The sequence below is a fragment of the Lepisosteus oculatus genome, chromosome 11 (genome assembly GCF_040954835.1).
Source record: "Lepisosteus oculatus isolate fLepOcu1 chromosome 11, fLepOcu1.hap2, whole genome shotgun sequence".
Lineage (NCBI taxonomy): Eukaryota > Metazoa > Chordata > Actinopteri > Semionotiformes > Lepisosteidae > Lepisosteus > Lepisosteus oculatus.
The window spans coordinates 4809965-4882053 of NC_090706.1; the positions used below are offsets into that span (position 1 = coordinate 4809965).

General features: G+C 40.4%; 3 protein-coding genes across 8 annotated transcripts in view; all 3 read right to left on the reverse strand.

The window, feature by feature from the left end:
- Nucleotides 1-390: 390 nt before the first annotated feature.
- rpa2 (replication protein A2) lies at nucleotides 391-9121 on the reverse strand. The gene is made up of 9 exons (XM_006631249.3): nucleotides 8961-9121; nucleotides 7948-8036; nucleotides 7311-7412; nucleotides 6513-6626; nucleotides 5597-5671; nucleotides 4817-4933; nucleotides 2501-2617; nucleotides 2083-2177; nucleotides 391-805 (listed from the first exon to the last, which is right to left on the reverse strand). Exons 1-9 carry the CDS (start codon nucleotides 8971-8973, stop codon nucleotides 721-723), a joined length of 807 nt encoding a protein of 268 aa, XP_006631312.2. The 5' UTR covers nucleotides 8974-9121; the 3' UTR covers nucleotides 391-720.
- Nucleotides 9122-16019: 6898 nt separating this feature from the next.
- eva1ba (eva-1 homolog Ba (C. elegans)) lies at nucleotides 16020-53603 on the reverse strand. Of its 5 annotated transcripts, XM_015348770.2 has the most exons (6): nucleotides 53536-53603; nucleotides 52892-53066; nucleotides 37283-37443; nucleotides 20570-20700; nucleotides 18100-18198; nucleotides 16020-17749 (listed from the first exon to the last, which is right to left on the reverse strand). In XM_015348770.2, the coding sequence occupies exons 5-6, from the start codon at nucleotides 18164-18166 to the stop codon at nucleotides 17331-17333; spliced, it is 486 nt and encodes a 161-aa protein (XP_015204256.1). In that variant the 5' UTR covers nucleotides 18167-18198; nucleotides 20570-20700; nucleotides 37283-37443; nucleotides 52892-53066; nucleotides 53536-53603; the 3' UTR covers nucleotides 16020-17330. The 5 variants fall into 5 exon arrangements, with proteins under 5 accessions (XP_015204256.1, XP_015204259.1, XP_015204255.1 ...); XM_015348773.2 differs by lacking the exon at nucleotides 37283-37443; XM_015348769.2 differs by lacking the exons at nucleotides 52892-53066; nucleotides 53536-53603 and adding an exon at nucleotides 45784-46055.
- A 4242-nt stretch (nucleotides 53604-57845) lies between these two features.
- stk40 (serine/threonine kinase 40) overlaps nucleotides 57846-72089 on the reverse strand; it is an 18420-nt gene continuing 4176 nt past the window's right edge. The window contains exons 1-11 of one of the 2 annotated variants that reach the window (XM_015348786.2): nucleotides 71092-71167; nucleotides 70494-70623; nucleotides 69770-69855; nucleotides 69514-69657; nucleotides 68677-68901; nucleotides 68305-68357; nucleotides 64773-64888; nucleotides 63325-63469; nucleotides 62962-63081; nucleotides 62499-62583; nucleotides 57846-62029 (exon numbers count right to left, since the gene is read on the reverse strand). In XM_015348786.2, coding sequence (XP_015204272.1) covers nucleotides 61811-62029; nucleotides 62499-62583; nucleotides 62962-63081; nucleotides 63325-63469; nucleotides 64773-64888; nucleotides 68305-68357; nucleotides 68677-68901; nucleotides 69514-69657; nucleotides 69770-69855; nucleotides 70494-70611 — 1311 coding nt within the window. In that variant the 5' untranslated portion in view covers nucleotides 70612-70623; nucleotides 71092-71167 and the 3' untranslated portion in view covers nucleotides 57846-61810. Of the gene's footprint in view, nucleotides 62030-62498; nucleotides 62584-62961; nucleotides 63082-63324; nucleotides 63470-64772; nucleotides 64889-68304; nucleotides 68358-68676; nucleotides 68902-69513; nucleotides 69658-69769; nucleotides 69856-70493; nucleotides 70624-71091; nucleotides 71168-72089 lie in introns of those variants that run through there. The other variant, XM_015348785.2, reaches the window with a different exon arrangement.

Below are 72089 nucleotides of genomic sequence, written 5' to 3' on the forward strand. Positions count from 1 at the left end.
GACCTCTACAGCCAAGTGCTTGGTGAAAAAGTGAATGGTTCTGATAGTTCCGTAGAGTTTCTTAATTGCTGCTTGTCGCAAATTTGAACACAGTCCAGCATTTATGAGACTCTGAGGAACGGCACCTGAAACGGCGTTTTCCCCTCCTTTTACCAGGACCAAACTGATTCCATTTCTCACGGAAGAACGGTGCCACATCCTCCCTTCAGAACTGCAGACACTAGGAGAGACTGGGCCACAGCACATACAGGCTGTGCATGGTGGACACACACACTTTAAATGACTTTGCATTGGTCCAACACCTCGCCTATATTAAAGCTATAAAATGAAACATTCTGCATTGTTTTCTAATATTAAAAACTGAATAATGAACAGACATGTAAGCAATCATCAAAGCAGAGCATTTCATATAGAGAACTAGGATATTTTATTTCTTGTCCAAACTCAGCTTTCAGATTTGACATGCAGAAATAGCAGACTCACTTGAGTCAAAACGACAGCACGGCGGCATCCACCTCTTATCTAAAGTCTGCGAAATCAGGCAAGGCTTAGAGGAAACATAACAGCAAACAGAAAGATTAAAATTATTTGTGGATTAACACAAGTCCTTAGCCTGTTCCTGCTGCCAAAAAAAAAAACATTTCCACTTGGAAAGAAGAATGAGGAAGAGAAACAGAAGCCCTTTGGGTTTTTCTGGAGCGTTCGTGAAAACGAGTATCCCTAGTCGTTGTCCGTGGATCTGAAGTGGTCCTCATCGATGGTAGAGTAGATGTGTCCTTCATTGCTGAGGAACTCCACCGCCTGTCTGCATTAAGAACAGAATTAGAGTAAGAGTACTGTGTAAAAAAACAGCTTCAATTACTTTATTTTAAATATTGCACAAAGCATTTTTTTTACAAAAGGAAAGCATATTTATCTCAGTCTGCTTCCTGAATGAAACTCTTTCTGAATGTCCAGAGTCAAAGTTTCAGCAAGACTGCAACGTCGGTCACTTTACTGGCCTTAGAACCACATTACTATCAACCATATCTTTCTTTGAAGCTTCAAAGTAAGCGGTTTCCAGCTTCACAACTTCAAAAGACATTCAGTTTACAAGACCTATTCTATTCTTGTTCTAAATCATAACTGAGATGGTTCTTAAAAAGCTGCTGAAGCTTTCAGGGGTGTTCTGTTGAATATCAGGCCTCCTGAGAACATACAGTCAAGACCACAGGAAACCACTACAATGACTTAGCCTTCACAGCAAAATTTTAGTAAATGTTTTTTTGCAGGAATGCATTAAAACACGCTGCCTGTGCAATTCTATTAAAAGTAAAACATAGCTTATCACACCATTAATTTCTGGATGAGCAGAAAGACGTTTTACATTCCAATTGCATCACATAATGCAAATGTTCCGTTCTTACAAAAACAGAAACAGGAAGCTTTCGAAAAACACTCCAAAGCGTCTATTCTAAGAAAGCTTGTAGGTCAGTGTCTCCAAATTAAAAACAGCAAAGACCAAGATGTCAAAACAGGCTTGTTTTTAAATGGCTTGAATTGGAACTAACCATCTACGTGAACTGTGCAAAAGTTAGACTCTTAAAGGTTAGAAAAAGCGTTTGAAAGGTTTTGTAATTGTTCTTGTAACATCTTCTGAGGTCCTATGTACACATCCAGTTTGGACATGAGATACAAAAATCAAAAAGAATGGAGTATAGTATGAAGTGCTAAACCCCAACTAATATTGTAGTCTGCAAGGTCCCCAAAACACACAACTCTGATTGATTGCTTCTAAGAATGTCAGTTCTAGTTCATACTGTATGTGTGGCAAAATTTAAATAGTGGATTCAGAGTATTTTGACTTGTTATAGTGCAATATTTTCATCATGACCTAAGAGACTAATGCACATTAGAAATAAGACCGGTGAAGAATTACTGCACAGTCCTGGTGGACTCCCAATAATCCAAAAATATACTGGATAATGAATGTCAAAACCCAAAAACAAACTACCCACTAAATTCCAACATCAATATTCAGAGCAAGTAAGTACAGTCAGCCTGGGCAGCAGGAATAGCTGGTCCATTAGAAAAGGAACTTACTTTATGGAAGCGAGGCTTATCGCCTTCAGTCTCAACTTCAGATCCTGAATACTGACCCCCTGCTGGTCAGTGCAGCTTTTGATCAAATTCAACACCTTAAAAAGACAAAAAGGTAATTGTGGGACTCATCTTCCCTTATTTGTAAAGGTATGCAACAGAAGCACTCAAGAGCTATCAGCAGTCTGGATCAATACAACCGCTATGAATTTCCATCCTTCTGGCGTTTACCAAGCTCCTCTCTGATCAAGAACATTAATAAATACAGGTGCTCTTACAGAAAGGGTAAATGTTGTTAATGTGGAGTTCAGGCTGTGTACCAAATGACTAGTTTTTTTACAGGTATTTATTATTCTGTGATCTCTGACATTTCTAAACAAAGGTAAAAACAGCAGTTAAGCAATGAAGCCTTAGACCCCACCTGACTCTGATGTGGCGTCAGACCATTCACGGCTATATCACTGGCCCCAGAGTATCCTGTCCCTGTGCCCCCCCCTGACATAGAGACCATGCTGTGGTTCATCCCAGCGGTGTTCACCTGAAGAACAGAAATGGATTACAGCAGCCCACAATGAAGAACTGTGCTCCAGACAATGCTTACACAAACATAAAACCAGGTAAGAAGTTTGATACATCAGTAAAACAAATATTTTAAGCTGTTCTGACCTTGGACTCCCTTAAAATAGTGATAAACCTGGGAGTAGCTAGAGACTTTCAATAATGAAATGCCACTGCAGCACTGGCAGATACCAGGACATTTGGGTTGCAAGAGGCAGAACACAACAAAGCATGTAGGCACCTATTTTTAATTAATTTAAATTTTTAATTTAATTAGTTTCCAAACTGGACAGCACTGACATTTACTTACACACTTCCTGCAATTCATGTAAAGCAATGACTGCAAAACTAGAAAGGCTTTTCATCTTTTTCAAGTGCTCCACCAGGTGGTCAACATGGCAAATGAATGCCTCAAGACTAACTTTCCTCTAATACAGTGGTTCTCAAACTGTGGTACGCAGACCGGCAGTGGTACGCGGAGTGCTACCAGGTGGTACGCCAAATGACCCTGGAACTGTGTCCTGTGCGCTGAAAAATCGGGACGGGTTTTCACATTTCAGCCTACGTACTACGATACAGTGCGTGATAATACTTCAGTGGACACAAGAGATACTCTGTAATTCTATACCACTCTATAGGAATGCGTGCTACGGACGCAAGTGACCAATTGTATTTAAAAAAAGCTACTGTATCTCCAGCAAATAGGGAGGAAGGAGAATGTGCGTGATTTTGGAACAATGCCAACGTTGTAAACACAGGAATGCATAGAAATGCGTGCTACAAACGCTGGTAATCTTGTGAGCACAGGAAAGCATGATAGATAACAGAAAAATATTTAAGAACTGTTCTAAGTTAATTTGAGAAAAATACACAGAGTGTCTCTGTGTTTCGCTCCCATGCGCATGAAATAAAAACTTAAAATAAATACGGAAATAAAAACGGAAAAGCGGAAAAATGCAAGCTTGCAGATTGCTTCTCACTGCAATTAGATGAGTCTGTAGTCGATTTGGCCGGTTCGTTTGCTTAGGTTAGATACGAGTTTGAGGGCACATCCCATTAGGACTTTCTGTTCTGTAAACTGCTACCAACAGGAACTACAACAGAGCACGTTTCAGCTTCTGAATGAATTTATCGAAGAGAATGGCATCGACTGGATAAAACGCATCAGAGTTTGTACAGACGGTGCTAGAGCAATGACAAGCCGACATAACGGTGTTGCACAATTTGAGAGGTTGCTTCAGAAATGAATGGACGCAATTTAACGTCCACCGCGAGACCTTTGCTGTAAAGAAAATGCCTGACGATTTAAAATCTCTAAGACTGTTGTGAATTGTATCAAGGCTCGAAAAATTAATTCACCTCTGCTTTGCTCGACTAAACAGGCTCACCCCTCTCATTGAAATGGTGCCTTTTTATTAGTTGTTGTTAGTTTTTTTTCTGTAAAACACTTTGAGAAGCCACCTTTAAAGGCGCTATATCAAATAAAGTTTATTATTATAATATTTATTATATGTATGTGTGAGTGTGTGTGCACGCGCGCTCATGTTGGTCATTGAGAATTTCTGGGGTTCCTATGAAATGATGACTTGTAGGTGGTAACTGGATGCTTTAGTTGGATTAGGGGTGGTACTTGGTCCAAAAAGTTTGAGAACCACTGCACTAATAAAAACACCCAAGAGAAGAGAGTAAGGTGCAAACGTAAGCAACACTGAAAAAGCTTTCTGTTCATTAGCTAATGATTTCAAAGGAGGAGTCTGGAATATTAAAAATTAAAGAAGATGGATATAACAGAGTGACCAAGAGCACAGGGACGGTGTGGTGGCTCTCTGGCTGGAAGGTTGCCAGTTCGTATCCCACGGCCGGCAGAGGAATCCTACTCCGTTGGGCCCCTGAGCAAGGCCCTTCACCCCAACTGCTCTAGGGGCGCTGTATAAATAGCTGACCCTGTGCTCTGACCCCAAGCTTCTCTCCCTGTCTGTGTCTCTCATGGAGAGCAAGCTGGGGTATGCGAAAAGAAATTCCTAATACAAGAATTGTATATAGCCAATAAAGCCATCTGATCTTACAAAAAACTCAGTTTTAAATCCTGCTAGGTTTGTTTGCCATTTCTCCTCTTCCAGTAGTGTGTGTTTCTACACGCCCCAAGGGGAGCACTGTGCTGAGGGTACTGGGTACTCACCGTGCCCTGTGGTCTACTGAGAAGCATGTGTGCCTGCACTACTTCCAGCATGTGTGAAGTGAACTCGTTCATGTCCTCCAGGGGCCTGACTTTGAAAGCCACCAAGCTCTTGTGGCCCTGAAGGAGAACAGGAAATCGCAAATAAAAACAAATACGGTTTTTGAAACTGGAAACTATACACTGGTATAGGATATCTCAGAAAAATTCAGGGGCTTACAAACACTGTCAGAGCTGTATATGTGTATGGCATATTAAAGATTTAAGAAGATGGAAATAACATAATGACCAAGATAACAAAAACCCTCAGTTTTAAATGCCTCTAGGTTTGTCCGCAGTTTGTCAGGACAACTGTCCAGGGCAGTGATCAGCACTGCGGCCTCGCAGGGCCCCTGGTTCAACTGCTGAGGTGCCATCAGTGTGGAGTTTTGTGTTCCCCCCGTGTCTGCATGAGATTTCCTTCAGGTGGCCTGTTTCCCGCCCGCAGTCCAATGACGCACTAGTTTGTTAATTGGCTTCTGGGAAAACTGGCTTTATTGTGAGTGTCTGCCCTGCAACACGCTGTCATCCCACGTGCCCGCTGCTAGTGGAGGGCTCCTGCTGCCTGCAACCCCCGACTGGGCGGATGGTAGAAAATGGATGGGCGGATGTAGCCAATGAAGAAGCGCGCTAGTTCCTTGTGGAGCACAGCTCTGTCTTGGTCGATCATGACAATAAAAGTGAACAGCGGGAAGGCCTTTTCTCCAGGCCAATCGGCAGAGCGTGGTGGAGTGCGGAAATTACCTGGAAAGCCCGAAGATGACCCGAAACTTTCACGTAGGTAGCAGGAGGAACCACGATGTTGTCGCTGCCCGCCTCCTGTGGGAGACCCGAAACAAACCACAGGGCATCACATTACACACAGGCAAAAGGAAACACTTAAGGTTCACAAAGATCTGCTCTTGGATGCCCCAGAATGATGCATTTTTAAATGAAATCCTCCGTTTCCAAATATCCATCATGGTAGTTCACTGATGCCTTTATCCAAGGCAGGTTACATAATCAAACGCTTTGGACAGAAAAAAAAGACTGTAAGAAAATAAAGATTTAAACTTCATAGATAGAGAAGAAGGTGTTACGGTGGTTTTTGATGGTGATCAATTGCATGTAGTGTTGGAGTTCGAGTTGGTGGCTGTATTGATATATGGACTCTTAAGATCAGTAATTTTAATTTTGTGTATCTGTTCTTGTATACTCTTTAATTGGGTACGTTAAAAGAAAGAGGAAAGTTGTTTATTTGTTCTCACGATTAGCTATATTGTACTTTTGTATATTTTTTTTAATTCCAGACTTAAAAGACAGAGATTCTTTTAACTCTTTGTTTTCTTTTTTTCTTTTTGTATACTCTGGATGATCTTGATGTTTTAAAAGAGAAAAAAAGAGCATTTAAGAGAAAATAAAGAGTCCATTATGGGGATTGGCGATTTGGAAGAAATAAAAAATAGTCAATACAAATGAGACAATTAAAAAATAATACAGGAATTCAAATATTCAAAAGTGCCGTCAATAACAAAAACAAAATAATCACAAAAAAAGAACAGTAGTAAGAACAGTACTACAAAACATCAGAAATTCTCACACCATATTGGATGCTAAGAATCTGCATTAGAAAATTCCATCCAGTTACATGAAAGATGTAATTCCAGGCAAAAGCACTTACATCGGTGTCCACCCACTGCCTGACGTCCAAGGGCGGGCCTGTCATATCGTCCACTTTGTACAGGATGTTGGTCGGAGCTTTCTCTGCGTTACGGACAATCCCCACTAATGTGACCTAGAAAACACCCAGATGGTGAACCTGCAGATCAAAATCAGCCCAGCGTTTCCCATCAGTGCAACACATGGTCCTTCACCCTCCACCCTCACAGCAAGCCTTACATTAAAGATTGCAATAAGTAATCTAAACCCTTGGTTTAACAGACTTCAGTTGTAATAAACTAAACCCGCTAAAGAAGAATTTCTCTGTAAAATTATAAATATCAGACTTTCCCCACATTAACAATGAAATACACGAATAAGAAAAAAAAAAAGAAAAAAAATACTACCCATCAGTCTCAACGATGCCCTGTAGGGGTAAGCCTATTGTTTATGATGGGTATTGTTTGTGCTTTGCTTGCTTTAGCGAATTTTATTGTCTATTTATGACACGATAAAAAATAGGTTATATAATACAAAAAAAGCACAAAAAGAATTTTCATTGACCGCGTTTGACTTGGAATCGTTCCAAGTCAAACCACCCCGAAAGCATATATATAGTATGCATATTTTTTTTCCCTCATATAATAGTGTGTTTTTAGGCAGAACAAAAACATCAACCAAGGGGTTACTGCACCAAAAGAAACGACACTCAAACGCAGCTTTTGCAGGGGACCTGATAACACCCTTAACGAGGAGCTTAACCCAAGGCAGGGCCTGGTGGGAAGCCACCCAGGTGAGCCGTAGCGGAACCTGCCCTTACCTGGGAGACCTCCACCTCGCCCACCTTGAAGACGTCCTCTGCCTGGGAGGAGGACAGCAGCTGGGAGACGGTGCAGGGGACGATCTGCTGTGTCCTCGCTCTCTGCGGCACGAGCAGAAAGAACAGGCGCCACATCAGTCCGACACATCGCAGCGGGCCAACCACACTGCCAATTAATTCAGTTAATTTAAACGAGTCAACTTAATTGGGAGCCCAAGTGGCTCAACCAGTAAAGGTGCTTGCTCCACACCCCTCGTCCCCCTGGTTGGCCTGCGTCACGGGTTCAAGCCGACTCCGGCCGTGACCAGGATGTCCCAAGTGGCCGTGCCCAACGGGAGAAGTGTCGCCAAGAGCAGGGGTGGGATGAGCCCCCCAGGGCCCCCCCCCCAGCACTGTGTTCGGTGGGTACAGGATGAACAGCTGGCCAGTCTCCGTTCACTTCACCAATGTGCACAGCAAGGCAAAGTGCAAATCTGCCGAGTCACAAGAACATTTCTGCTCCTGTGGCATGAGCCCCCGTCTTTGACTTCTACCTCAATGGAGATCAGACAGCGCATGCCAACGGGGCAGTGGCGGGTATGGGTTCCGTTTCTGCCTTCTTATTCCGGGTGCGCTTCCGGAGAATCGGTGTACTCACCGATTTCTTCTCTCCTTGCGAGGGGGCAGGAGATCCGAAGCCCCCGGGGGACTGTGTGTAACCCCCCGCCATGCTGGAGTCGCCATAACCTGCGACAGAGACCCGTTTACAGAGAGAAACCCAGCAAGTGGACCAGAAGGGTCCTGACGGCCTCACACTGCGGTGTCCACGCTCACCGGCCCTACCAGCTCTCCCTGGGAAACACCAGATCGTCTAAAGCCTAGACAGTGAGCAAGTGACCAGAGAGCTGTGGACCAGGAGTGCCCAACTCTGGTGCAGTCACTGCAGGGCTCCTCCCAGCTGAGCCAGATTGGGACACTTTAACAGATTGTCCCAGTTCTTACACCCATAATGAGATGTATAAAGCCTGCTGGACAGTGGGTACCGGCACCAGGACTGGACAGTCCTGAGCTGGACTGTGAGGCCCCAGTGGAAGAGCTCGTCCCTTCAAAGTATTGCAACTGAAACTAAACTTGCATCTAAACTCAATTCTGTACTGCAAATATCATTAAACGCCTAAATATTACCTTAAAGACCTTAAAAACAGTGCTGTCGTTTTACTTACTGGACGCATAAATCTTGTCAGTACTATGGGTACCTGTAATTAGATGCTGTAACGAGCTTTCAGAACAGGTCTTGTTACTACTACTGTATTTACGTACATAAGCAAGAACAGTTCTGACCCATACCTGTGACTCACATTCAACTACCAAGTTCACGGTAATAATTACATTTCTCTTTGGATTTTCAAACTTATCTCGAAGTATTTGGTTAGCAAATCGAGTGGAAACGGATAACGGTCTTCTTTCAGTGTTTTGTAGCATCCTGTATAATAAAGCTTAAGTGAAAATTAAAAGATAAACCGCTTTACATTTTTTAGGTAAATCAAACTAAATTTCAAATTCTTGCTCATCAAAACAAACCGCGGTCCAACATGCAGCTTAATCCAGAAATCAGATGTTAAAACAAGCGTCAGCGCTTGTTTTACAACGAACAAGGTTAACACCTCTTACCTTGGTTCCACATGATTAGAATATATTAAAACAATACTGAGAACAACAAAAAAAAATACTATTAGTAGCTCAAAAGTTTTGGTTATATCAGACACCTGGAGCAGAATTCTTCCTCTACGTTTTAAGCGCGCCACAACACCAGACACAAAGCTCACAGCACATGCGCCATAAACTCCCGCGAACTCCTTTGCCCAATCAGCGACGACAGCGCTCTCTGACGTCAGCCCAGGACACTATTTTGCCAACACTTGCCTTCATTTCTCACGGAAGTATGCAGGGGTACGTAGAACAGAGCGGGTAGCCATACTTACTGAGGGAAAGACGGCAGGCGAAATGAAAAGTGGTGTTCTTAGGCAAAATAATTTATTTAGCTTTTAGGCTCGATAATTGTTAGTGCATATTTCTCCAGACCAAAGTCTGGCAGGACCAACTTTAAAAAAAAAATGTTTTTCATAAGTATATTACTGGACTTCCCAGAGCTTACACTAGAGGACACTGCTTACATACATTGGACGGAAAATCCAAGAGAATCCGATACTGTGAGCTGAGTACAGGCGTAGACTGTCGGCCTGAATTATTACGATGGTAATAATTCCTTCCATTTATAGAGCGCTTTTCTGGACACTTCACTCAAGGTGTTTTCCAGGTAGTGGGGACTCCCCTCCACCAATGTGTATCCTCATCTAGATGATGCGACACCAGCCAGAGTGCACCAGTTCGCTCCCCACACACCAGCTCTCAGTGGGGAGGAGAACAGTGATGCAGTTCATAGATGGGGATTAATAGGAGGCCATGATTGGTAAGGGCCAATGGGAAATTTGGCCAGGACACTGAGGTAACACCCCTACTCTTTTCGAGAAACACTCTTTTTAATGACCACAGAGAGCCAGGACCACAGTTTTACATCTCATCTGAAAAGAAGGCACCTTTTTTACAGTATAGTGTCCCCGTCACTATACTGGGACATTAGGACCCACACAGACCGCAGGGTGAGCGCCCCCTGCTGACCCTACTTACACCTCTTCCAGCAGCAACCTTAGTTTTTTGCAGGAGGTCTCCCATCCAGGTAATTTAATCTCTTCTGCTGGAAAACCCTTCACTGACCCTCATGTATCAATGATACGTTTGCCTCTTTAGGAATATCAGTACAATAAATCTGAAGAAAAGCAAAACTAATCAGTTCTCAGTATTCACAACTGAGGTCAACGTTTTTTCAATTAAACTCAAAGTTTTTTTGAGTAAAATGTATTTAAAAGAGGTTTGTTATGCTGTTGTAGAGAACATCTACTCGAATCCAAGTATACATTTTTAACATGTTATTTCAATTTATTTGATCATCTCTTCAATCATACCGATTTTTAAACACACTTACAATGTTTCGGGAGTGTGTTTCTGTAGTACACATCTGTGCTATCTGTTTAATGTAACAATAATATGACAATAATTCATTCTGTCATTTGGTTAACTGCAGACATATTTAAAGATGTATTTTTTTCAAGAAATTTCCTTCTTCATTAGGAGTCAGAGCTTCTAATTCTCAGTTTTTCTTTCATTTTGTTGCAAATGGTGACTGGCCTTTTATGAACACTGAACTCTGGGTCTGTGTCACAGTGTTTACCAATTCCCTCAATCCTCAGTGGATTTTTGGCATCTTTGGGAAGCCTGAGGGCTGCAGAAAACATCTGGGAAACATCTGCGATTCATTACAGCTCAAGGGCTTCTGCAAATGCCATGGGAACGAGCTATTTTTAAAAATTGCATTCAGGAGAATGGAATAGTTGTTATTGAGTGTGTTTCCTTTTGGCTCAATTGGCAAGGTAAGATGAGAAAATGGCTTTCATTGCTTGTAGTGGACTTTAATTCTTCTGACTAAGCAAATTCAAGTTATCTTCTCTTGCACTTTTCATTAATTACAGGTGTGTACAATTTGGCTTGCTAAAATGAAAATTATATTTGTATATAACTATCAAAAGCTAAAGAAAAAGAGCTGTCCGTGTTTCTCATTCTTCAGAGATAGTAGCTCTTTAACGGAAAGCCAAATGTGGCCTAGAATGTGGTTTTCCTATATTTGTTAAGGAATGCTTGAAGATAGATGTTAATGCTGTACTAAACTAACCGTAGCCATTTTATCTAATCATTCTTTGAAATACAAATAGGTTTAAATATAAGATTTTGTTCTGAAAAATACAAGGTCTTAATGAATCCAAAATCATTCATCACCTATTTTTCTAGTTTTTCTCAGTTCTGTATAATGACCAAGATTTGCATTTGAGCGTTTGTGGCTGTTGCTTTAATGAACAGAGACTTTCTCATCTATAATAAGTCAGCAGTCTGTAATAACTAACCTTTCTTTAACTCAAGAACACTCCATTTGAGCGCCAACAGTGGAGGCTCTGTAACCGAAAGAAGCTTTGGAGTATTAAAATGAAAACACAGGAAATTAGGAGTCAGAAATAAAGGATGCAAAGGAGCACAGGTCACGTTTCTATAGGAAATGTGGAGATCTGCTAAAATTAGCTGAGACTGGAGGTTTGGCTTGGTATGTGAGGGAGTATAGTATGACTTTGTCCGGAGGAAATGGAAAATTAATAATGAAACGTGGACAAAAAGCTTTTCCAATCAGCTGCTTCCACTAAAGGGAGAAAGAAAGGGCCTGAGTCCGGCCACTTTTGTGTACAACTGCAGCCCTCGCACACAAAGAAGCTAAGATGCAGAGCAGTATGATCTTTAACTATTAAATGGAGTTGAGTCTTAAAATGAATTATAAGTCATTTCTATAGATATACAGCCTTGTCTAGGAGTCATCAGTACATTACTTAGTGTTTGTTTTAAGTATGTTTTACATAAAAACACAACTGAACTGTGAGCAATCAAACTGTTTCTTAATTAAGTAATTTAGAAATCATTCATCCATTTTGTAACCACTTTATCAAACCGGGGAGCTGGAGTCTATCCAGGCAAGCAAGGGGCACAAAGCAGGTTACACCCTGGGCAGGATGCCAGTCTGTCACAGGGCAGACACACACACACACACTAAGGTCAATGACATTATCAGCATGTCTTTGAGCTGTGGGAGGAAACTAAAGCACCCAGAGGAAACCCATACAAACATGCGGAGAACATATACACTCCATGCTGATAGCACCCCAGCAACTGAACCCAGGGCCCCAGCACTGCGAAACAACAATATTTCAAAATCATTTGGAACACAAATCTGAAGACCTACTAATTCCCTTAACTTAATTAATTGCTTGATTAAATTATAAATACCAATTGCTCCTCATCTTCAAGAAAGCAGGTCATGGTGACTGAGATCTCCACTCTAGAATATAAGGAAAAGAGAGGGGGAAGAGTTTTCTGGCATGAATAAATGTAAATTCACCTCCCATTTTATATGTGGGGATAGTTCCTTTAAAATCATTTCAGGTTTACTTCCCTTTCTGCTAGGCTTTTCTGTAAATGCTTTAGGAAACCTGGTTCTCACAGATCTTTTGAATTGAGCTAATCTCACTATATTGTATTCGCCTCAGCTGTGTGCTTCTGTTGGTACAACAATCTACACTCATTGGCCTACTTTCCATATCCACACGTATATTTACATGAGCAGAGTTTCTTCTGATTTACCAAGGGGGGGTAGGGGTTATGTATATATTTCACAATCACATGACCCACAACTGTCATTAACCATAATCATTTTTAAAACATTTAAACAAGTATGGCTCTCTACCCACTCCTGCCAAAACTGGCCTGGATGTAGCTTTGGCACAACATAACCAAGATTAAAAACAAGTGCAGCCATTTGGTATTGAGGTTTTGCTTTAGTGAATGATATGTGAAACCCATTAAGGGAAATACATCTCAAGGGCATACGGTCATGGGAATTATTTACAGAGTGGTATTTTCTCAGTTCTGTTTTTGAACCACAAATTATGGCCTTAAAGCCATTGGGAAGAAGTTCCAGTGCCTTGTCTTGGCAAGCCAGCAAGTTCCTCTTTCCCACACGGAGATGTATATTTTGCTGTTCTTTTAAGATGCTTTAATTAGCATTTCCTTGTGTCATGCCTGTCTGTGAGGTCAACTCATTCCTGTTTGAAAGCTTACAATAGGCTGTTTATGGCTTTTCCTTTATCAGGAGGACACGGTGGAGTAATATGATGAATGTTGACTGCAAATATTTTCAGACAGTAGATGAAAAATGACTGTGTTTGCAGCCAAGCCAAGTGACCTCATAATGGCAGCTGCAATAAATCAAATCATTTTTTAGGATTTCAGTTCTTTAAATACCTATAGACAATGGCCCCACAGAAGGACAGACAAACAAAATAAAATTAGTTTCATAACATTCATTGTAAGTGAACACACTAAGGCAGCAGCAGTTGGTTTATTAAAATACTAATAGCCATTTTTATTTCGAAGTTTAAAAAAAAACAAAGAATCTCATCATATGCCTAAGTGACAAAGAACCACTGAATACCCTGTATTAAGGGAATAATACGAATGATAAGACGTTGTCGTACAATTGGAATGCTCACGTTTTCATGTGAAAAACGTACATGACACAAATGTGAATAATCACTTAAGGAAGATGACATTTTAACATCTTTCCAATATCCTGCAGAAGGCTAATTCAAATTCTAAATTAATCCCAGAAAGACAACTGGGGAAATATTCATATTTAGAAATGTATCCTCCTTCTGGGTCATGAAGTTATTCAACTGACAAAATACAATTAAAGGTTTGTAAACAGAAATGCAACAGATAAACAATGCCTGTATATTTCTGAGAAATCCAGCATGACAGGTGGGTTTAACAAAAAAAAATGGTCTAAGGAGATAATGTCTGATGATCCAGCAAGGATGTTAAAACTAACATGCCTTTCATGAACGCATCTGCCAGTAAAACAGGCTGTTGTTTGTAGAAATCAGAAACTCGGACTTAAGAGTCATTTAGATGTTACAGCTGTGATGTACTCTTAGACAAAATAGCTGTCACGTGACAGTGCTCTTTGGTATGTGACTGTGATCATTGAAGATTAAAACCCCTCATTTAAAGCCAAGACAAAGTTAATTTCTGCAGGAATGTACAAAGGATGTATACAGTATATATGCATTAGTCAGTTTTCTGTAAAATGTTTTCTCTATTACAATAGCACCAAAGGCCAAAAAAGAAAATGTCTGTTGCTGTCTAGAATTTTCTTTCTGTAGCCCAAAAGTGTTGTTCTGCACGTTTCTTCTGTCCTTCCTGTAACATGACAGGTTTTATGGCACTTCATATACAAATGCCCACATGCCTGATGAACATTATTAGTCTTTTCAGAAATGCTGTGTTGTAAAAAAATAAAGCATGGCACTTTATATAAAAAACTTAAATACAAACTCTTTGAACTCTGTTCCTCTCACGAACTTCACACACATACGATCTGTTCTGTTGACCATTCCTCACGTACCGGCTGCTCGAAGAGCCCTTCTTTACAGACATACAGAATAACCCCTGTCAATCATTGGTCGAGAAATTAATGCCTCCCATTCTCAGCAGCAGAGCCTGAGAGGTTAAGCATGTGATCACCCTGTATCTCCAGATGTAAGTACGTAAGCCTTTCGTTACAATTGCATAAAGAAGGCACCTTGCATTTCAATGCCCCTGCTGTGTTCTTTGGCCATGCTCAAAATGTCAAACGGATATGACCAAACGCTGCAGTGCAACCAACACAATCAGCCTTTTAAAGATAAATTTGTTCTGGATTGTGCAGCTCCAGGGAAACCCTCTTATTGCACTCAGAATTGAACTCTTGACTGAACTGGAAATACCCCGAAGAAGGGATAAGGGATGCAAAACAAGTCCCTAGCTTATTTTTGTTTTGGAAATGTAGAATCTCAAACCAATTTATTTTATAACCTGCCCACCCAATGTGGAGGTTTGACGCCGATTGGTCGAAGAGATGCACCCCTCACTGACATTACTGTGATCTTGCATGCTCCCATAAAGTCATGGAGACTGCTATTTCATCAGGTAGCTGACAGATCCCAACCTCCCCCCCACCCCCGCCTACCACTGGCCTGTTGTGAGATGCCTCTCGGGGCAATGCTGGTTACAGTCAGCTAGTCACATGATCCAGGCTGGAATTCAAGACACCTACAGTAGTTCTTACTGAGTGAGCCACTCTGCATATTCACCACTTCAAAGCATAACCACAATTAGTCCACTGCCACTTCATCTGCTGCTGAGGGTCACAGCTACGAAGGAATGTGTGTACGTTGGTCTGGTCTGGTTCCATTGCAGTCAGTGTTTTTACTTGCAGTACTAAGTGATCTGAAAATGAGTGTTATGCACAGTTCAGCCATGGGTGTCCAGCATTTTCCAGGAAAGGTGGAAATGTACACTTAGCTTGTTTTTCTGCCTGATGTTGTCTGCAGGCTCCAGCATTAATGTGATATTCTAAAATGGCCTTGAGGGGAATGAACCGTAGAGCGTTTTAGAACACAAGCCATATATCAATATTATTTTTATTCCGTCCGCTCTTTGTTTTAAAGCCAGTTCTTAGCTCTTCAAACAAACTTGCTTTTTATTCGGCTTGGAGTAAATTAAAATGAGCCGAACTGACTAATACCAAAAAGAATGAAGTCGCCTAAAACCTGGAATGAACTGAATGTCAAAATAAGCTCACCATGAATTACAAAGCCTAAATTTAAAGACTGGTTTTGAAAGGTGGTTTTGTCCAGGAAATGATTAGGCAATAAGAAAGGACTAAATAGGATTAGAAGATTGGTCAAATCTGCCCCCCTCTGCCCCCAACAAAGACTTTATTGACTGATTTGGACTTTAGAATATATCCAATTTGGCATAAAAGCAATACATTTTTCATTAATCTACATCTATTTGGCATATCACACGTACTTACCAGACAAAGCACTGATATCTTTGACTCATACATACTGTATAGGTGTAACATGCAGTGTTTTTAAAAGACAGCACTGCAGTTATTTAATTCAAGTGTAATACTAAAAATCAGTCATGGTAATTATAATTAGCAGAAATAAAAAGGACATTATTTTCAATTGATGTTTTTCATGAGGCTTTTTATTATATGTATATGTATTATCTTGTATTAACTAGCTTTTTGAATGTTTTCATTTTTGTTTTTAGCTTGGAACATTTTCAATGGCGGGCTCTCACTTCTGGACCTGCTGCTCTGCCACAGAGAAACTTTTTCCTGCATGTGAAAGGAAAAGTCTAGCTCTGGGAGAAGCTGAAGAGGCATTCATTAATACTCCCCGTCCTTGAGAATTTTTTCTGTTGTGTAAGCCCTCCAAGATAAAGATCAGCATTATTGCTTTATTGCAATGCTAATGTGTCAGGGAACATTTTTTTAAAGAAAAATCCTGTTTGTTTTAGAGGTCACAACTGGCTGTTTTTTGGACTGCCATCACAGTGCTCATGGGTGGGCGAGGGATTCAGGGGTAATGGTGCCATTTCCTTTGGTTTGGGAGTCTACAGAATCCTACCTCTTTTTCTCCTATGAATAGACGAAAAGAAACATGAACGTATTCTTTCTTTCTGTAATCTTCAGGAATGCAAATGCCTTAGTGAGTTGCGCCAACATCAGATCCAGCCACTGCCGAGACTCTTTTTACTTCAGGCTGAAATTATCGGTCACTTTCGATATTAAAATTCTGAATACAAAAATAAAAATGTGAGCATCCGACTTGTTATTTTGGGGAGGGTCGTACCAGAAGAATATTTTGCTGGAGTTATTAACTGTTTTTTTTTTTAGAGACAGTGGAGATAAGACATTTGCGTGCACTCTTAAAAATACAGAATACAAAATAATCTCATTTAAAAACATTTCCGACATACAGTTATAAGAAGGACTGTTCGCACAAATGAGTCTCTTTGTTTTTACTCTCTTTCTAGAGGGTTACTCCTCAGGCTGAAAGGCCACAGATATCCGAAACAAAATGTCTCAAAAAGACCGAACTACTACTCAAGCTTACTGTGGCCGTGGAAAAAAACAGTCTCTTGTTTCGCCTCATCAGTCCTGAAAGGTTTTAAAAAAAGAGGATAAAGGTGTGACAATTATCCACTCCTCTCCTCTCCAGTTCACAGTTCAAAGGCACCTTCTCGATGGAAATAAGCACAGGTGGGGTTCATACCCTGCTTGTTTTCAGTCTTCAGTTCAAGCACAGATTAAAAGAAAAGAGAGTTCCATGATATACAGATAACAACACCTTCAAGTGATATGTGCTTCCCAGGTGAAGGTCAGATACAGAGGAGCTGGACCGTGTTTGTCTCCTTGCTCCGTTAGCAGGCGTCGATCGGGGCCGGTGAGCAGGGATGCTGGCTACGGAGCAGCCCCGGTCCGGGGAGCAGGCGTTAGTAGTAGTGGACCCTTCCGATGGTGCCCGTGCCCGTGCCCAGGATGTCCGGCTGCCCGTTCCTCCAGATCTCCCGGATGATCCTCTCCCTCTCCTCCAGCCGCTGCGCCCGCTCCAGCTCCTCGGCCGACGTGAAGACGTTCACGCTCAGGGTGCCGTCCGACTGGCTGTGGTTGCCCATGGCGGTCTCGGTAGCGGGCTGGGGGGCCGCGGCGTCCCCCCCCTCCTCCTCCTCTTCCTCGCTCTCGTCTTCGTCCTCGCCCTCCTCCTCCTGGCTGCAGCCCTTCAGGCTCCTCTTCTCCGGGGCGGGCGCGGCGCGCGGCCGGCAGGAGATGCGGATCACCAGCAGGCAGAGCGTCAGCACCAGGCCGAAGCACACGCCGATGACGAAGTAGAGGCCGAAGCTCTCGGAGTTTTCTGGATGAAACAAAGAGACACGGGAGAGGGGGACCTTTAGTGACAGGGCCTTTTGCCTTTAATATCGACAGGGCCAACATGGGCTCTGATGTTTTATCCTCTGTATTTAACTCTATCTCATTGCACGATGATCCCTATAGAGCGGATGTACGCAAATCCTCCAGTTCCTGCACCGCAAACACTTGAGCATGTGACTCCAGAAACAGAAAACACACAAGTCATAGCACATCGTTCTAATTCAAGGGCTGCTCCTGAAGTAGCTTTCCACACAACATCTCCCCCAGGGATGTACTTTGTCAGTGTGCTGTTGAGCTCGGCCAGCTCATAAGAGAGCAGTGAAAAGTCTGTACCTTTAATATGAGCATAGGCAGCAATACTGTTGCTCAAAAGCTGCATTTCCTGCCTTTTGTCATCCATATTTGCTTGGTCTCTTTGTAACGACCTCACACCTAAAAAAAAGAGAATGAAAATGCATGCTTAGTTTTTTTGTAGATCCTCTGCTGACAGACATTATATTTCACAAACTGTTTGCTGAGAGATGTGAAAGATGCACATTGCAAAAAAATGTCTGCAGCAATGTGACCTTTCTGACACATCCTGAAACGACTCATTAACACACAATAATATTATGCTCTGCTAAACAACTGATCTCATATTTAATGCATTAGTCAGTTTCCCAAATGAGAATGATGTCGCTTGCTACTATGGCACAACCAAGATTTTTACATGCAGGGCACATGGTATCATTATTCCCTTTTAGTCACACTCCACATGAATTGCGCTCCCTTTCCTTTGGGATAGAATCTCTGTAGCATTTCCACAGGATGAGAGAGGGAGCTGTGCTGTTAGAAGTCTCATCTCCTGGATAAGACATGAACGATCCCAATGCAACATTTACAGATGATCTAGGGGCGTTGCTCAACTGTCTTGTAAAACAGGCTATAATAAGCTGGCTAACCTAAATACACAGCCTAAAGTCATCTCTAAACTAAATGGGCTAAAATCGTATTTCTACTCCTCATCTTAATATTAATGTGACTTTCTGGTTAAAAGAAATGCGATGACATTGTTTTCTAACACCTCCCTGTGTCCATAGTTCTTCTGGATGTACACATGCACTAAATCTGCCACTTTGTACGCCTGCTGGCCCCTGGCTTTCATCTAGCAGGCCAAAGCTGCAGACAAAAGCCCACTGTGTTGTTTCAGACTGCCGACATCAACTGAGTACACAGGCTTCTGGCACATGACGTTCTGCGTGCTCTGCAGTGTGACGGCCGTTCTGTGAAACAGGTCACATATTCCAGCAGTAAATTTGCTCTGTTTCCTTACCAGCTACCATAACAGTGGGAAGTACAAGCAAACTCTTTGTTTTTTGGCCTGTTTTTTTTAAACTCCATTTTCAAAACCAACACAGCGGACACGGCGACGAAGGGTGGCTGTGATGTCCGGTTCCTTGTTTGTATTTTAGTTTTTTTGTGGGTTTTTTTTTTTGTTTTCTCTCTACGGCGACCTCTGTCATGTTCCGTGCGTGCGTGACCTCAATTCTGCTTTCCCACAGAAATTCAGAGACGACGCGCTCCACAGGCACTGTGCAGTCAATTTGAGATGTTTGCTGGGAACGGGGGAGGAACGCTAGTAAAGTACCCCCTCGTTTGAAAACAGATGAGGGGTGGATCTCAACGTGCAGAAGGATGAGGATGTCGCTGTTTCTAATTTAAATTACCTTACGTTGGCATTAGTATTTAAAGGCTGGGGTCATGCCTTTCCTGCAGAGCTTGGCAGATTTCCTGTCAGTAAGGTCTTCCCTCCCCACCCCACCCCCCTCCTCCTCGCTCAATTCTTCCTGCCGACTCTGTTCTGTTTCAGTATCCAGAGACTATTGTTTCCATGCTGCAGCAGCACCATTCACAGACACACCAGAAACAGAGCTTTGAGTCACATCAGATGGGAAGTCCAAATGAACGGAAGGCAGTTGACCTTTACAGTACATTTTCCCTTTACGTAACAGTCATCTTTAAATAGTCAGCACAGCAAGCAATTGACTTTGGAACCTCAGAGAGCCAACCAGTCTTTAAAAAAAAAACAAATTGCTTCTTATCTTCAGTAAAATCAATATCTGAGGACCAAAAGAACGATCTATGGACTAAATATGACCAGAAATCCATGTGAAGCCCAATGTTTCTGAGTTTACTGATGCAGGAGCCATTGCATTGAATGAAATTCGTAATGAAAAAAACTTCTCTAGTTTACTGACTATATAGTCTGAGTTGCAAAATTTGCAGGCAAGTGAAAGATATAATATGTTACACAACACATTTAACAAAACATAAACCCATTAACAAATTAGAGACATAACATAAAATATGCAGTCAACTGTCCAAATTGAACAGGTTAATAGGTGTGAGAATAAAAGATGACAGTTCTATTGCTCTTGAATTGCAGTCTAAATCAACGTCAGATGGACAGAGGTTGAATTCACTGTGCAAGGGGTGGTCATGACAGTCACTGGTTATACTGGCCTTCTGTACTATTTGCATGACGTAGATGTCTGAAAGCTGTAGTTGTTGTGCATCAGTTATTTTGCTGGCTTCCTTCATAGTCCTGCTCAGTCTCTTTTTATTGCCTGTAGTAAGGTTACAAAACCAGGCTACCACAGCGAATGTCAGGGCAGATTCAATATGAAGGTTCTGTAGAATTAAGTCATTGCTGCAGAACACACATTAAAAAGAGCCGAGGTAACATAGGATGAACAATTGCTGTTGGCTCTTCTTACCTCAAAGGTTAGTTTGGGAAACGATCATTGAGCGCAGACACACTTACCATGAAGGGTGACAGTTCACCAGCTCCTTGTTTCATAGCTCATGGCCTCAGAGATGTGGCTGATGGTGTGATGGAGCCTTTCTGTCTGCTGTACTTTCCTCAGGTCTCTGTGTTCATTTGTCTGCCCCAGGCTGGAAGCAAACAGAGACGTCAAGCTGGATTAGGCCACTGGAGCTACAGCTACAGTGCACACAGACGGTATTACTGATGATCACAGGGCTCTCCCTGTCGTCAAAGAGAGTGATACAAGCTGAGAGGAGGTGGCCACCATCAAGAAAAATGGGTTGTAATGGTAACAGAAAACTCCCAACACATCCTACTTGCTTGAGGCCAGGTACCTTGCATTAATCAGTCACACTGCACACTGAGAAAACTTATTTACATTTCCAGGGGGTGAGGAATTTAGTCTAGGGTCGAATCCAGACCTCAGCTTCTCATTTCAAAGAGGGATTAGTTGTTCTGCATATGCTCCACTTATAACTAGCAGTGTAACTCAGGGGCAGTACATGGCGATGAGAGGGTCTGACATTTACAAACCTGCTTTCCAAACTCCTCATCTTTACTCTACCTCCAACATACAAGACACTATAGTTTCACTTGTGATGAAAACAAAATTCTGTAGTTCACCTATTTGGAAACGTAGCTAAGGAAAGCCTGTGATTTTGAAACTGTTTTGTCCAGGTTGATACCCCACTTACTTATTTTTATTGTACCGCTACTTTATACTGCCTAAAGCTTATTTGTCTTCCTTTTTGAAGATGCCTGTAGTATATGCCTGCACATGCTCTTTATGTTTTGAAAAGACACCGCAGAATAGAATGTCTCAGTTTAAACAGAGCTTGTAAAAGTTGTAATATCAGCTCTTGAAGTGCCAGGAGAAGGAATGGCTCGAGAATCTGCTGTAAGATGAAGATGGTGTGAATATGATAAAGCTGCCAGTCTGAGAGAGCTGTTTGCTCTAAAAACACAGATTTCCATCTGGCAGACGCCTCATACATTGAGACATAAGCCACAAAATATCCTCTGCAGTTGCTATGGCACAGACAATACTTGTCTCTGCACAGACCCTGGGAGATGTGTTTCCATTTTGGCTCAAAGACAGATTTGTAAAGCATCATTCTTTCAAGCAGCTTTGCCTTTCTTTCAGTTATCTGTGTGTGCACAAGCCCTGCCAACCAGCATCAGCTTACTGTTGAAATATTAAACATGCAGCAGCCTTATCTGAAGTACACAGCTAAGATAGTGTAAAGCCTGTCAATAATGTCACTTCATCAGGAGAGTTAGCTCAGAAGGTATCAGGGAATGGTTTGTAAAAACCTAAAGCCTCAACAATTATTCCTTTTCTGTCAGCAGTGTTGCTTTGTGGTTTGACAAACAAAGTTACTTGTTGAATGCCGATCACAGCGATGTGACCCAGGATCAAATATCCCGATAATAGGGCTTCGGCCAAAATATGAATGAGCACCTTCACTGATTGAGTCAATCTGGAGCACTTTCAGTCTCACAAGGGCCAGAGGTGACTGTAGAAACAGATTTGCCTCATTGGCTTTAATTTAACAAGGATGTTTTCGAGGCTGAAAGAATTTCATGGTCTCCACTCCAAACTAAACTTAATGCTTAAAACCTTGAACACATTTAGAGTCGAATCTTGCTGTCTTGATAGGAGTCAAAGGGAGTCAAACCAGAAGTCATGGCTTCAGAAGGAAGAATCATAATTTTAAAAATGAAAACCGTAACACCGCTGAGCTCCATTCTTGTTTCACTGGCCTCATTTCCTCAGATTGCCCTTTAAATTTGATGTACATTTTAAATCATTTCCTTGCTCTGTCCACTTTGGATAAAGAAACTGTTTTTACTGCATGCCCACATACCTACTGTATGTTCAGTGTTTCTGTCAGCAGGATTTCAACTTTTTCTCTTAAGGACAGTTCTTAAGTCCACTTGAGGTACAGATGTGCCAGTGATTTGAGAACAGGAAATGTTCATTTGGTTTAGTAGTTAAAGATAATAAACTGAAAACGTTTACCTCATGGTGAGGAGAAGTACATTTCAGACTGCACGTAAATTGTTTAACGCTGTATACAGCCGGATAGTTTAATGATCATCATTTGAAGACAGACCAGTCTACATCTTTCATGTCTGTCCACTACCTTCTGACCACAACAGCACTCCATTGCTACAATTACGTGCCTCAGTTTTTCTCAATACTTCTCTAGTACAACTTCTAGAAATTAGTTTTGATTAGAACCAATGGTTTCTACAGACAATGCAAATTGGCACCTCATTTGCAACTAGAGGTGCAATTTCATGTTAATTTGAAATTTAAAGCAGAGTAAATCTCATCAGTAATGGGAACTTGCCTAAATGAAGTGAATTTAAGCAAAAACATGGTTAATGTGTGGAGTAAATAAAACTATTTCAGATAACTTCTACAGAGCAGAATCCCATTTAGATGTGCAAAAAAAGCTAAAAACAAACAAACAAAACTATTCATAAACAGTTTAATGCAATGGTCTACTGTCACGTATTACAGAATTTAACACCGCTGATGTTTAGAGTTTATTTAGGGATTTACCCCTGACTACATTTCCATCTAAAGTTAATGGGATAGGCCCTGCTCTCACTCGAATGGCAAACTCACAGCCCAAAAACAAAAAAACAGAAACAGATTTTTTGATGCCTAAAATTGTTCAGCGACCGCAAGAATTCCTGGCAAGGGAATAGCCTGCTTGAGGTCATAATGGCGTGTTGTCCCTGTGAAAGGCTTAATTTATATTTCATTTTATTTCAAAACTTGGACCCTTAAATGTTGCCATATGTTGCTCACTAAGTCGAGGCGTTCTGGAAGGTGTCTTTTCTTGCAAGTAGTCTACTTCATCATCAAAAACGATAGGGAAGAAAAGTGCCTTTTCATGCTGTGGGTTCCTCTGTGGATGAATTGTAAAGGAACAACTTTTCAGATGTTCCTTTACAACTGCTTGAGTTCAGCTTTTCACTGGAAGCAAATGATGTCCTCTGCAAGTGAACACACCTAAACTCCGGGAGCATTCAGGGAGTGATCCCAGACGCTCATCCCAGGAGGGTTACATCTTCTGTCAACATGTTGTGAGAGAAGTGTCTAAGCTATTTCAAGTCTCTTACAGGAACTCACAGAAGAAGCCACCAATTTTATGGCATTTAAGTCTGTCTCTGTTTAGTGACAAAAAACTATATTTACAGTGTTGCAAATAAAAAGTTCTGCAGACGCCAAACCAAAATACTGCTTCATAAGAATTTGAATTCTGTTTTTCGATCCTTTTGGGGATTTTGGGCACACAGACCTAAAATTATTTTTTAACAAACATTTTTGTTTTTTTAACTAAAATATTTTTTTTAGCTCCAACAGTAAAATACATCTGTATTAGATAGATAAAATCAGTTAAATATTTTTGCATCAGATAGAATATGTATCAAAAGTTGAATTCCATGGGGTTCAACAGTTGGCCACTCCACAGTTCGCCTTCTGAAAATGACGGTTTATGGAGTAAACTTGGAGCTCCTTCAAACACTAGAAATATAGCATGTGGGTCTTTAAGGAAATGGGTTTAACATCACTTCATTCTTTCTGAAACCAGAAGAAACATTGTAGATTAAATGTGAAAACCAGTGTGGAAAGATCGTTCTCCACATCTTCGGAAAGTCACAGGAGAAATAAATGTATTTGTCTTGCCTTTGCTGTTTCTTGTTTTGATAGCTCATAAGAACAAAATAAAAGCTTTAAATTTCCAGTTACTCTTGCGTGCTCATCCTGCTCCTAGTAATTTATCTATTCCTAAATTTCATTGAAAAAGACCTCGGAGAGCTGTTGGTTAATCAATACGAATGCAGTATGGCTTGAAATGACTTCTGTTAGTTCAGATATTGAAAAACATCCATAAAATGATGAAATCTTCTATAATATCAAATATATCCAATACAAACAGTTGCAATTATCAAGGAAATTATATAAAGACATTGGTATGTACATAAATAACTAAAAGGAAAAAATAAATATTCTGTCTATGGAAAGCATCTCCTTGATGTAGTTTTTCTTTAAAATCTTGTTTCTTTAAAGGCTCATGATGCATTAATTATAAATAATGTTAAAAATAATAGCAAATATTAGCTATGCATTTTAAAATAAAGGAATTCTGAGGCCTTCATTCGCAGCTGCATCAGCTGTAGAGAAACTTCAGCATGGCCTTGCTCACACATACTCATAAACATGGTCACATCGGCTAAACTGCTGCACGCCACGCAGATGTACTTCAGATGAAGATTCATGGAAAAACGATTCAAAATATTTATAGAGGACATTTCTGAGCCTGAAGAATTGTTTCTGCACATTTGGTAACAATTCTGCAACAGCTTTTTTGAAGTGACTAAGAAGATGTTGCTGCTCTGGAGTCAGTCCAGAGAAGGACCACCAGACACATTCTTCTGGGCCTGAAGGAATGTCCTCCACTGACAGGCGAAAATAACTTAACTTTTTTAGTCTCGTCCAGAGCAGACCTCGAGCGAATTGATTCAAGGATTCAAATAATCAGACCTCTTTTCAATAAGACAAACCAGAAGTCACAAGTGACCCCTTACAGGCAACTGCAACATATCTGAGAACAGAAGTCACTTTTTTGTGAGGCCATGCTGTCGAAGCTGATGCCCTGACTTTTTTCAAAACACAGGCAGTTCAGATCCTCAGTTCACTTAGCCTCTAGTAATCAAATGAGCCACATTTATAACGTTTCTTATGGTATTCATTTACCTGATGCACTTCCAGTTTAACAACCTATCTGCAATCTATTAACTGCAGTTTGGAATATTGCATTGTGGAGAGAAATCAAACCTGTACAGTTCTACCAAGGTGAAATAAAACTTCATGCCTTATATAATGTTAGACTAGAGAAACCTTAAATAACAAAAGGTCCAGATACAAAGGATTCACATTCGGGGATTAATGAACTGTTTGAAGCATAAAGAAAAGGCACCATTGCACTACATCCCTGACAAAACAAGCATAATGACCCCACTTAGACAACAAATTAACGCCATTGTTCTCACTGGGATTACGCTGCTCTCCTGACATTAATCCACAACTGACAGGCAACTATGATTCAGCCCCTGTTAAAAACCGAGAAGTAAAAACACAGATGAAACCAACCTGGCTCCCAAGATAACAGTAATCAGGGACCAGCAGCTATCCGGGGCCCCAGACTGCCTGCCCTCGCTCAGCGGAAGCACATTAACTGGGAATAAGGTTGATGTAGGACCGTGCAAACAAACCTTAAATCACAAAAGGGGAGGTGGTAATTTTCGAGCTATAAAGTTATATAGGTTATTTCTAAAGAAGTAAGTATGAGTATATGTTGAAATATTTACTCCTTCATGTGAAAATTGCATTTGTGCTTATAATTGAGGCTTTTTAACCTTGCAAGTTTTTTTCTTTCTTCTTCATTTTTTAGATTTTCTTCTCATAATGTCTTTAAAGCACAAAACTGAGATGTGTTGCTGCCCTGAGCCACTGCTCTGCCAGTATCTGTTACTAGAAGTGCTATTATTTATTGTGAAAAGGAGTCAGACATGTGGATGCCATCAGTTCTCTGACCTCCCCTGCTAGGTGGGGGTGATCCTGTAGATTAATGGCAGCTGCAGAACCCTAGTGCCGAGCTCATTAACAACTGCAGGCTGAAATCAAGCAGTTTTTCTCTCACTTTCTCCAGCATAGACCTGTCTGAAATGCATTTCTACTTCTCTTTCCTGGCAACCTGTCACAACATAGTTTTGCGTTGACATCACTCCTTTTGATGGCTTTTACTTTCTGCTTTTCATCTCCACTGCTATGATGTTGCATTTCACTAAGCCAGGTATCAAAATAGTAGTACCCTTTTTTTATGCCTGGCCTCTGGTGTGTAGAAATATATGCCAGGCACAATGCCTAATCAGCATATAACATGCCCCAGTGACAATAGACATTCACCATACACCATGAGAAAGGAGATCACAAGCAGCAGAAGTGCATTGGAATGGACAGTTATGTTTGACTCAGACAGCATTGGAATCAGATGTGCAGTTGTTGCTGACAATGTATTTTAATTGATTTTTAATTTGGATTCTTTTTCCCAGCCACCATCAGTAAATCACAGCATGATTCCAGACACAGCCCTTGTGCCCTGGACGGGGGAAAGGAGGATGAGGATGGGGTGGAAACCAGGAGGAGCACGAGCAGAAGCTGCTGTCATGATGCTGCCAGTCTCCCAGGACCCACAGGTGAATGAGCTTCAGCTGGAGGAGCGGTGCAGCTCTCACTGGGTGCACTGCCAGCTCAAAGGAGACAGGATGGTCCCCAGTGTTGCTATTGTGATGCCAGCCCAGGAAGCCTTGGCCAGCCTGAACCTCTCCAGCCCTGACAGTACTTGCGCTTGTGCAATTTTATTGCATGAGAAGAACCCAAGCCTGTCATTTTGAGATCGTTAATTAACATGGATCTGAATCTTCAAAAACTGGATCACAGCAGCTCATGGTAAGATGAGTGGGTGTTCCATGCCATCAACATTGTTACTTCTATAAAGCTAGGATGCCACTTTCTGCAATGAAAAATGAAAGATCTAGTAGGATTATGTATTAACTTTAAATAAAAAGGCTAAAATTTCAGAAGGAGACAGCCAGAGAACTGTGTTCCTGCTCAAGAAGGAATATTTTCTATTTTTCTTTACACTGTTAAGTGTGGCTGCACAAGCTCTGCAGAGTCTCCACATACTTGGCAAAGTCCTTCTTTACTCTTCTTCATAGCAGTGGGCCTGACATGGACTTTGCTAATTTGACAATAACAACATACTGAAATGCACGTATCTACAGAAATACTCGACACGTTCTGTGGAGGAAGGAAAGATAACGCAAGAAGTAAATAACAGCAATACAGCATGTGAAGGCTCAGAAGAGAATGTGTACATGTTTTCAGGTTCCAGCAGGTATGTTTGTGATGCAAGAAGTGAACCAGAGCTAAATCTATAGTCACTGGAGGAATAGAGGCACAAGTCTGAGGTTAATAGGAAGCAGATGTCAGGCTGTTGAGTGAAAAAAAGATACAGAAGCTTTTCTGAAGAGAGTAAGAAAAGTTTTGACGTGAAAAACATTCTTCCCTTGCTTTTCTCGCACACTGTATTACAAGGATTTCACCTTTTCATCACTGCTCGTCCTTGACTTTCTGGGTCTTGAGTAGGAGGTTTAGTATTTTTAGTACAAAATATACACCTTGATAATACAATATCACTGTGTATTCCACAGGATGATAAAAGTAATATGATTACTCTGTTTTCAAAGTGTGGATGTTTCGCAAAAGAATTAATTAGTTGCAAGATATTTGTACTTAAATGTACACAAATGATTTTAGTTGAAGTGTTTCACAAGTGAACTGTTTGCCTGATAAGGTCAAGACATAAAAAGTTACAACTTAATGAATCATTACACAGCCCTTGAAATCTGTCAATTTGGCGTAAACTTTAAAGAGTGACTGATTTTGGCAGCAGACCATTTTTTTTTCAGCTGTGCAAGCAATATGATCCCAAGGTGATCCTGACAGTAGCTGCATAAAAAAATGCATGATCTCATCTGAAGCTTAATCTTGTCCACGTGTATAAACCCAACGTACAAAAGATTAAATTTTGTGGGACTCTGAATACACAGAATATATGCAATCAAAATATAAGTGTTTAATGATGGCACAGCACATCATCTTTAAGGATGCCTCGATTGCAATGGGCCAAACTGTAAGATTTACACTCAAAGGCTCCAAATCTGCATGTACTCATGTGTGTACAGGAGTCCTACATTGGCCAAGGGCTCCAGTCATTCCTGTCAGTACCTTCACAGATGGATCAAAAACTGAGTTACAGTGTTTGTGCACTTTTTTTTCATTCCCAATGTACAGATATAGTGTTTACCTAATACATTAAGTGTGTTTGGAGTCAGTCAGTAGTCTTGAAAAGTTTTTTGCAAAAAATCAGAGTGAAGTGAAGACGTTGTGAAAGGTTTCTTAAAACGTGACGCAAATGCTTCAGATTCATACAGAAGCACTCGTTTGGGAAACCACTGGAAAAGTACAGACACAGTGCTGATTCACCTTAAGGATTTCATGAGGACATGCATTACTTTAAGCTTTCATCTAAACCTAAAGGATCTTTTCCTACATTGCCGTTTTGTTTTTAAATGCTCTATCTTCACAGCACAGAAATTAACAACTACTGATGCAGGAAGACTGAATTTGGGCAAAATGCATCAGGTTTCGGGGATATTATCCCCATGGTCGGGGTTTTAAAAAAATTGCATAAGAAATTTGGTCATGTAGAGTACCATACCAATAAATGGGAACTAATCAGAACATTAGTCAAAACTATAATATAGGAACACTGAGGATTTCAAAAGTGTAACAGAGATACACACACCTACCATAAGGTTACAGTTATCAACTGGATGATGTCATAAGGGCATGCATGAATTAAAAGCCACATTTTAACAATTGCAGAGATAATGCTGGATTACATTCATTTTTCCTTCTCCTTTGGAACCCCCCATGCTGGTCTTAAAGTAATTCTTCAGCATTTCATCTGGAATCATTCGCAATGTTGGTTGGAGAAATCTGCAAAAGCAGTGCAGCGGTGAGCTGGTTAAACACCCTCACAGCCCACAGAAGGGGGCATGTGTGCCGAGCAGGATAATCACTGCTCCTCTGACCCAGAAAAGATAACACCTTGGTAGGAGTCTCACAGATCATTTCACAGAAAAGTCAAACAATCTTTTTACCATCCATCTACCACACATGACATGTTCACGGCATGTTGTGTGGGGATGTGTGCTTACAAGGCTAATAGTTATACCCCCGACTTCCCATCTGACCATAGCTACACTCTTACACCATTTCATGAAAGTCAAACCTAGTTTTCAAAGATGGATTCCTGAACTGTTCAAACCAGCTGTTGCCTCCATTACATGTTAAAGAAAACTAGACTCACAATGTCCATTCAAGGGATTGCAGAAAATGCAGTAAAACAAATGCTCAATATTCTTTACATTCTCTTCCAGAAAAAGCTAACAGCTTTTCGTCTATCGCTAAATTGAAAGAGTTAAAAGTCTTGGGAAAAACTTTAACATTTTAAAAACTGTGCCACGAAGTGAGGAGATGTATCCATCTTCAGTGGTTTCTACTTCGCAAGTGACTTGAATAAAATCAGATTCATTCCCTCTGAATGTGACTTGATTAAACAGATGACTATTTTGTGGTTTTAAAACAATATCAGAGATGAATGGTACCCTTTTGGATTTATAGGAAGTGTCTTGATGGCATTGTTTTTGATGGATTTCTAAAAAATCTTGCTGCAAAATAGGGTAGTAACAATAATCATGTGAGACTAAATGCATTCCGTTGTGTTTAAAGGATGTTATGATGCAAGTTGGTTCTAAAGCTGCTACTAAAGAGGGGAAAGTTGGTACTGGTAGTTCTTCATGAACCAAGTATCTCCTGGTTAAATATTACACCTTTGACCATTAGGATCTAGCATGCTATATAGATGCAATTTAAGGGAAAATTGAGCTTTCAGCTCTGTGTAAATTTCCTGTTAGGGACTCTTCAATCCTTCATGCTTCAAAGATCAAAGATCACCGGGTTTAGACTTGAATCTAAAGTGAAGGATTGACCTCTGACCTCCAAATCTCACAGAGTATGTTAACTACCAGGCTGACTGATAAGGCTGACTGCATGCAAACAAAGTGTGGGGACCAGGGACAAGGGAGAGACCTGCCTGGTTATGAAAGAGGCGTGTGTATTGGGGGTGGGGCTTTTTTGTTGTACGTAAGAGAGGAATTTGTTAATGGGGTTGGTAGATAGAATGTCCATTAAAGACTAGGACACAGATTCAATACACTACAGCCTGACATCAGAGCTGTAACGTCTGCGTTTGCTCCCAGAGCAATACACAACCAGGGCTGGATTCCTCAGATATACTCCTTTGGACTTTAAGAAAGACCAAAGACAGTGTTGCTGAATGTGCAAATTATTTTCAATAAATCACTTACATTTGTCAAAATACAGTATTAACGGGGGTGTTTACTTGTATTAAGGATAAGGTTGACTTATGCATCATTGCCAGTTGTGCAGGCTCAAAGTATTCAGCAGCTGTTCACAGTGCCTGGGGCATGCCACGTTCCCCTTCCTTCTGATTTCTCTGACTGAAAATACGGGTTGAAGAAAGTAACTTGAGTCACTTGACAAATGCCTGAAAGAGCTTTTCACCTTAAGTAGCAGGGGTCTGCAACCTGCGGCACGCAAGAGGACCTTTAAGGGCATGTCCAATAAAGGCCTCATACGCCAGGAAGAATTTAAGATAAAAAAAGATTACAACTGTGCTTGACTTTCCTGAAACTCTTTACAACATGTTACACCATGAAATGCCTTTGGCATAGAAAAAAAACCCGATTCACTTGGATTATTTACTTGCAATGTTCCAGTCCTGTTTTGGCTGTTCAGCATGGCTAGCCTATCGTTTTTACAAGAAGGCTCGCAGTCCGTGCAGTTGACAACCTTCCAGTGTCTTTACGGCGTTTATGGCACGCTTTGCACAGTCATAACGCAATAAAAAAAAAAACTTTTATCAGAAAAAGGAGGAAACTACCCCCGAACTACATGCGAAACAGCATCAGACTTCTTTCAGGATTCGAGATTTTCGGCACCTTGGCCGGCTGTTTTTTCTTTTTAAACCAGACAGCTTCGATAGCAGGGACGGGGATTTCTCTGTGTTTCAGTGGGTGTTGAGGATTTTGAAATGCACCGCAGTGAAGTTAGCTCGATGTTTAATATTCGCTCGGTTTTCATTTTTTGGAACTTCAGTAGCGTCAGAACGAAACCACTGGAGATGTCCGACTTCTTTCAAAAGTTTCACTTAACCGTTTAAACGCTCATATATTTTCGAGACACGGTATTTCAGATGTTACGAGGAAAATACACACATTTCAAACTACGTATGTTTAAAAGATCGCTGAAAGCTGTGGGACGTTTTTTTCAGCATTTGGATCAATATTGTGAGAACAAGGATTTTCGCAGATGAAGTTCATTCTTTGTCCTTTCTGTTGCCGGTTAACAAATAAACACTTCAGGCTTGCGTGCTGCTTAAAGTGTCAAGCTACGTCAATGGTAAGACGTGCATATGAATTTATATATTATTATATCTGAATAGTATTTTTATTACTCGAAATGTAAGTAGAGCTGTTATTTACATTAAAGAAATGACCAGTAACACGCAAATCCTTAAATACAAGTGTGAGAATGTACTCTTGGCACGCCCCCTCTGAAAGATTAACGACCCCTTTTCGCCGAGCAATCTTTTCCCAATTCCAGAGTCTAGATCCGGAGACATGCTGAATTTCAGTATCAAAACGAAACTGGGTTAAAAGCAATATCTAACGAGGAGTTGCTCATGCTTGGCATAGTGCGACCACAATCATTTCCCCTTTTACACTCCTCCTGCTGAACTGTTTTGATAATGATGGTAATTAATCCTGCTGAACGCAGCTTTCAGATCCAGCTCTTGGCAGTGAGGAATACAAGCTACTGGGTGTCAGCTTCAGTCCTCACTATTTTCAGTCCGTTTGCATTCACACCATCAAGATTCCAGGACTTCACAAGCAAGTTGTTTCAGAGTACAATATGAGGCTTCTGACTTTTTTTCCTAAAATAAACTATACATATACAACTAGTAATGCAAAGCAATTGTGAATGTAAAGTACCACTGTGTACCTATTGAAAACCTCACTCCTCACAGATCAAAACAGCACATATGGACTCACAAAGTCATTCTGCACCAGCCAAACCACTGAATGTATGAATCACCGATACTTCTAGGAACAGGCATTTCTGTCATCTATAGAAATCTTCAGGTACAGTACGTACAGTACAGTACATTGCAGTTTAGTTTTCCTGAACGCTAGCCACACAGCACTGAAAAAGACAATTTAAAATGGTGAAACGTCTGCACAGGAGAATTCATTCTGTTACATGGAAGTACTTTGAGGGGCATGACCACAATAATTGAGGTCTTTTCCAGCAGTTAAAAAATAGAAAAAAAATGATAACAGAAAAGAAATCTGAACACAGCACCTTGTCTTCGGCAAGTAAAGGGTTAACATTCCCAGAATTCATTAATACAACAATAAAGCAACACTGAAGATGAAGAGAAAACTACCAAGAGGGAGAAAAGAGGAAGATTTTCACAAACACTTACCAAAGGTTACAGCCACCAACACGATGCTGGCGGAGGACAAATTTATAAAAACAAAGTTCTGCAAAAAAGTAGGTACCTCCACCTTCTTTTTTTTCAGAGGGCAAATAGGTAACTCTGGTTAAAAAACATTTTACAAAATTGAGTTTTTCAGAGTTGTGGCTGCAACATTAAACAAGCACAGAAAAAAGTGGCAAATTGTCCACACGTTTCTGGTGTGTCTCTGCTGTGCTCCCGGACTGTATCTGATCTGCGAGTCTCCCTGACAGAGGCAGGCAACTGGAGGCTGGGAGGAGGTGGTTACTTCCTTCCAGATGTTCAGATGCAGTAATGAGTTGAGCGCTGAGCTACACACTGAAGCCACAGGAAAAGCTGTCATACAATACCTTCCACACACACACACAAAAAAGAGGCAAAGCCAAACATGGGCAGGAGGGAGTACTTCCCTTCTGTTGTCAAGGAAACTGCCAGGAAAACTACAGGCTCATTAACTGGACTAAGTTTTTCCTTTCATTTAAAGTTTCCCGAGTGTGAATCAAGCATTCCCCAGTATCTCCAGGCTGCCTTTTTGGTAAAAATCATGCGTAAATATTAAGGGTGTCCACTCATCATAAATATATTGTTTATGGCAATGAAGGAATAGAAGTGATATACAGTATATTTATAGTACAGCACTCATAAAGTCAATTGAATATTTTGTTACAACATCCCATAGACATATTATTTAAAGGGGCTTTCCACCCCACTCGGAACTGTGAAGTGTTTCCCGAAAGCACAACAAAAATTGTCCCTAAAGCCTGAGCCTCAGGACCTGCAAAGTTTTGATTAAGCCATTGAGAGTACCCATTTAACATGAATCTGCTAAAGACTCCTTGGAGGATACACACGCTACTGAACAGGCTAATTAATAATTATTTGGATTTTACCATTTCAGTCATTGACATTTAGCAGTGCATATCGAGACCATATTCAAATAGAGTGGAGGCAACAGAGCAGGGTGGTTTTTACAAGTAAATGTTATTTTTCTGTAAGTGTAATGTGTGTTTAGCAAAGCAGAGCCTTGCTGTCTAATGTGAGAGCTGATTGTGTGCAATGTCAGATAGAGAGGGCACTCGAAACTGCAGCTTGTATAGAACATCATTAAAAAAAGGATCAGTTCTTCACACGCACCCCACAGACCCCAAAGGAGCTTCCTTTGTGCCTGATTGTCATGGCGACACAATGTTTGCTCTTCAAACACAATAGCTTCCACTATATTATCTGCAAACACTGGGAGTTGCTGTGTGGGGGTGAGTTAATATCCTCCAAGGGCACAGCTTGAAATATACTGTAAATCTGGTTACCCTGAAGGGCACAAATTTCCACGTCTAAACCTGACAATACCTGCCCGTGGAAGTGCTTTCATTATTTGGGAACAGATCTTTCGACCTGTCTCCTCCAGGGAGGTCTGTCATGTTTCCGAATCCATGCCAGCAGCTTGGTGTTGTGTTTTGGGCATGAAACTGAGACAGAAACAGCCATAAAGCCCGGCGTGAGATGATAGAGTCCCCAGTACGACATTTAATTAAACTTGTGTCGGACACAAGAATGACAGCGTGACCCCACCAACTCTGTCCAGTTCTCAGACTTCTTGCCTTCATGTTCTTTATTGAGTTCCAGGAATTTAAGTGGTGAAAACCAATTGGAAAATCAAAATATAAAACAGGCAGCTCAGTCAGCGAGCACAGTGAAAGATGCTAATTTCTATATTTTTTATATTTGTTTAATTTTACAAATCAAGATCAAAAAGGATGTCCTGAAGCAGCAGTCTGCACAAAATCATCTGTTTTGAGATTCGCCACTTTTGTGGATGTTCACATTTTGTACTGGTCACAGTTCTACAGAGTCTTGCATTTGCAGGGCGGAGCGGTGGCTCTGTGGCTCAGGATCAGTGCCTGTGGCTGGAAGGTTGCTGGTTTGTGTCCCATGGCCGGCAGAGGAATCCTACTCCGTTGGGCCCCTGAGCAAGGCCCTTAACCCCAGCTTCTCCCGGGGTGCTGTGTAAATGTCTGTCCCTGTGCTCTGACCCCAAGCTTCTCTCCCTGTCTGTGTGTCTCATGGAGAACAAGTTGAGGTATGGGAAAATACAAATTCCTAATACAAGAAATTGTATATGGCCAATAAAGTGATCTTATCTTATCTATTTGATTTAAGGAGGGTAAAAAAACTACCTGTAATAGTCCAGGAGATGTCAGACTCAGGTCTATGCTAACGATTGCTTTGTGCTGCAAGCTATTCTGTAGGTCTCTCAAGAGAGAGGCTCTTTTTAGATAAGCGTATTTTCATTTTTGTAGAAGAAAGTACAGAACTGTAAAAACAGTGCTTGTAATTGCAGAAATGTAGGCCTTCTGATACCATGGAAGTGATGTTTAAAATGTTCTTGAAATTCTGTCTACAAGTCTTTGAACTGCCTGCTAGTTTAGACACCCATCTATTGGACACGTTAAAGAGAGAACGCTTGACTTCTTTATAAGGCATTGTAGTTTGTTTTTTTAGTCCGATTTCAGCTCTAATTCTTGCTCCTTATTTGATTAAAAAAACAAATGTTAGGAGCAAATAAGGCACCCTTCCAATGATCTTCATTATTAAAGTAAATATTCTGAGTTCTGTGATCTGTTTGCAGCAGCAGTTAATCTTTCTGTTCCAGTTGAGAGTTTTGAACTGTTCTGGATTTCTCTGCACAGTCCACTCACAGCTGGCAGATGTCCACTTGTCTGTGATGTTGATTCAATGTCCGTAAAGCAGGAGTTTTTCAAGCAAAAAATAAAAGTGCTGTGAGGACAACTTTTCTTGGCAAGCCCTGCAGAATCCTATTACTATAGAAGACTGAATGCAGTTAAAACATTTTTTAGTATAGGATGTGCAACCTCTCGGGGCACAAAATGTGAAGCAGATACAGAGATATGTTTGACTTTAACGAATCCTCTGTTCTCCTTCTCACATTCTCATTTACAGTGATGACCTGGAAAGTGTTCCTTGACACAGCTGGGCATTTTGCTGGAGAAATAGGGGTGAAGTTTCTTGCTCAGAGCAAGAGCCTGCAGTGCTTTGCCCACAACCCCGCCGCTACTGGAATTAGAAATTCTGCTTTCTACTTCCAAGCACGGGCTCCTCAACACTAGTCCACCTCTTCCCATAGTCTTACAGAAGCCGAGGAATCAATTGCATTTAAAAATAAAAAAGAAATATCTAGCAAATAACAGAGCAAAGAAGACTAGTCCCCGACAAGACAGCGCTTATTTACTTTGTGGTGATAAGTTAAAGAAAGATAATAAACAATAGCTCCCATCTGGGTTCCAGGGAAAACAGTATAAACACTCCAGCTAGACGCTGACCTTAAGTTCTCTTAAACAGCAGCAGGACTTATTGAAACTGAGTAGGTATTAAGAGATTTTATTTGTTTTATTTGATAAAAATGCTGGCAGGTCTATTAACTGTGTTGCAAATAGAGAATCAGCCTTTCTCAATGACATAAAGCCCATCAGGATGTGTGCCTATAAGCGCACAAAGAAAGCATTGTTTCCTCTTTGCAGCAAGGAGTTTTCAGAACTCATTGAGGCTGGCAGTTTCCTCTGTGATATAATAATTGGCAAGTATAATTCATTTAGTTGAGTTTATATTATATTTCTATGAGGTCATAGCCAAAATAAAGACACTAAAGGAGATCACATCGGGATGCTGGTAGCCATGGGACACATGAGTCATAGCAGCAGCAGTAGAAAATCCACTTCTTCACAACTACAGTATCTGATTCAAAGACTTAATGAAATACATTTTTAGCAACCTTATTTGCTATCTTTCTCTAACTCTTTATCCAACTCACAATCATAGACATTGGTCCCTCATAACCTAACACACCAAGCCCTCCAGAATTCAGAAAAACAATCTTTATTCTCCCATTCCCTCTAGACTCGCAAATAATCATTTTCATCCAAAATGAGCCTGGGCAATTATTCCTTTTCTTCCTTGATTCTTGATGCTCTATGGATTGTAATGGCATTCATTTTGATGACAGTCAATTTCAGTTCCCTGACGGTAACTCTAGAAGTTGAGGCTGCACCTTTAAACATGAAAACACATGTTCATATCTGAAATCAGGCCGCAGCTCATAAAGTATTGCATGCCTATCTGCCAAGAGCTCTTGAGCATGCATGTGCTTTTATAATTAGCCACGCTGTAACAGGTTTGGCAGAGCTGTATTACCTTTTCTTATGGGATACGGCATGTTTAGTGCTGTGCTCAGTAAGCTTGAATGGTTTAACCCTTCCACCAGGAGAAACCTCAGTGTGTGCACCCCCCCTCCCCCTGCACAGGAGGAAGATTATCTCTGTGGAGTCACAGCTCTATCAGCTACCGCCATCTCTTTAAACCGGGGAGTTAAAAACTATCTTACCCTTTATCCTTTCAGCAAGGTCACAGAAACCTATCCCCTCTTCTGCCTCTAAGCTGAAAGCTTAAGACTTCCTTGTTGAAACCTCTAAAGCAGGGAACATGTGATGGTGATTGGTGGGCCTTCGGTCGGAGGAGGAGGGATGTGTGGGGGTTCAGCGATGCCTGTGAGTTGGAAAGTGGAAAAGAGAGGTCTGTTTAGTATTAAGCAGGAGGGCTGCAACAGGAAATGTTTTTTGGAAGACTGACGCAGTGCCCTTGTGGTCAATACCACGCTCAGTCCTCTCAGCTAGGCTGTTAAAGCCCTCAGTGTTTTCTTCTACAGCTTTGGGGATGGAGGTCATACTGGAACAAGCAGGGATTACGTAAACAGTTCACCACTCTCTTGGACCAAGCTCTTGGTCCACACCCTCTGCCTCTGCAGGTTATAGGAGTGGATTGAGGCTGTGCTTGTCGCATGCAGTTTTGAGATGCCCACTGTACTGGTTCTTGTGGGCTTTGTGTTACACACACAGGTAAACTTAAGCATAACAGGTGAACAGTCAATTGCCAGCACTGAGGAGGTTTATTTGCTCATTGTAATAGCACCATGGAAAACTAAGTCGCCAGGATTCATTTAAAGCAATTTTCAAAATCCATCTCAGACTCTGTAAAAAAAAAACAAAGGCGATCCAATTGTGTTCTCCAGCTCTCATAAAGCAAGATCACCAGCTGTGATTATTGCTACCAAGCTGGAAAGCATGTGAGAAAAACACTGCGACAAACAGAGCTTCATATGGATTCACCCCATCAGCCTGTTGTTTTGATGTTCAGTTTCAGGGTGACAGCCTCAAGTTTGCTTCAATTCAAACAGTTTATATTAGAGAAAAAGGGATCAGTTGTTATTTCAGCATAAAATATCAATTTAAGATGCAAGAGTAGTTTATACACAAGTAATGGGTTAGAAATATTGCAAACAAGACCTTGGATATTATTATGAGACCAAATCACCGCTCTTTGGAAGACATATAGCCAGCCACTTTCAGCAGCCAGTTTTCACCCTGCTAGCTACCTGGGGAACAGGCAATATTAATGTTCTTCCAACTGATAAGGTGTGTCCAGAGCAGCTTCTCCTCAATCTGTGTTTTATGGACTCTGGCATCAAACATTCAAAAGGCCTTAAGCAATTCCACAGGAAAGGAAAGCTGGGGAGGTAGATACTTTAAAATCACAGCCCAAGCAGATGATTAACTTCCATGTATCTTCACCCCTCAGAAATCTCCTGCAGCAGAAGTCTAAAATATCTACTGCTTTAAAAGGCAAAACTACAACTGGCAGGAGCAGAAAAGCTGTACCTACAAATGGAATAATATAATGGACACGTGTGAAGTATTAAAAGGATTACTGAGGCCGGCCAGACCAGGAAGGACTGCAGTTTCAGCCAACCTGCCACTTTTATCTATAAAAAGATTCACACGAGGTGATCACAGATGGTAAAATTGGTTAATTGCAATGCACATTGTCACATGCTGTTCAATTAGTGGGTTGGTGTAGATAAGGGTGTGTTAGCGAGTGTTTGGTAGTTCAGGTTGGTGTTGGGGGTGTGGGTAGATTTCCCACTATAAAGACTCTTTCAGTATGCTTCAGAAGTCCTAACTAGTTCTTGATGTACTCAGGCACCTTGAACTACCTGACATAAATCAGGCTCTTTTACAATTGTATTTGAGCAACGAGTGTTAGAGGCTTGAGTCCCAAGCAGAAGCAACCACTTATATGTTCCATTGCTGAAGAAGACACAAGCTCTCCCACAAACCTCCTGAACATGCAATGACAGTTGGCAACATGAGCTCTTGACAGTCTCAAGAACCTTTTTCAGGATTAAGTTATATATTATAATTAAATAATATCTCCAATGTCCCCAGTAAATGTTGCGCCTCCTAATTATGTTTTGTATTGTGTTAGGAACCTGAAATGTCATAGGCTTTGAACACTTATTTTGCAATGGAAGTGCAAAATTGCCTTAAATTTAAATTTGCATTTATTTCTGCTGCACTACATAGGTGATACGTATTGTGCCACTAAACTCTGTAATGAGACCTTTTTCTGGTCCTGTGGAGACAGTAAGAGATCCTCCTACTGAAACTGCCTCTTATTCTGAATAGAACTGCAATCTTTAATATGAATAAGCACTGAATCAAGGGTAATTGTAAGCTCTCAACAGTCATGACAATAGTTTGAACAGATAATTTCCCTAATAACACAATCGTATTTTGGAAGAAAAACTAGGTGATGGAAACATAAGAGTTTATCTTTTGTTAATGAGGTGTTAAACAGCAGAAAGTATAAATAATGCAGCAGTTCGAGAAACTAATTGTAAACCATTAGTGTTTTGAACCCAAATTACAAATGGGTGACACGTGTGCTTTATTGTGCCAGTTTAAAGAATTAACAGCCCTGTCGGTACAGCAGAATTGATTTTCATTATTTCCAAAAATTGCACAAGTGCATAAGGGGAATACTTGTGTGGAAGTGACTTTTTGTCTGCATGTAAAAAAGTGGGAGAAAAGGGATAATTATTCTTCTGACAGTCAGATGAAAAGCAAATAGGAACCAGAGGGAAGAAGCGAGCGGGCCTGATCTTCTGCTCCCGCTGGAGGTGAATGGCCTGCCCTTGACAAGCACCATCTGTAATTTCCAGAACTCGTACACTCTGCTCTTTTGGCCCTTGTTCTCCCACATTGACCTTGTCATTCCTGGATAATTTTGGTCTTGGAAAGCAGCTGTTTTAAATTGCCCAGACTGCATATTTCACAAAGGGGGGTTTGCTAACAAACTGCTTTCCAAAGAACACACTGTTCAGGGTTAAGTGTGTCCAATAGGAGCTGAAAAAAATGCACGTATGCTTGTCCTTTTTTTCTTGCAACCAGCTTGTTTTATTTATCCAGTTTCTCCCTGGGATGTGAGATATTTTAGCATTCTTTTGCAGAAAGCTTCCTATCATTCTCCTCCTGTGAACTCTAAAACACTGTCCAAAATTAACATGTTATCCAGGCTGGTACACACCCAGCTCTGTGTACAGAAACTTAAATGTGAAGTACAAAAAAAGTAAATGAAGTAGAATTATGTGGGCAGTAGAATTTGGGAATTGATTTCACTCTGCACCTCAGCTTGCAGAGAGAAAATAAAATGAGAAACCTGTTCCAGAGAAACAAAAGAATTTTTGACTCCTGATGTACTTGCCTATGATCCTTGTGTGACAGGTCTGAGCTTTAAATGCTAAAACAGTGAGGCACTTTTTCAGCTCATTTTATTGAGCTTTTGTCTTCCCATCTTAAAAATGAAATCTGGGCCACAACATTCTGGCTACAGTTATTTGCATATAGTTTTCTCCTCTCGGGTTTTTGAAAATGGTAAGTTTTAAAGCCTTGTCATTTAGTCCTGCGCACTAAACCTTAAGAGTGCCGGGCGATGTTCACTTTTGTTTTTCATGAGGGGGCATTTTGCAACATGGTGAATATGCCTAGGAGACTGAATTGTTTTGCAGTTTTAAGAGTGTGATGCAAACAAAGACACAAAAACCCAGCTGACTGGAGAACTTTGAATTAGCAGGAGAGATGCTGTCTTCATGTAATGTAAGTCGGCACTTTCTTTTAATTAAAATCTTTTCTTACTAGTGAGTACCCTGAAGACAACAGAGACTTTAATTTGTTTTCCCAGCTATGACAGGCAGACTTGAATGTTTAAAGAGTTTGCAAATGTTTGGCAACAGGAATCCGAACCCTTCCAGACCTTTTCAAAAATGCATTCTTGGTTGAGGCTTGAGGCAAGGCTTCATTTTCTGACTTTGCCCGTGACAAATAGAACTGTCCAGATAGCTCTTTGGAAGGTTGAGTTTCTACAAGCCACAATTATAATGACTTCACATCTGAAATGTAGGCTTTGAGTTATGTGCGAAATGAGGCCTCATGTGTGCTGGACAAATTTAAACTTAACTCCCTTTGCTAGTAAGCAGTTTCATGCTAACGGATTGAAGTGAAAATTGGTAGTCACACTGGAGACCAGAGAAGGCAGTATGGATTTCAAAGTGGTGAAGTTCCCGATGTTTTGGCTCAAGATATGTTTGGGGCATTACAGTACATTACAGTAGCCTTTGTCCCCAGTTTTCTGTTGCATGATTGATGCACTTGATTTTAAGAAACCTGTTAATGCCTGTTTAAATTCCCTGCTTTCCATGGTACACCGGGTAACAAGCTTTACAAGAAAGCTGGGATAAATGGTTTGGTGCTCCCAGCCGTAAACTCGATTTTCCACCCAAAACATTTTCCAGCACGCCCACCTGGAAGATGTCTGTCTGAAATTAAAGCTATTCCGCTCCACTCGGGAGTTGCAAGGTTACAGTGTCCCTTTATTCCCCTCATTTCTGTATGTGTTAAGATCCTTTTACACACTGGTCGCAGATCACAGGTCTTGCTAATCTCCAGTTTTATCCAGTTTCAGCTTAGAACTGCTGTTGCTGTTCCCAGCCATTTGCACCTCCTGGGCAAAACTTGCTGTTGAAAGCTGAAAGCCTCCTGTAAAGTGATTCTCTAATCCATCATCAGTTTCAACCAAGAGACTGAGGATTTGGAACAGGCACTGTCTGCAAAGTAAAGGAAATGACCAAAGGGGCTTCTTCCACAGCAATCTTTTACTACAAGACATAATTAGGGATCCTGCAAATGGAAGGGAGGAAAATGACAAGGTTCCTTAAAAATGATACTGTACTGATTTAAGTGAGATACTGTATCCACTTCTTGGAGCAAAGAGCAAATCAAGGCAAATCCTGTTGCTTTTTGTCTCAAGCCAAAAAGAACCAAACAAAATAATTGGCTGGACACACACAATTATTCAATATCCCTTCAAATAATTTATTGGCCACTGTTCCGTTCTATGGAACACATATGGCCACGATACATTTGACATATGTAAGCAGGATACTGACTTACACCTCATCATTTTCCAGGGCAGCTGGTTATTTTCCTCTCTCGGCCTGTTGCCCACCAACAGGTTTGATAGGATCTCCCATCCCAAGTCAGGCTTTCAGCAGCTTCCCCGAGGGAGTAAACTGCAACTTAGAGATCAGATCAGATCCTTGGTTTGCCCTCAGCGTTCCGGAGCTGATGAACTATTTCCTGAATTTTCTACCTTCCTGCGTGCAAAGCCTATCTTCAAGTGAATAAAGCCATCTTGCAGGCCCACCTCCCTGTTTGAAAGTTGATATATTTGGCATTTGAAGAACAATCGTGTAGATAAAATCTATTTAATCTGCAATGTATTTGGTCCGCAGTTGCTCAGGACAAGTTGTACTCGCCCAGCCTGGCCAAACACCTCTTAAACATAAGAAGCTGAACAAAATGGTGTGCACTGTAATTTGTTTTACAATGCATCCATTCACTATGATATTTGGCTGGGCACTGAAGCATGTGTGCTTCATAAAGGTTTAATGTGATATACCATGATAAAAGCAGGGCGCTGAATCACATTGAAAACAAGGTGCAGCGCAGATAGGCAATCCATGTAATTGTAAATGCACTGAAGCACTCCCGGAAGAAGAATTGCAGCCCCCTGCTGAAAACCCGCAGCTCTGCTTCACCACTCAATGCATGCACAGTCACGTACAAATACAGATTACGAATTGTAAGTTGTAATGGAAAAATAAAATTGACAAAGCAACTGCTCTGTGCAAACTGGCTAAAACCTCAGGAGAACTGCAGAATCACAGTGGGATTTGTTCTCAAGTGTTTAGTAGACACTGCAGATAATTATAAGAAACAAAGTTAAATGCAGTTTCTAAGACTTTGCAGGGTCTCTTTGTTGCCACACCCAAGAGCTGATGGGGGATGGGGCCACAGATAAAAAGCTCTTTGCCTTGGCGTTCACATTTACCCTCTCATTAGAGTACTGCTAGGAGGAGCAAGCCATTTGAATATAATGACAGATAATAACAGGGATTCTAACAGCTGTCAATGGGAGAAGGAGCCACGTTACAGCAGCGTTACATTAAGATGACAATAAAGCAATGGATCTGTTGCTTTCCTTAGCCTGCAGGCATGCTAAGACATTGCCAAGGCAGAGAATTGTTCCTGCTCTGTTATCAGCACACATGGGGGTGTTAAGCTCAATTGCACGCTTTCCCGATTTCTCACCTGGGATGCATTCCTGCCAGAGCGAGGGCTGGGCTCTGCCTCCGGCCGCCTCCCCCCCCCCATCCCCAGCTTGGCCGCCAGGATCTCTGGCTGTCATGAGTGCTGACACACACAGCAAATTAAAACAAACAGACGGGGCTCTTGCATCAGCAGGGCCATCTGCACTGCCAGCCATTAGGAGTTTGAGCAAAGGTCCCAGCCAACAGGCTGCAAAATCTCTTCCAACAGTAGTAGATAAATAATCCAACAGTATTAGATAAATGGCATGCATTAATCTGTACATTTATGTTGCTAGGTAAACAACACAGTAACCTTTTTGCTTGTTTTCATATATACCAATAAATGTATCTGTAATGCACTTTTTCTAGCTGTAAACATGGAACTGCAATATCATGACACACTAAATTAAATTACAGATGCAATATTTTAAATTTAAAAGATGACTGTTTTAGACTATATTCCTACCATATTAAAGACCTTGGCATTTCTTTTAACAGAGCGCTGTACTGTATGACGCCTTCATAATAAATGACAACACTCTACCATATGACTTTAACATACAATGACTTTGACAATTAAGCTCCTTTCTTCCTATACACTAAAGCATGCAAGCAACAGCATGTACATGTAAAAACAGCTCAGCACGAGTAGCAGCAAGGAGACTCTCGAATGTGTCTAATGTGGAATGGTTTTGGATTGTAGCCATTGTGTCAGTAGAAAACAAAAGCTTTATGTTCTCAGTCAGAGCTACACGGGAAATATGAATTTGAAAAAGAAGAGAGTTTTTTTTTTTGCTGGCATAAGTCAAATGCTGCAATGAGGACCCAAATCATATTTACTGACCATAAAATACCAAGCTATATAGCACACTATTATATGCAGAAGCCTATGATATTTTATTTTATGTTTGGTGCTGACATGGGAAGACAAAATATTGCTGCCTAAAGTGGAACCATCTGTCAATTTAGCATTCAGAATTTTCTTAGAATACAATGCCTGATTTCATAGAGTCTGGACATCTCTAATAAATCATAAAATAGTGTAGGGTTTTTCTGAAGATAGCACCCAGGCAGGCATCATCCCAAACCCATTTCTGGCTGTCACAGATAATACTTGCAGATTCACTCTGTGCACTGACAGCTGCCCTTCACTGACTACCAGATTACCTTACAGCAAGCTAACAAGTGGGAATCATTTCGATTTCACACAATGTTAAAAAGGAAAAAAAAGAAGAAAAGCAACAGTAGAGACATACTTTCTCATAAGTCATCCCCATATTTTTTAGAAATGTGTGCTACCATCAGCAGTTGGACTTCTTCACACAACTCTGAGCACAAATCAAACTCTGAGAGAAATGATAACGTACATAGGTGGCCTGATAGTGCTCTGCCTCTGAACGAGAACCTGGGAGCTCTGATGGATGGCAAAAGCTCTCAAAGTCATTGGCTGAATATTATGCCAAATATTCTGAAAAATATTTGCTCTTTCTGAAAAGAACGGACACAAAATTAACTATCTGACAGAGCTGTATTGCTATTTTCTACATATTTTTTAAACCTGAAATGGACAATATTAATAAAAAAAAACATCAATCTGAAGCGGAAAGTAAACAGTTCTACCATCTGCACCTACATAATGAAGGCTGAACAGAGTCAAAACCTTAACTGATCTGTCTCAAGCATGCCTTCTCTGTGAAAATGAGCCGACATATTAACAAATTTAAAATAAATATTCAAAGGACTGTTTTCTCTTTAAATATTTTTCTTTAGAGATCATGCGTGACCAGAGGTATGAAAGAAATTTAAGTCCCCACTGCTTTGTATGCTGGGCCCTAAATAATAAGTGGTTCTTATTTAACATGAGCCTGAAGTAACATTGGAGACCTGGCTAATGTTCATTTGAGAACATGTTCTTAAAAAAAAGTATTACGAGGCAGTGACTACATAAACACAAACGAGTGAGACCCAGTCCAAAGCCCAGACAGTGAAGCTCACTGGATGACCGCAATCTGTTAAGTGATACACTGTGCAAAGCTTGGAGGGGGCTGGAATGGAGTTTCTGACACAGAGCAGGATTTAATTCTGTATTTGCAGCTGAAAGCAAAACATTTTGTTACTGAATATAAATAGAGCTGAATCCCTGACACCTTCGCTGGAGCTGCAGTTCTTCAGAAAGCTGCTAACTCTCTGCGCTGCTCCAGCAGTGCCTGTGTCTCAGCCAGCCTCTGGAATCACTGACAGCAGAGCTGGCCCAGGGGGTGAAAAGTTGCACTTATTTTACATGTAGTGCGAGTATCATCTTCCCACAGAGCACAAAGATGAAGAGGAAAACCTGAACCTACCGTGCTCTTCTTTCCCTTGCTTGTGGTTTGAGGAAAAGTGTACTCTCTAGCCTCACTTTCCACACCTCCAGCAAAACACGAGCTCAGCTGCAGTCTGCTTGGGCTCAGCCTTTCCAACATGTCTCTCGAACCAGATAGCTGCTTATTAAGACCACAGCCCCAGGCTTACAGCCTGCCTTTTCTTTCTTCACAGACGTCTTTCATGTCTTCCACTCAGCTGAGCCTCAGAAGTTACCAGCTGTGGCTAAAAGATACTCCCAAAACTGCAATAGCTTGGAGGGGTGAAGTGTAACATACCAGGAGGCAGGTTAATAAATAACAGAAGTAAAAATTGCTGGCTTTAAAGATTTTTTTAAATCCTACTATGAATGCTTGCAGTGAAACCAACAGCACAAACAACAACATTTAATCTCACAAGTGTTGCCAAGTTGCAATAGCATTTACAGAAAAGGTGAGATTAAATTTATTATCCTGGCAAAACATCAAGAGTTTTTTCCTGTGGCTGTGCTTTGAGTGGTGAAAGAGCTTTAAGCACATTAGCTGACTGGATTTTTTAAGTCTGACAGCAAGACTTTCCATTTCTCTTCTCTTTAGCACTTATATTCACCGGGCAAGGCGCTAGAGAATTTGGAGGATTTGGTTCCTTATATTTGGCTAATTCGAATTTAGATACAAAAAGAGAAATCACGCATGTGTATCCACATCCAGAGAGAGGAAACTAGTTTGACAAATGACCAGAAGCAATGCTATGGTATTCTCAATGAGGTGTGGTGGACACTTGGCTTAAGATGAAACCATGAGATCAAGCAGTGTCTCATTCCTAACACATAAACACAAACAAAGGAATTATGTGCAAACTTATATCTAGACACTTAAAGCCATTGCAGAACAAAGAGATTATCCTAACCTACTGTATTAAGGTTAACATTTCTGAAATTGTGATGGCTAAGACTTAATAAATGCATATCTAAAGCTTTACAATTTTCAGAGTTTACAGTTTGCCTCAACCTTAAGAAAGCACCTAACTGATGCCATCAGAAGCAAAAATCAAGGAGAAAACGCAAGAAAGCAACTAGATAGGCGACAGGCATAAGGTAAGAAAGTCCTTTGCTAAGAAAGTCTCTTGCCCCCTTTGAATTTAATTAGCACAGGAAAAAACAATCCTTCACTGCAGTACTTTACATGAATATCACACACAGGAGAAGGGTTGTGTCATTTCCTGCAAAATTGAACAGAAATGTCTTTCTTCATACATGCTTATTATGACCAGTAAAACTGTATGAGTATTTAACATTGCTGAAATGTTTCTTTGTGCGCTAAAAGAGAGTTTCTTAGCCTTTTTCTGGCTGATGAGCACATTTTCAATCAATCCCAAAAGAATCCCCAATATTAAATCTAAAAGCACATCAAAAAAATAATTATAAAAATGCTGATTTGAAAGGACAAACTAATAAAAGAACTGAAGGTTGTTAGCAGAACTGACCACTGGGAAGGAGCACTGATTTTACACTGACCATTCTGGTCTTGAGGTGACAAAATGTATTCTTGTTTTCACAAAATCCCTGAACAACCTCACACCTGAAAAAGCTGAAGTAGGGAGCTGCATCAGCATGCGTATGGAGCAAGTAAAGGTTTATTCCATGCTGAAAAGAGACACAACGTTTTGGCTGTGGAGCCTTAAAAAGGCTTCACAGCCAAAACATTGTGTCTCTTTTCTTCTCTTTTCAGCACAGATTAAACCTTGTACCTGTTCCTTTGCAATCTCACACCTGGTCAAGCACCAGTGATCTAAAAGGAGAGGGCTCTCCAGTAAAATCTGGCTAATCTGTCCAGAAATTATGAAAAGTCAAAAATTGCTGTTGAGCATCAGAGCATCTCAGAATCCCTAAGGCAAGGCCACAGCATGAGACTTCACCCTTGATGGCATGCCAGTCCATCGTAGGGCACACACAAACACACACAGAAGCACACAAGGACAATTTAGCGTCATCGGTCAACCTTGGCACCTTGTCTTTGGAAAGTGGGATGAAATTAGGGTATCTGGCAAAATCCCACATGATCACAGGGAGAACAAGCTCCACGCAGGAGAAGCCCCAGTGTAGTACCGAACCAAGCACAGAGAGCTGAGAGGTGGTGGTGCCAAGCATGGCTCACTGACAGACTAATAGAAACAAATCATATCTTTCACCAAAAAGATAATGACACTGTAGAGACGGATATTATCTAATATTTTTTCATATAAACAATATTAGAAAAACATGACAGACACATTTTCCTAAACTTAAACCTTACTTCTAGTTAGTGGGTAGATTGGGCATAGTGGAACACACCAGAAATACAATGCGCTGCATTGTTAGTGGCTGGTGCTGAGCCAGTGTGCGAACTACGAATGAACACATGGGGGCTAATTCCACACTGACAAAGTAAAAAGAAGGGAGAGTAATCTCAAAGTCCTTTAGCCATGAGGCTTTCTTCAAACCGTCTGGAGCAAGACGTTGGAGCAGGCCATATTTCAGATAGTTTCACGAGCGTAAATGCTACCAAACCCGTTCCAGAATGTATGCCCCTTTCCTCTCCACAGGTCATTCAAAAACTGAATTATAAGCTCTTGAACCTTAAAGCGAGGTCACAGTAAATCAGAGGAGTGTATTGATGGCTGCTAGGTATAGAAGTTGGCTGCTTTAATGGGGAGTGTTACTAAGACAGACAGTTTTACTGTTTGTAAATTGACAGATACACGACGTTTCCCATGGAGCAGGGGCTAAGCGATGTGTGTGCACGTGGGGTGGAAGAAGGGGCTCAGTGGGGTGGAATTATTACCTGGTACACTTTGACAGTCAACACAATGTCTGGCTTCTGTCAAACTTTAGTTTACTCCAATGGGAAAGTGGCATGACCAATTAGTGCAGGCGCTCCTGGACTCAGGGGCAAGAACATAATCAAAATTTTAAGGAAGACAGGAAATTCCCTCCCTTTTTTTTCCATAAAAAAGCATTTAAGTTTGAAACCATATCTTTTAAATCCAGGGTATTCTGTGTTGGCTTCAGCTAATCTCTGAGAAAAAGGAGAGGAAGGGATAAAAGAGATACTGCTTATTGTTTGGTTAGCTGGTAGTGCTAATAAGAATGCTGCTAATACATCATTTAGAATTGCTTTGGGGCAGAAGTGTTAGGGACACATTGGTTGCTGTGTGCAGCCTGCTAACATTTGTCTTCAATTACAATAAATCAGTTCGATGTTAATGATGCCTGCCAGTGTGGAGGTATGTGTGTTTTTGTATCTTCCTAAAGTCTTTCCTTAAGTTGATTCCTTTTGAGACATTCTCCTCAGAGAATTGAACAAATGCCACTGTATCCTGAAGTTCATGCACTCAAGTTACACAAGTTGCACTTACCACCACTGTTACATATAAAAAAACTGGCTAACTTACTGTCGATTACAGTGGCTGCGAATTTGTAGCTAAGAAAACACCTTGAGAGCTAGGTGGATCTTGCCAGAATGCTTCTGCAAAGCAATAAACTGGGTGACCCCAATGTATTCCTTAAAAAAAAGTTTTCTATGGCAATGTCTCGAGTGTAGCTCTCTCGTGTATGTCTACCTTTAAAGCTATTTGATTCTGCCACTCCACCCAGTTTGACTTGAGCAAAGGCACGCATTCATCACAGCTTAGGCTAGACCCATAATTTAAACCCCCAGCAACTGAATACTGCCCTACAGAGCAGGTCCCACCAAGAACTCGGAGTTCTGTAAACACCAGAAACTAATTTGGGCCAGGGTTGAGTCTCCTGGCCCAGCGCCGTGTCAGCGTGGCCACTCTGCGGATTGCAAAACAACACATGGGGAGTGTGGTTTGACTCCATTTTCAGAGTTCCACCACACAGCCAAAGCCATACTTGGCCTGTCATGGTTTGTTTTTTCAATAAACGAAATGATTGTATTTGTGTTATTCCTTTCGGAATGGGAACTGCGGTTGGCGCGCTGTAATAATAGTATCCATTACCACAAAATTATTTTTTGATTTCCGTCTTAGCAGAGTTTACCCTCTCGCTGTGTGAATCTTTGTTTTCTCTGTTGCGCTGCAGGGGAGAGCGAAGGACTCCAGGAAATCCAATAACATTTCACCATCTATGGCAAGAGGCACAGGCAGCTCTTTTTCATGTGTCTAGAGACTGTCTCAGTGGGAAAGAGATAAACAATTCACACTCTCGCTGGGCCATCTACATGACTTCAAGGGCCACAGGCAGCCTTGAAAGCCTCTTTAGGCAGCCCTAGAGAAAATTCCCGAAGACGGGCCAGCACTAAGTTTATTTCATGAGGTCTGAATACTGAATACTGATTTGAAAATTAGACAGTTCAATGCCAGTGGATATCTCAGACCATGCAAGTCATCCACAGGCTCTAGGCTGCCTACCAGTGCATTAGTCAGAAGATCAAGCTGTTTTTAATTGGCTTCATTACTCTGCTCTCATCCCCCACTGATAGCTGGTGTGTGGTGAACATCCTGGCACACTATGGCTGCTGTTGCATCATCCAGGTGGATGCTGCACACTGGTGGTGGTGGAGGGGAGTCCCCATTACCTGTAAAGCACTTTGAGTGGAGTGTCCAGAAAAGCGGTATATACTGCAAGTGTAAGCAATTATTATTATCCTTGAGCAGAGTTGTGGGAGTTCGGAATAAAATCACAATCCTCTGTGCCCTGGTATGAAAACCATATCATCTACTCTTTAATAAAATGTCTGTATCAGATCCCTGGAACAAATCACTAAAAAACCAAATGCTCTTATGTGCAACTTCCACAGGGGGAAGCCTCTTTTCCCAACGGATAAGAAGGCCTATTCTTCATTTCTTTCTTACCTATATTATAAAAAAATGATTACACACATGTGGGTGGCTCAGTGGTGCAATTGCTGTCTCACAACGAGACCCTAGGTGCAATTCCAGACTTGGGGCGCTATCTGTGTTTGTTTGTCACCATGTTTGTGTGGATTTCCTCTGGGTGCTCTGGTTTCCTCTCACAGTCCAAAGACATAGTGCGAAGTTAATTGGCTCTGAGCAAATTGGCTCTGGTGTGAGTGTGCATGTCTCTGTCTGCCCTGCTGATGGACTGGTGTCCTGTCCAGGTTGTACCCTCCCTTGTGCCTGTTACTTGCCTGGATAGGCTCCAGCTCACCAGTGAGCCTGAACTGGAAAAGGCAGTTAGAATATGCATAGATGGATGACACACACTGTGTGTTTAACATGTAGATTTTACATCAACCGGTAAAACACTACCCATGCCCTCATCCAGTTTTATAATAAACCTTTCGTTTCTGAGCCTAGGAATTTATTTAGCCTTGTTAGACCCCAGGTTATCAGGTGCCACTGCCAAAGATCCAGAGAGAATAATAGTTTAAAAACCTAAGAAGGAGTCATAGTGATAATCCAACACAAAGTGGAAGGCTCTCTTCTTTCCAAATTACAATGTATCTAAGCCACTGGACAGCACATAATGCAACAAAATCAGCCCCTAGTTTGAAATTCATTAAAAGATAAAACCATGAAAGATAAAACTGCAATGCTTTTGGCTTTTGATTACAGGGCCTGTTTATATAAGCTGTGCTTTCTTCCCTCCTATTAAAGGAGTACAGCTGGAGTCAGGAAATCCTGAAGATGACTTATCATGTTGCCAACACGGAGCCAGACAAGCGCCAATATGTGGGTGCCGAGAATTCTCAAAGCATTTAAACCAAAATATTTGCAGATTAGAAAGGGTGCATTCCTGCATCTGAACCGCACTCCCAGTCATTAAACATGAAAGTGAGCTCGCGAGCGTCTTATCCCTCCAAACTAGTCGCCGGCTAAGACTGGGAATGCAGAAACTTGTTAATGACTCACACATTAACCGAAACCTCTTTTTTCCCCTTGCGTCTTTGTTTTCTTCTTCAGTGCCAGTACAAAAGGATTTCCACATTTCATGCTCATTTGATTCATACCACTTCCCGGCACCAGGAAATCCAAAAATGTAATTTGCTGCTTGAGTTCTGTCTTCGGGGCTTGGGTCAAAAGGATCAGCATCAGTAACAAAAAGACCATTCTGACCAAGGCCCAATTTTTCATAACATAAGAAGCTAAGAACTAGTACTTGTATCTGCAGCTGGACATACAGTATGGTATCCCAGCAACCCCAATTCACGAAAGGGACGTGCCTTAAATTTCCATCACAGTGCTTTTCAGTTTAGATAAGGACAGATAAAACACCCACTGTACATGGTAGGGGGTCAAGTTCACAATAGCCAACCTCGACTTAGGACTAAATGAGTTGAATGGCATTTGCTGTTTTTGTTTTGAAGCAAAAGTGACCACTAAGAAGATCAAAACCTCAGGGGTTAAGCTAATGCAAGGGTTCACTTTATTAAAAACAGTGGGTCAGGCGATGTAACTCTGTAGAGAGATGGCATTCCCAGAAATGATGGTCAATTGGAACCTTTTTTGTATCACTATCAACAAAACAGAAACAACTTGTTTAGATTTACCTATGGTGAATCTGAAATGGTCTGAAATAGTTGCAAGAAAAAAGAAACACTTGATGTGTGGAGAAGGTCCCTACAAAAGAGACCATGAAAACTGTATTCAACTCCCTAAACAGTTTTCCTAAGTCCAGATGCTGCAGCTGAGCTGGAATATAAACAAATACTTCACCCAGGCGCTGCAAGGCTCAGAGCATGAGATCAGGGACTTGGTTTCCAGCATTTGTCTGATAATAATGCAGGGAGTTTCATAGTCCTTAAGACTAAGGAAAGAAAGGACTTTTCCTCACACTTAAAAATGATAAAGTCCTGAATTAAGTCCTACACAGAAGCTGTCTTTTAGATGAAAACCCTCCACAATATAAAGTGGAGTCTCAACTAGTCTGAAACCAGGAGAAGAGGTCTGAATAAAATGATCAAGGGCCTCTTTCCACAGCTTTTAATACTATAACAAAGTTCTTTGCTTCTCCTGCAGTACACAATGAGTGCTTCACAATTAAACAAAACACATTGCCCCAGAAAGTTATGCAACAGCTCCTTTCTTCATACAAATAATACGTGACACAAGTGAAATATTCTGAAAATGCGCACAAAGACTAACCTCCAGTTTGTGAGGACTCAAAGTCCAGAGCACACAGTCCTGCTTTTTTCTTTCTTCAAGGGAAGGCAGCAGCCTTGCTGTTTCCACAGAAGTGCTTCAGAAAGCTGGCTCTTCTCCACAAACCTGACACATACTCTCAGTCACTGAGCTGCACTGCAACTCACAGCAGTGGGACCTAGTCAGAAAATTCGAGAAAAATACATTTCAAATGAGAAACATTGTGTACCCACCTCCTTTCTCCTCAGCACAGTCCTGACGGCCAAATTACTGCAGACAACCTGAATTTGTCTCTGTTCTGTCAGGTCCCCCATTCAGCCACATGCTCTGGCTCAGCTGTACTGCACCTCCTGGGAGCTCAGGCAGCAAGTCTGAACGCACAGCCTCTTAAACACAGCGTCTGCCACACACCTACTTCTGAAGAGTTTTCTGCACACTTTGCTGACCAAACGTTTCTGAAAGAAAAGCGAACCCCTGGAACCCCTCTAGCTTGACCTTGTTGAATTAGGAATATTTGAACCACAAACTCCTAATTTTCTCTTTGTTTCAAGACTAAAAGATTGAGTTACTTTAGCCTTTCAGAGCAGGGATGCTCCAGAATGTGTCTGGTGCTCTTCTTTAACCTGATTCTTCTTTTAGAAACTCACTCGAAGTTGCGTGGAAGGGCACTCTGGAGTTGACAGCAATCAGTCCACAAAAGAACAGCCAACAGTATCAGCAAGGCTAAATGCGACCATGGGTGCTTTAATGATGTGTTAGAGCAATGGTCACATGAGAAAGAGCAGAGGCTAATTAGGAACTCTGAAACCTTTCCTGGCATTAAATATTTCACTCCCTATACTGAGGCACTCCAAGACAGGCTACACATGCCAGATTCAAAATGTGGTCAGAGCAGTTCTGGTGGCTTGTAAAGAGGTTTGTGTTGTGTTTTATTGTGACTCTGGGAAAACAAATTAATCAGGCCAAAAAGGCTAAAATTGTTTCTAGAAACCCTGCACCTAAACACCTCAACTAACGTTTCTAACAAAGAGTGTGCTGTATTTGTAAAAAATATCATTTGTTTCTGGTCATTGTTATCAATTAGTTCTATTTCTGTTTCGTAGCAATTGATCATAAATTAAAGCTTCTGAGAACATTACCATACTCTTCTTGAACTGTAACAAAAAAAAGACTCCAGAGATACTGGGTTGCAGATATCAATTTTCTTTGAGCTACGTAATATTCTTCTGTTAGGAGTGCATTATGAGCCTGACAGCTTCAATGCAAATGTAACTAACATACTGCTGGAATTCTTACACACCTAGGAACATCAGCACATCTGGAAAAATGGACAAAAAAGGCAAGGCTATAAAATTCTAACTTTTGTTTTTACTCAATACAACTGTCTTGAATAGGGTAAGTTCCAATACATGCACGTATAACAGAAATGTTACAATTTAATGATAAAGAAAATACCCGTAAAATAAAATTCCATTAAAGCTTTCTTTTAGATGTTGTAAAGAAGAGAAAACAGCAGCACAGATATTACACATCATACAGCTTGGGATAAGAAGAGTAGGGCAACATACACTATAAAAAGGTATAGCGTTTTTTGCATATTATAAAAATAGTAAAGGATTCTGAACTAGCAGGACCAGATCCAGCTGTCTGGATCCATGTATGCGGTTACGATGAGAGATTTACGGCTATGTTCAGTGTCATCAGCCAACAATGACACAGTGCACTGTGAGGTCTCTAAAGGGTGGATTTGGCAGTGCATTATTTTAATTATGTTACCAAAACACAGATTCCATAGAAACACATTGTCTGGATACACATTGGTTGGTTTTGGAATCGTATTTCCATTCAAGTCATCTCATTCATCTCAACTCACAAAGCTGAAAAGCCCAGAAAATATTTTTTGCCACAATATGAAAAAAAACCTAGAATGCACTATATCGGAATAACAAAAAGATGGATTTTTTTTTAATATGAACTTGTTCATAATCCTTGTTTTGCTGTAGAAAGGGTGTAACAGTGGTTTAACATGTTTGGTCTATAATTCTACATTTTCTAGCCAGCTGAGACAGAGAAGATTTGCATAAGGTTCATTCATGTTGCCAGTGAAATTCACAACCAGAGCACAAAAAGCAGGGAAAATTCCCAGAATATAAAGATATGCAAATTCATGGATGTCTTATAAAAAAGACAAAGACAGCTGTTCTTGAAGTAGGACCAGACATTTATGGTGCCAGTTTCTCTCTTCCACCTAGAGTAGAGAGAGGTAGAGAGACGCAGACTCCTTTTGATTACAAGAGCTTTATCTCTTGGGGGGCAGTGCTTATGGTTCTGAAGCTGCAAATGGAGGGTTGTGGGTTCAAATCCAAGGTAAGGCACTGCAGTTATTCTCTTGAGAAAGGATCCAGATTTATTCCACCGAAATACCCTTCTATATACTGTAAATGTGTACCAATGTAAGCTGCTTTAGATAAAGCTTCATAAAGTAAGCAACAGCTCACAAATCAATAATTTCTACCACATTAGGTCACTTTCTCATAGTTCCCAGTGTAGCAGAAGATTCTTCTTACCCTTGAGCTTGCTTCAATCTTTTTATAAAGTTTTCTGGATTCCTTCTGGGGCCTGAAACAGCAATGCAATGAGAAAAGATACTACCTAGAGACACAGACATCATTGAAGCAAGGAAATCTTCAAATAGCGTTTACAGATTCCAAGCACCGACAAATGAAAAAAAATGACAGCATGTCAGGATGTGGTCTTTGTTCAAAGAACAGGCTGTGGCTTTAGTGGCCGATGAGATGGTATTCTCCTTGCTGAACCCTGCAGCACAGTCTGACACAGTGGGGTCTTTCCTGTGGGCCGAACTCTCTTCAGCAACTTCTTACCGCATCTCATAGTGTCAGAGAGTTTATGCTATTCTCAGAAAAAAAAGGAAAAATAGCACATATAAACGTAAAGTATGCCCCTCAATATCGTTCTAGCTGGTGAGACGAGAGACCATCATCGGCAAATGATAACCCTATAGAACTTTAGTCTATCATGTTAAAAGAAGTGTAAAGTTCAGCAGCGGGGAAAAGTTACATTTAAAGCACAATTCATTACAGTTAGGTACTCATTTATGTAATAAATCTTTACAACAAGGTACCTGTCTAAAGGATCAGTTTAAGTCAGAAGAAACTACTTTTAAGAGGTAATGTACTACATGACATTGTAACTTGTCACACACACTATATAAATCACTGTAACCGGATGTTGGGAGAAAGTGTTAAGCCATCACTTAATCTTAAAAAGCAAATCCCTTACACAGCAGACTTGTACCTTTCATAGAATAGTTTTTAAGAGGAGCATTTCCCAACACTGATAATGAAGCAAAGACCCCCTTGCTGTCTTTATACAGTTGAGTTCTATCAGATTGTTTTAAACCTGGCAGTTGGGTGTCACAATAACCCACCACACAGAGGACAGCAGCTGTTTCTGAAGTGAAGGCCAGACACTACACTGGACCAACTTTTTAGAATTCACATTTATACCATTCTGCTGGCTAACGGTCGTGCGATTTCAATGTCCGCTTTCTTTAGAACTCATGCCATTTTATTTTAGTCCTGCCTTAGTCTCAGAGATACAGTACTTCTCAAAAGATTTATCTTAAAATGCATTTCACGAATTACCTTTGCATTAACGCTAAATTCCATACAGCAGATAGGACAAAAACTTCCATATATGTCAGCAGGAATGATGGTGCAGAGAGAATCATCATTTATTGTCAGTAAACGGATTACTACAAGTATACACTGAAAAAGAATGAAAGACGCTTCATTACTGTTACATGGTCATTTAAGATGAAACTGCTAAAACGTTATAAAAAAAAAAAGACTTAAAAGTTATGGTAAAAATTTGGTCAAGACTTAAGTTGTACCATATCACGGAACACAGGATTAAGTAATTCTTAGTGGGGTTTTCCTAAATTCAAAACCACTTCCGTTCATCTTTAAGTGAACAGTAAAACTGTATTCAACGTCTTAAAGAGAAATTGATGATAAGCTGCCACCTACTGGTAAGCAGATGTAAAGCTTGTTAAATTCCTCCTGAAGAGAAGGGGTGGTGAAGGGCTGGCCTAAGTCCCTTTTATCATTTTTTTTCGTTTGCCAATACAATGTCTATGTGGCTGTTTTAGAGCCCAACAGATATGTCAGGCCTTACAATACTCCTGCCTAAAACCCATCAACAGCACACTGCACCCAGGTGACACAGTGGTGCAGTGGTCATCAGGCAGCCTCAATGCCCTGGGGTTCTAGGTTCAATTCCGGACCTGGGAGCTATCTACTTAAGTTTGTACGCTCTCCCTGTGTTTGTGTGAATTTCCTTGCACAGTCCAAAGACTTACTGGTTAATCTGGGAAAACTGGCCCTGGTGTGTGTCAGCGTGGGCCCTGTGAGGGACTGGTGTACCCTGCCTTGCACCAGTTGCTTGCCATGATAGGCTCCACTCCCTCACGACCCCGAATTGGACGAAGTGGTTAGAAGATGGATGGATATACTGTGGCATGAAAGCGATTTGTGAACTATCAGAGCCCAGGGATCAAGGCAGAAGAACACCCTGGCTGGGATAGGCATGCACACAAGGACACTTTTAGAGAGATCCGTTAACCTGTCCAGCATGTGTCTGGAAAGTGGGAAGAAACTGGAGCCCCTAGGAAAACCACCTTTGAACACAGTGAGGAAATGCAAACCCCACACACAAGGCAAGTTAGCTCAAACTGGAAGAGCTAACAATCACATTGTTTAATTATGCACATCTGTACATGTTCTGTATCAAATTCACTTACTTGAACTCAAAAGATGTTGGCTAAACATCTTCAACAGCTGGGTTAAAAAATCAAATTGGAAGCATTATTACTCCTTCCATATTGACTGTTACACATGAAAAAGTTTAGAGTGGGAAAAAAAATACCAACATCAGGTTTCCATATGAAACTTTTATTGCTGACATGCATGTAGAGGTTTGATGAAGTACAAAAATATGTCTTTTATACAAATTTGATTTTTTTTATACAATTACCTAGTTCTCTGTTAACTTACTCAGTGGAGCAGCTCGAATTTACTGCCTTTTTTACCCCCATCTTATCTTGCACCATGATCCTTTTCTTCCAGTTAAAACAAATGTCAGGCATATCGAACACACAAGTGTTTTCATTGGGGCAATAAAATGTATTTTTAACATTTATAATGTCCGATACTATGGTTTAAACCTTTTAAGATAGTCTTCAACCTTGTGGGTCAAAAGCATGCGAACACCATAACTTACAATTACAGTTCAACACTACTTAACCACCTGTTTCATGCTTGAACTGCTGCATAATTTCATCCTCACAAAATGGATTAGGTATACTGCCCTGACAGGGAAATATTTTTACTAGTGATACAGTGTATTGATGCAACCCTGGCTTTTACAACCCTGCTTAAAATGGAAATGGGACACAGTTACACATACAGTATACTTTTTAAACAGCTAGCAAAGCACCCAACCAAACAAGCGCGATGAGCCTAATGGATATCCCGTGCTTGTGATCCATCTTCCCCTCTAATTCAGGCCGCAATCCATTAAACATAAGTCATCAATCGCTCAAGACCCAAGGACTGTTCTTGAAATAGTTGGGCTCATGCTTAGCTGGAGATAATAATTGGACAATCTTTGAATGGAGGCCTTGAAAGTGATGAATGATTTAAACCAGGGATTTCTTTCCAGCACCAGTCCACAGGATCCTGCTTATTGGTATGCTGTCTCTTTAAAAACCCATCTACATCTTCAAGTTGTAGAAGAGGGACTAAAATCAACTGACTAAACCTCATTGTTCTCTAAGGTGTGCAGCTGTTGGTACGCAAGAAAGATACAGAAAACGTGCTGAATTCCCGACTCTGAGGACTGGGACTAGAAACTCCTAGTTTAAATCCTGTTAGATTTCTGCTTCGATGACCAGGATTGAGGTCTACCTTAATCCATCAGTATCTGTCGGGTGCAATGGACATTTATTTAGAAAATAATTAAGAGTCTTTTATGCTAGCATTTGTTCATGGTTCACAATTACTGATTCATACCCATTTAAACTACAATACTGCTGAATATATTCACTCACTGAAATGCATCGTCAGTTATTTTCACTGTCTGTATAAACACATTAACAAATGGTGTCAAATCACTTAGGATGTTTAGTCTCCAAATGATGAAAAAAGGGCTCACAGATCAAAATTTAAAATACTTTTCAAGACAGCAGCTCAAAGAACGCACTGCACACCTACTGCCATCACACTTCTTATACGATGATAAACAGTGCAACATTATATTAATTCCTTGATTGCTATAAACAATTATTTTTCTCATAAATCAAACTAATGTACTATATTTACTTAAAAAAATAAACATATGCAGAATTCTATTCTGTATTAGTGTAGCTTAATCCACAATTATGTGGCAACTTAACCAAATTACAAGGAAAGAAAATATGCTTCTTTTTAAGGGAAGTCAGACAGAAAGAGAAAAATCACAGCAATAGCTAAACCCTCAGTTTTAAAAGACACTCTTAAAAGTTAAGATGCATTTGACTGAAAAATAAAAATGAAAACTATTGTGGAAATTCTACACTGTGAATAAATAAAACTCACATGACTTGAAAGAGACAAGAAAAACTACAATAACAGTTAATAATTCACTCATGCTTTGTGGTCAGTCTAGATGTCTTTTCTTTGATTAAACAAGTATACTTTATCTAGTTAAAACAAAACCAAGAACTAAATGAAAACAACAGTTTTCTCAAGGTGTTATATTGGCTGCACAATACACATCTGATTTTAAAGAAAAAATTCAGAAATGCGCACGTGCTCTTAATTAAATCACAAATAGTTGAACAATATTGGATAAAGGAACATAAAACTGTTGGCAGGAGTGTCAAGAGATTTTTAAAAGATTCATTTAACACATTTTATAGATTTGTTTAGGGGTATACTCAATAGTACAGGGTTCTGGATTGGTGTTCTGGATTTTATCACAATACATTGTTCCCCTAAATTCAGCAGAAGCCAGTGCAAAAACAAAATCTGCACATCTAGCACTTCAGGGGTACAGGAATTCATAAGTTCCTATGCATTGAAAAACCTCCTCAACATTACCGAGAAAAGACTTAAGTCATTTGGAGAAAACAAATCGTTCCAAATGCTCTGGTTAGCTCCTGCACACATCAAAACAACAAGAACTGAAATTCACACATCCAGAGGGTTGAAAGTTATACAATATACTTGGCAAGAAAAGGCATTGAAATTAATAAACAGTGAAGAAAAAACATTTTTAGAAGTTACATTTACTAGTGTTATCCATTTTAAATTTATGAATACACTTTTATAATTTATAGATTTTATTTAGTAAAAACTTTAGATAATTGTCTTGTACTTTCTATGAACTCTACATTGCCTAGTTTATTTGGATCTAAGGTTTTACACTAATCCATGTTATGGATATGACAGATCGATGCATTACCAGGAAAAACCAAGTCTTTTCAGTTCTCGACTGACTTTCTTCTGGAAGTCGAACCAAAGTGTCTTCAAAACCAGGGCTTTAGTTATAAAACGGGCACTGAAAGTTGGTTGCCTTGGAAAACACCTATTGTTAAATTCTTAACAATTATTAATTATTAAGACAAACTTTGTTTCTTATTTGTAAGATCACCAGCACGCTCACTGCACATATGATTACATATAATAACCAATGCAGTGTGATAAGAGGTTTAGGTTGTGCTTTAGCTTTGTGTACTCAAATTATAACTGTCAGCTTCCTGTTTTTAGGAGACAAACCTAGCTCTAGACCATGGGAAACCTTCATACCGTCAGCCATATATTTTTACTACATTGTGAAAATGTATCGTAGACTCTTTAAACTAATTACATTTACCTATTCTTGAGACTTTTATTTTCACATTTAATATATTTGTACCACAATGATACACTTTTATGTAGCTTTGAAAACCTAATGAGAAAATCAAGGAGGATCTTAGAATTACAAACAGGAGAGAAATGGAAAGACATCTGACTGCCTTGGCAAACAAACCAGTTTAAAGATGCTGCCTCCTTCTTGGCTTTAAATAGTTTAATAAAATCATGCTGGCTGATAATAGAAATCTATACAAAAATATCATACATACCTATCCAAATACATATTTCTAATGATAAATTAACTGACATAATTCATTGTATGTTGTTTCAAGATGACTTGCAATCCTTGAGCTTGATTTGACCACTCATTTATCACACAACATGATTGTACCCCCTACCCGAATCTTGGCATTGTCCTTATTTTGTAGCATGTAGAAGATAGCTGCCTAAATGCAAAAATAACAAGAACCAGGCTTTTCTGCATTTACAGATACTGGTAAAGCGGTCTTCGGGTCACTGAACTTGACATAACATCTTTAAAATGGGGCTTGCCAAAATACCAGATAAACACAAAATGCTACCTTTGTTAAGAGAAAGAAAAATAAGCTTATTCGTATCATATGGAGGGACTGTTACCAGTAGCTACTCCATACTACAATATGCACCAATGATAATGCTTTACCAATAATGTCAACGTCACTAGTTCTGATTCACGACTCCTTACGTAGAGGACTGTGTCATTGTTAAAAGATGAAGAGAGAGGTAGATCTGAAGTCACAATTAAAGAATCATTCTAGATAACTGTGATAAAAAAGAGCAAATAGCAAAATATTCCATGGAACGAAAGATGATCACTGAATCAGAATGTATCCTCAATAGAGCCGGGATGGACTGCTACATTATTCTCTATTGCAGAACTGTATTGCTCTGGATGTCCGGTGTGTAATGGCGAGGCGGCGGTCGGAGAAGGTCGCGATCGCCGCCGCCGCCGCAGTTTGCCAATGGCTTACTTTCGCAAGTATCTCTGTGCAAGGATAGCAGCGTCCAGCGGACTGACGGGCTGGGCGTCGTGTCCCAGGCGTCGGACGGGGGGGATGTTCCCAAACTGCCGCTTGTGGAGGAAGCTCTTGGCTTCGTGAATAGTGTTTTTCTCTTCCGCGAGGATCAGCTGCTGCCTCATGTAGTTCTCAAACTCGTACTGCGAAGACTCTTCCGTCACCTTGGCCTGAGCGTAACGGGGGCACAAAAGAACCTCTTCACCCGCGAATTAAGGAAGCTTTGCACAAGTCACTTTGAGTGGCTAAACAGTCATGCAATTAGAGCTGGCAGAGAATAAACGTAGTCAGGAGTGGTGGGATTATTCAGCTTTCACTATTTGTTTTTCCCCAACAAAGGCCTGATAAAGCCTACATGTATTCTGTTGTATGTATGAAACTGTTACATTTTTTGGGGAAAAAGGCAATTATGCAAATTTCTACAATTTAATATTTTATTTAATTCTCACTAATATATTTAAATATTACCAACTTTTAACTTTTATTCATGAAAACGTCCGGACTTGTCCGTCCTTGCTATTGCATTTGTTTACCACTAGATGGCAGAATACACCCTGCTCTACATCCGCCATGCAAGCGTCCAGAGCCCTGCAATGACAGTCTATTGACCTGTGATTTCTTTTTGTACTCTTATCTTACCTCTTGAAGATGTTCGGGATGGTTCACCTGATCATCAATATCTGGCACTACCTGCAGCGGGCCACTCAGCGAAGACATTGACTGCCTGTAAAAGGTGAAGGGGGCGCAAAGATTGGAGTTTTTGATCTTGAGGTTTTTAGGTTTTATCTTTAAACGTTTCTGCAGCAGGAGAGTTTCTATTCAAGGCAATGCAGCAGTTTTTTTTTTTTTACTTCATATAATGTTATGAAACTTTCAAGCGAGAGCTGGATGAGATCTGAGATCAATCCGCCACCAGAAACCAAATGAGTTAGGTAGGCCAAATGACCTTTCTTAATGCTCTTAATATTAAAAACTTGACACACTACATGGGAAATCCTCATAAAAATGCCTTAGTAGACGATTTCAATGTTCAACGTAGCACTGTTCAAGCATACTCATCGCCTATGTGCAGATGCTGGCTTCCAGTGATGGGAGTCCTTACCACGAGGCGATGATGCTGCTGAGAGACTCCAGGACCTCTGCTGCTGTGAGCCTCTGCTGTGGGTCCAGCACAAGCAATTTCCGAATAAGACACACAGTGTTGTCCGACACGCGGCCATCTCTGCCAGGGAGAGACCACGAGAAGCATTGGCTACACAAAGTTACACAAGTCAACCTTGAATGCACACTGTGTTCATTAAAGAGCTAACAAAACCCAACAGCAGTCGTTTGGCATCAAGAAACACATAATGTTCTTTCAGGAAACAGCTCGTCTAAAATTCAAGTCAGAATTCAGAGAACTTCAAATCACAGCGACGGATGAAAACACCTCTGCAAGGTTAAAAGTCAAGTAAGGGGTGCATACTCTGGGATGGTGTATTCTGCCGCTTTTATTTTTCTGAACAGCTCCTGAGGTATGCTGTCGTAGAAGGGAAACTGGCCATACAGCATTGTGAACAGCACCACCCCCAGAGCCCACATGTCGCTTGGCTTTCCACGGTACGGCCGGCCTGCACAGAAAGGAAGAAAAAGCAAACAGAACTTTTATTTTCAAGTCAACAGATACATCTTTTTTTTTTTGCTATCAATATTTAGAAACAGCATTTTATTTACTGGTGAAACCCTCCGCTCCTATTGAACTCGGTGTGTTACTCCTTCCCCACGACTTGTCTAGAATTTCAGACACATCTAAGACATTTGAAACAATTTTTTCCTAAATCGCTTCTACTGGGAAATTCACAAATTTAGTTTCAACAGATGATTTTTACTCTCAATCGTGTCAAGTGCTGAACTGTTTCTTAAAGGAAAAGTTTTTTGAAAGATGGTCGGAACTTCGACAATTACTTTTTTGTCAGAGAACCTCTTTGAATTCTACAACTCAAGGCTTTTGCAGCAGACATTCTGCAGCAGATTTTCTCACATACAAGGCCTTGATCATCATAAATGATATAACGAGACATTTCTTGTCACATGCCTTCCACCCAGTGAACTGCAAATTCCTGTTTTCCATCTACCCTTTTTAATCTACAATCATAAAGGGAGCAGCAACCACCTATTTTAAACTGTTCCTATGGGACATCTATTCGCTTCAGGCACTGAAAAGCTGCAATTCATTAACATTGTAAGGATATAGGAGAAGTTACTCAATTTAAAGAGACAGGTCAAAGATTATGGTCAACATATAACAAACAAACGTAATTTAGTTTTCCCAGTGACTCATTTAGTGACTCACCGCTACAGCATTTATTGTTCTGAAGTCATGTTCATTTCATTTCTGCAGAGCTGAATCAAGCCTTTTCTTCTCAGACAAAAATATCTGAAGCTGTTCATGACTTTCTATTTGCACTATCCCTGCTTAACTTTTCTTGACTCTCAAAGATTCAACATTTCAGCGTGTGCAAAGTTAAAACTTGATTAAAGTGCTGCAGTAGAAGACAAACTGTGCAAAGAAACAATGTAGCTTTTAACTGCAACAGCAACATATTTACTCCCCTGGACCATTACATTCTCATTACTTGAGAAAAATATAGTCTAAAACAAAAAAAAAACAAACACTGCAAAGACTGTACACGTTGACTTTTACTAAGAACTCCCCCCTCTAAGTCTCCAGAGTTGTGAAAACTAATTTGCTGAATCATTTCACAGGAAATCTAAATGCTGTCTTTATCTTTTAAAAGCATTACATCACTTCTCTTATGCATGGATTTCTGAAACTTGAGCGTTAGCTGTTCAAGCTGAGCTCTAACTTCTTTCATTGATAAATGTCTTTCGGTTTCTACAATAATAAATCTCAGTATGGATGCTCTCCCTCACCACTGAGCACATCTGGGCTGATATAAGCTGGGCTTCCCCGCTGGTCCTTGAGAAGGTCGTCCTCACTCACTAGGTGTTTCCCCAAGCAGAAATTAGTGATGGTAATTCTGTGAGTCCTTTAAAACGAAAGCAATGAAAAAGTCTGATGAAGTGAAAAAAGGAACTGGTTCACTGACATGGATTTAACCAGGCTTTTAAGTTATCATACTTAGGGTTTCTTGCTCAAAGTGGCTTAGCACTTAGCAGTTTAAAATACATGTACCCTTTAAAACTAATGCAATCTTATCCGATGCAATAAGACCTGAACAAAATTTATTTAAGAGCATTTAACAAAAAAAACATTCCCCTAAAGAGGCTCTCGCCGTGTGACTACACTAAGAATTAAAAAAAAAATCAGCTTTACAAAACAGTTTATCTTTAAATGCAGAAGCTCCTAAACCTCCAGCTGGACAGAAAAATCAATTAGGTGTTGTTTTTAACAGGTGTTAAAAAGTTGCCTTAAATCAATTTACATTTAAAAGGTAACGCTTCTGCAAGCTTCCAACCCAACCACAAGTTTATGTGGCCATTCCGCCTTAATGTGTGACTAGGGGGTGGGTTGGAGTTTTGTGTTAATCTGTCCCATCAATTCAATACTGCACAAAAAGGGAAACTCTATCCATCTGTGCAGTATATATAAAACACGTGCCATGCATAATGCAGGTACACTTTTTACAATTCTGAAGGCTGTAGATAAATCTGCTTGAGATGAACATTGCTAGGTTGCAAATGTAAGGCCATGCAGCTCCTCTTGTTTACTTGAAGTATACTGATTCAATATTCACTACCACGCCTTTCTATGGGGTTGACTCTGTCAAAGCCTTTCAGGATAGTACATACTTGTAATCCTGAACGGCACTGGCAAAATCAGCTCCCAAATTTACAGGCTTTTTTCAATCTTATGGCAATATACATATACACACACAGAAACTGCTGCTAATTAATGAAATGTCTGTGAAACAGATTATTCAAACTTTATAGAGTGAAGAAAAAAAACAAAAGACCACATTGACAAACAGATGAGTCACCATATGGCTTCGGTTAAACAACTAGAATGACTAATACTTTGATGAACAACATATAATATTTTAAACCAGACTGCATGTATAGCCCAAACGCCCAAAGGGCTCAGATTACACAAAGTTCCATACAGCCAGATTTCATGGAGCCTGCTTTGAATTCACATAAGCACTCTCGAAAAATATTTTGACCTGTAGCTCTAAAAGAGGGCACTTGATTACAACAAATGCATCAAAATCTGGAATGCTGGACCCAATTTATAAAGCTAATATCACTTTAGCTAAGAACTAAGAATCCTAAAGCCAGCAGAGGTTCTGCAAACAGTAATTGGGCATCTAAAGGACAATATAAAGCCAGATCACAAAACAGAGTAACATGAAAGAACAACATGTGCACAGCTCATAAGCAGGAGGACAGAATTCTGTGGTACAACCATGTTGTGCAGTACACTAATGGCAATGACACATAGCAGCCTGATCTGATCAAACATGAAGCATAACAGATCCACATTTTGCACATTCAGTTCACATGGAATGAGGCAGATGACCCTGTTTTAATTAATGTCAGATCCTTGCTCAAAAGGCCTTGACCAACATGGAAAAAAACAATCTGGGGACGTTTCCAAAGGGGGCTCCCTGTTGGGATATCCTTTATATGCCCGAGAATGTTTTTTGGAATTGTAATGCTGAATTTGATTGCAAGTTTTAGTGTGCAAGAAATGACATGGGAAAACACTTCAGTTCTGCTTCACTGCTGCACAACCCACATGGTGTGCACAGATGACAGGAAACCAGAAACCCCACATCTCCATATTTAATCAAAGATTTAAAATAAATAACCTCGAGGAGACAGGCCTGGTCCATTAGAGCCTTTCCATCAATTTGTAAAAACAACCAGTCTGTCAATTTGTTATTCAATATATAGTTTAAGCAGACAAGAATATAAATAAGAGATGACACTGCAAACACTAAAGCACAAATTTCAAAGAATGAACAGTAAATTCAGTGTTGCATTATAACAAGGTTATTTATTTTAAACAATGGAAACAATTGTTTGGAATGCTGACAGTAAGCTACAGTAAAAACATTAACAATTCAAAAGTAAATGAAATTAAAAGCAAGACATTAAACACAACACTTTTTGAATGTAAAGAGCCGCAAAACAAAAAATGCAACAACCACAATATTCCCTTGTTTAGACGGAATTTGTTTCACAGTAACAAACCACACATTTTGTTTGCAACCCCTGTGTGAAAAGAAATATTTGGAGAAACAGAGGTGTGAAGAGCCCGCGGGAACCCTCCCCCAGATTTAAAAAAACCTGATTGGAACGGATCTAGTCAAAACTAGTTATCACCCCATTTGGAAGAGTCATCACAGCAGGAGGAAAGCCAACTACTTAAAATCCAATTCGGTGCTGATAAATAGGAGGGGTGGGGCATCCTTACTTGGTGAATGACTGACAGTCACTGTGGCGACACTTTTGTTATTAATCTCCACAACATGAAAGGGGCTTGCATCTTAAAAACAATCAGCAGTGCAATCGGGTTTGACACCAACGCACATGACAGAAATCAACATGCTGTCCCCAGGCATTAATGCACTGGGCCCTCTGAAGGGTGAAACTCCAGGTTTTTTTCCCTTTTCATGTTGCAGTCTGTACTGACGACGGTACAAGAAGAAAAAAAAGTAAATACTGTCTTGCGTCAGCAGCGCTAGCTCTGGATGACTCATACCCTCGCAATGATGGCTCTCCTGGCAGAGCTCTATTGTTTCCCTGGAACTGTGCGTTCTGCTACCTTGTCTACTATGCTGCCTTCATAAGACACTTTCAATTTCAAACCACATATGCATACAAAAAGAAATCGGCAGCAGACAAGAGGAAAGAAAAAAAGATGTTCTGCGTTTATGTGTTTTGACAGAATGTCACGCTTCACTCTTTACCCTTTTGTTACTTTTACCAAGCATTTATGTATAATGTCCCTTTCTGGGGAGAGCTAAACAGAGGAATTACTGTGAACGGAAAAGGCTTTTTTAGCACTGATGCAAAATAACATTTTGATATAGTGCTGCATTTATATGTTTCCCTGGCTTTAATAGGAATACTTTCTGAATCACTCTGTCTTACAATCTTTTAAGTTCCAAGCATTTTCCATACACATGCTTGCTTCAGAAGTGAGTGTTTTGTCTTGCATTTAATGCATTTAGAAGGGATATTAAAATGCAAAGTTTTAAATCTATGGCAAAACTGAGCCAGAACTGCTAAACTTTACTGAGATTTATTCAATATTACTTCTTTATATAACATTTAGATAGTTTGAGAAGCAAATGCAGCAATGCACAGCAATTTTAGCATTCTTGGAAAACCACATTTAATTAAAATCAACTTTTGATAGTTTATTTTTTGCTAATCCACGATTCATATGACAGCTAACCTCACGGCAGGTTAAGAATAAAACCAGTTCAGACCTTACCTTTTATTGAGCACCATGTTTCCAAGCTTCAAGTCTCTATGCACAATATTCTTCTGTAGAAAATGGAGAAAAAGGCTGTCACATTACACCTTCTACATCAAGGTAGCTGCTCTAGTGCATTGAAATGCTTTCCAACCCAGTTAGTAATATACTGTATACTGACTGAACATGGGACAATCTGCATGTTTCACTATCCTCTCTGTTCTGACCTTTCCTAAATGCATGGTATCTTTTGCTATTCATCCACATGTAAGTAGATGACCTGCATTACAGGTTATTTACAGCTTTCAAGCTTTAAGCCCCCTTCTCACCAATGGTATCAAGTACAAATTAACCCGTTAGTGTGATAAAGGCTAAGAACAATAACGTTACCTTATGCAATGCTTCGACAACTCGTACCACATCGTAGAATATTACAATGGTTTCTCTCTCGCTCAGTCTCTTCTCCTTAATAACATAATGCTGGAGGTTGATGAGGTCTGCTGTTTTGTCACTGAAATCGTGAGCGCAAAGACAATCAAGAACTAAACAGATCCGCTTCTTCATTTTTCGGATTTTGTTGGCTTCGTGATCTTCAACAGTCTCGTAGGCTCGATCCTGCAGGTCAGAGTGCATGGCAGTTTTTTTTTTAATAGTGTTTTCAGTTAACGGTTAAAGACTCACAGTCATAACTGTAAAAAAAATCATTTTGAAAAGAAGTTTACGTTCTTCCTTTTCACAGTTCACTGAAAAAGTCAACAGGTGACAGTTACCTTACAGATACGAGAGGCAGTAGTACATTATCCTTAACTAACTGGTAATGTGCAATTTATTATTACATTTTATGCTCATTCCAAAAGAAATGGAAAGGTGACTGTCTAACATGAGGTACTCAGAAAAATCCAGGAACCATCTCTTAAATCCAAGACTCTCTTTCCCATATATTTGAAAGACTCTGGAACATTTGCTCCTGAAAGGAGCAATTTCTATATATTTAGAAATATATAGAAATATATAGTTTTATTAAATATAGTTTCTATATATTTCTAAATATAGTGGCATTGAACACGGTGAGGGGGAGGGCTGGCTGGACTACACATCTGAAATTCTAGGCAATCAGAATTTCCCTTTTGATTAAATTAACTGTAAATTGTTTATCAACGGCCGCAATGCCCCTCTTGTTGCGGGACGGCGGAGGAAGTGCAGGAGAGTGCGCTGATCGTCTCTCACCTGAAAGAGTCCATGATGGTGCACCACTCCGTCCTGATTGTGAAGCAAAGACAGCAGGGAGTATTCCGTGTGCAGCAGCATCTTTCCTTGACGCTCCTCCTGGGTCTCCCCTCCCTTGTCAATCCTTTCTTCCAAAGTGAGGATCTGTGAAAAACAAACGCATAAAACATACACGCTCAGAGATGGTAGCAATTTATGTTAAATGGTTCTAGAGAGGAGCAATGCTGTGATTCCTGCAAACTAAATTAAGACTCACCTTTAACTGATAAAAATCATCTGTGCCATCTTTTCTTGCCAGGCATTGAACTATACTTGGCACTGGAGAGTTCCCTAATCGAGGTCCTGAGAACACAAAGCAAAGGTCCTGCATTGAGTAGTTTTCTACAGACACAACAGGTGCTCAATATATGCAATCAGAAAACAGTAGAATGCCATTTCAAGACCTACTTTAGCCTCTAAAAAGGAAAACGTAGAATATGACAATCTTTATGACAACTGAGCTTCAAGTATTTATGAACTGCACAGAACCACTTCATTTTTTTTAGCAATCTAAGAAGTGGCACTTAAGAATGACTGACTACTAGCAATTTTTTTCACAGAGTCATTGTACCCTGCAAGAGACTCTTTATGAGTCTCTGTGCTACAGCTTTTTGAGGTCTTAATTTTAATCACATTGTTTTATTATCCATAAATTGTTATTACCGACAGAAAATTAAATGACTCCACTTGTGACTACTTCCTTTCCCCTATAAATTGTGATAACGATCATTGATTAACTATTGCAAATATAATACATAGACCGACAAATAAAAATAACTAATTTTTGTAAATTAAAAAAAAATACAAAAAGACCTAGCAGACACTGTACCATTTCCATTAAAGCATAATAAATTCCAAATGACCAAAACCACTGGGATATACACAATTTTAAAATCCCCTAAAGAAACAGAACTGATGGAAAAAAACATCCACCTTCTTACCTAGAATAAAGGGCCCGGCTCTCTTGGCATTATTTCCCGATATCCCAGAACACAGAACTTTGCTGGCTCTGGCGGACGTCTCTCCTGCTCCCCTCTCCGATGCCCGTCGCTTTGACATCCTCTTAAAGCGCTGAACGGAACACAAGGACAAGACCTTAGCAAGCCAGAAGCAGCAGGCATTACATGTGCTGTCTGCCACATTTCAGCGCAGCACGAACCATCTTCCAGAAGAACACTGTGTACAGCCGTTGCCTGGCAGTACAGCCCCTGCCCCAGTGATGTGTAAGAGGAGGTGCCTCAGTTACACAATATTATCAGCACCCCCCCCCAACCAAGACAGATTATCTACATAAACATTCAGTAGTAGTTAACAGGACATTGGAGGTTAATTAGCAACTGTATAGGAGTGCTGGAGGTGCAAACAAACCCTGTAACACCCAGATTAAATCACCTCCAGCAAGAAGGAGCACATGTAGTGAGGCATCAGCATGGAGTGATGGTGAGGACTGCATTGCAAATGGGAATTTTGCTCTCAACCAACATTGTTAAATTCAGGATTGAAACACAAAATGTCACTTTTTGAAAAAGAAAAGGACACCTTGGTTAGTAGCTGGAGTGTGGGCAGCTGTTACGTTTCTGAGCAAACGGAGCAAGCAGATATTCATTCTGTGCTGGAAAAAGTAAAAAGAAAAAATATTTCAACTGCTGCAACCTGAAGAAAGCTCCAAAGTCAATGTGTTCTGTTCTTTACCGTGTGAAAAGATTAAAACTTTTGGCCCATTTAAAAAGAATAATAACAATTAAAGGCTGATTTTGAGGGCCTTACAATAATGCATTGAGAAAACCAAAATGACACTGAATATTCAGCATTATTGTGATGTTTTGCTACTCTTTGGTGAATTTAATCTGTCAATGTTATCTGACGATCTATATTACACTTTCTGTTACAATACTTCCTCTTGCTCTTAATGCAATTTCCTATAAACACAATCTCTTCTGCAAAAAGTAAAACTCACAAATCCATTACACTGTCAAAACTGACCAGTTTTTTTTACTTATAAAAAATGCCACACTACCAGTAAAAAATGAACTTTCCATTCAAATTACATTCAACAGTTCCAAGTACACTGTGTAACAGAACAGCAAGACTTCTTTAATGCTCCTAATTTTAAGTGGCCAAGTTCTTGCTCATTTTAAACTTGGACAGAACAAACGTGGTATGACAACAAGCTCTTGGACACTTTCTATTTTTGCACACAGAGAAGCAACACTTCAGAAAGGAATTGCAAGACTGAATTATGACAGGGTCATCTTAAGAAAAACATGATTCTCTCTTGCAAAGCACTTCCGTTTTGTTAATTTAACACATTTCCAAGTAAGACACAAACTCAATACTATTGCTCTTCTTTAACAAGCACAAGCACATGCTTGTAGAACAGGTCACTAATCAATCATTTCAGATTTCATGACAGAATGCTTTAGCAGTTGTTTAATGTCCCTTCTTTATCTGCACAGAATATTTTCTTTTTTAATATGGTAAGCATCATTATATCTGAAGAAATTTCTTTCTCCATTTAAAGTGTAGTTCCCATAACA

Coding starts and splice junctions, on each gene's coding strand:
- rpa2 (XM_006631249.3), bottom strand. Junction 6,627..7,310: donor GCGAGGTGGAGGTCTCCCAG/GTAAGGGCAGGT, acceptor GGTGTTTTCTAG/GTCACATTAGTGGGGATTGT. Junction 4,934..5,596: donor GTCATCTTCGGGCTTTCCAG/GTAATTTCCGCA, acceptor GTTCTCCTTCAG/GGCCACAAGAGCTTGGTGGC.
- eva1ba (XM_015348773.2), bottom strand. CDS start 18,166: ATGGATGACAAAAGGCAGGAAATGCAGCTTTTGAGCAACAGTATTGCT. Junction 17,750..18,099: donor TGCCTATGCTCATATTAAAG/GTACAGACTTTT, acceptor TGTTTCATCCAG/AAAACTCCGAGAGCTTCGGC.